This window comes from Canis lupus, chromosome 2, assembly GCF_048164855.1.
Source record: "Canis lupus baileyi chromosome 2, mCanLup2.hap1, whole genome shotgun sequence".
NCBI lineage: Eukaryota > Metazoa > Chordata > Mammalia > Carnivora > Canidae > Canis > Canis lupus.
This window is the reverse complement of record NC_132839.1, coordinates 77,911,134-77,983,222: the sequence shown is the minus strand read 5'-3', so window position 1 is coordinate 77,983,222 and position 72,089 is coordinate 77,911,134. Positions and strand designations below refer to the sequence as shown.

Here is a 72,089-nt window from a genome sequence, read left to right as displayed (position 1 = left end):
TGCATAATATCTGTATATTAAAACCCAAACTCTGGATTATGCCATAGGTGGGGATGATGTCGGGTTGGTAAAATAGAACTATAGCCAAGGTTCTGTATGTTTTATTGCTATATTAGCACCGACCTCTTATGACACCAGAGATAGGTGACAGTTTTCCTGGTTTATCAGCTTCAAAATCTCACAGTCAAAATTTAGGAGTCTCTTTTGAAGATCCCTAAGTGTGATTTTTGGCCCTGCTAAATAGCTGTGCAACTTTTCAAAGGGTGTTATATAATGAGTGACCTATACACCTGCTGTTGATACTGCCTGTGAGATTTCTCCAGTCCAGAGCCTGGACTGGCAGGCCTGAGCTCAGAACTTCTGGGCCTGTTGCCTCTCCTGGCATGCCACATACTATACTAGCTAATAAAGTGTTCATCATTTACCTTCTAGATGTCATGTTGGAAAGACATGATAATTGCAAGAAAACTTTGGTGCTGTCATAATGGTGAAGAATGTGGTTTTATGCAAGAAGATGATGATAGAGAGGAGTTTCACACAAAGGAAAGTTAGGCATCTAGGAGGTCTTTTTTTTTAGTCCAAATGTACATGATTCATTAGCTAAAGTGTAAATATATCTTACTCTGATATGCTATGAGGATTAGTTTTAGATATATAAATTGATAGAATCGCTTTAAGTTAAAGAAGCATAAATGTTGGAAAACAGATTTAGCCCTGTATTCATGCTACTTATATTTAATCAGGAAACCTTATGTTTAACCTCCAAACTTATAAAAGAAAAAATGGATGCGTGAGAAAAAATAGATAGAATCACAATTAATTAGCCAGGACCTTTATGCTAGTGTTCAACAGCAAGATGGAAGATATTTTTTCATACAAATAAATTTACTTTAGCACTGAAAACTATTACTTGAGAAATTTCCTATCTCTTCATACATCTGTTTAGAAGAAATACTATGTAAAATAGAATGTTATTATTTTAAATATTTTTCTTCTCAAATCCCACAATAGCTGTTATTTTCCACCCAAATCCTCTATATCTGTTTGCCAGGCGGGTGGGTACTATCAAGACCCAGTTGTGTACCTGTAGTCATTAGCATTTGGTAGATAGTAGTACAAAGCTAGTGTGAAATGGAAAATGCCATCTCTGCAAATATATCCTCACTTGGAACATTCATATGCTTTCTGTGCCCTGTCCCAAGAGCACTCATATTAATCCCATAATGCAAAAATGTCTAATTAGAACCAATTTGATAAGCAGCCAGTTATCTGCATTAAACATATGTGTTGCTATTCATTGTACAAGTAAACCTATTATTTCCAAGAGAAATCAGAGTCATTAGATCAGAAAGGCTTACTGAAATAAAACTCTGCTAAGCAAAATTAAGGATTTCTATTTTAGAAGAAAACATACATATCATTTCAAAGTAAATGACACATTAATAGACATAATTAGCACTATAAAGTGTTCAAGAGTCTTGAGAAAATTAATATGAATATTGAGTTTGAATGTGGTAGATTGCTTCAGAGGCCATCTACATATTCTATTATGAGCAGGTTTTAAGCATATTAATGCTTTAAACAGGCTTATGAAGTAACAGATATTCTTTGAAGCGAGAAACTGGAAAATGAATATAAGGAGAGAATTGAATTCCCCAAATTATCAGAGATTCCTTACTAACGAAGCTTTCTCCTTTTTGATCTTAGTGACAAATTACTGACTCATAATGCCAAAAAAAATTCCTTATCCCAAGTTAAGTTTGGTAATAATACCTTGCTGATCCTCAAATTTATGGATGCACCATGCTTTCAGTATTGTTCTTAGATTAAATCTCTGACTAGTAAGATTTCAATGGAATGATAAAATTTCAATAATAACTGGAATTCTTGTAGCATTATTCACACTTCCACTACTAGTTACTAAAATAATACCCATTAACTTCAGTGGAAGGAATTTGGGATAAGGCATTGAAAGGTAGAAATAACTATTTTCAGCAATTTATCACCCTTACAAGGTTTAAAATAATATTTCATTTTCAGACAATGCAACTGCCATCCATGGGGTTTCCAGGATAAAGTTCAAAATCATTAGACAAGCTAGTGCCTAAGATACACCAGGATCACTGTCTTGATTTGGCTATAATTTCTTGCCTTTCACGTGCTCAAGTCTCATTCATTCCAGTTTTGCTGAATTCTTATACATTAAGTGATGAGGTTTGCTATCTCTTTAGCCTTGACCTTTCATCTTTAATTTTCTTTCCATCCTAAAGGATTCAATTCAGCCAAATTTTCCAATATGTTTTCATCAAAATACCAGAATTCCTTAGATAATATTTCCTTGTTCCCATTTCATTCTCTGCTTACTCTGTTAAGGCACTGATCACACCAGTGTAATTCCTGATTTATGTATTTGCCTTCCCATCTAGATTTCAAAATTTTTTGGGACTAGATAGAAGCTTATTTAACTTTGTGCTTTCAATATTTTACATGGTTTTTGGTTCAGTGTTGCTGTGCTAGATGTTTTTACATGAGACAAAGTCAATATTGTTCATTCAATTATAAAAAAAAATGGTGTATGATATAAGCAAAAAAGATCAAGCCAAGAGTACTGATCTTAACTCTCACCTTCTAATTTGAAATAACAAAGTGGTGCAGTTCACATCAATGCCTGACTTATTGACTGATTTATTTGGTATCCATTCATTTAATAAATACTTACTGAGGGCCTGCTATGTGCCTGGCACTTTGTAGGAAGCACTATGAAAATAGTGCAAGCCTTAAAGGAACAACCAGATGCCCTCAGAAACCTTGACATACAAACATACTACTCTAGTAATGTAAATAATGATAAAAAACTAAATTATGTAAATAAAAATGTTTAAATATATAAAATTTCCTGTGACTGAACCGTATGCTGTCAATATATACTATAATACTATGATGTGCCAATAGTGTATTAGTAAGGTGAGATCACCAGAGAAAACTGATGGAACTCATCTCAAATGTTTACCAGAAGTTGTCATTGAGTCATTTGCTTTGTGTATCATTTTAGCTTTGCTTTCCTCTTTTATAATGTCTAATAATTGTAGTAGCAAGATATCCTTTAACTTGCACAGGGTAGTTTCGTTCATTTCTTTATTCTTCCTGAGGACCCAGTTTCTCATCCAGCCTAGTTTTCTTAAAGAACCTGACACTTCGTCAAGCATTTGAATGAATGCTTTAAATACATATGTTAAAAGAATAAGCAGTTTACTAAAATCTAGGAAATACTGGTAGGTGGTAGATAGTGCATGGGAAGATAACATTGTGTGATCTTGGGTAAGTCATTTTTTTCCAAGCCTCATTTCATTCTGTAACACAGAGGGAAGAGTATCTACTTCATAAGGTATTGAGTGGGTTAAATGAAGTAACAGGTATAAAAATCTTAGAACAATTCCTGGCGTGTAGTAAATGTTTGATGAGTAACTAATATCACACACACATATACACTCACATATGGATATGTAGGAATGAGTAAAGAACAAAGGGGAGGTTACAGAGAAAACAGAAACCTAGAAATATATTTTCTAGAATTATGGTAAAATATCCTGGAAATAGGTGCATATTGACTTTTCTGTTCACTTCAAAATGATCATGATACAAACCAATGTATTCACTAAATTTAATCTTCTAAATTCAGTATTAATTGCCTTTCCCTAGGGATTCAATGAATGACTTAAATTTTCAAATAAGATTTTCAACAGGTATTATAAAATTGTATACTGACAAAAAATTGGAAAATAAAAATTGTTTTCAATATGCTACATTAGTCCAGAAATTAATGTCTCAAATAGTTGATACAATTTTCAAAAATTAAAAAAAAAAAAGAGATCAAGGCAGTCATGGTGGGGGGTGGGCAATAACTGACACAAAGCATAAGTCTTAGAAAGTATGCAATTAAATCAGGTTATAAGGACAGGCTGAGAAATCAGAAATTTATTCAGTTAAATAATGAAGTATTTCCCTTTAAAATGAGTAAATCACCAAAAATACATATAAAATAAATTTCAAAAAAAATTGGGTTATTTTAATCCTGTTCTATTTCCCAGATATTTTAGTTCTATTTTATCATCAAAACCCCTCAATAAAGAAAAAGGATGAAACATTCCTATAGAAAATGTTGGCATTTTTCACTGACTTAGAAAAAAAAAGAGATGGAAATATTTTTATTAGTCCACTTAATAAAGCCAGCACTATACCATAGTATTGTTAATCATTATTCCTTGTTTTTTCCCTAGGAATTATTTTATTTCCTTAAAACAAAGCTATATTGTTTGCTAATCTGACTCCCATACAAATCAAGCTTTACCCCCCACCTCCATCATTGAAATCATTCTTTTACTTTTCATAAACTTTCTACATAAACCAAGTCTGAATTACTTCTATTGCTACTACACATGACTATGTTATGCTAAATATCACATCAACAGTAACAATACTAATCTAAATTTGCAGTATGAAATATGCCATTCCAAAAAAAATCGATTGTAACAACTAATAATTGGATTTATTTATTTGTCATTTTTTACTTACTAATGGTCTTGCCAAAATATCAGTAAGAATTTTATCTATCAAAATTTAAATTAAAAAAAATTGAAATACACCACAGATTACTCAGGTTGTCAAACCGGAATTTGGGTATTGGTACACGCAAGATAAGTAAAGGTGACCCATTCAAGAGAAAATCTATTATCTCCTAATAATCCCTAAAAGAACATTCCCCAAGAATGGAAGCAAAAATTAACATTGAAGAGGTTATCAAGGTAGAACATAAGAAAGATCAGTCTGTTTAAGCCTTTTATTTATGTGTTCCCATTTGCTATACATTTTTAAATAAAAGACTTTATTTTTAAAGCTCTTTTAGATTCACAGAAAATTGATTTCCTACTCATTTTCAAATTGTAGATATGCATAAGGCTATTAATTTCATTATGGTTGAGACAGAAAAATGCTAAAGTTACAAAACCCAGTCCAGGTGAATATATTAAAGCATCAAATAAATTTACAGGTAACAAATGATCATGTTTCTAAGTTGGGAAATGAAAGAGGTTATATATAAAGTGATTTATGAAAATATTTCTAAGTAAACTCTTTAATTTTACATATGTAGTCCATTTTTATATGTAGTCCATTTTTATGAGAGTATTTTTCTTCCTTTCCTGAAACCTATTGATTTTTGTTATAGAAAGTTTCTGCATGATATTAAGAAAAAGAGGTGGTATTAACTTTATTTGCTTCTAATGTGTAGAAAAAATTCCAAATGACAGCTGAAATTAATAAATTTTTCATCAGCATTTTACATTTCACCGTGGAACATATAGTATATATACATATATAATATACTTATACTATATAGTATATTATGTACATATAATATACTATAATTAAAATGGTACCTTGAGTATCAGGATAATCTTTTAGCAAATGCCACTAGCATTTCAAGTGACATTTACCATTAAAATCATATAATATTTATCTTCCTTATTATTTATCTAAAAAGCTGAAAATTAGAACCTAGATACTCTCTCACTATATCTCTGTTTCAGAAGCTTGGTAATTCCTTGCACTTTAGAAAACTAGAATTTTTCTCGTGACATATGAAGGTTGATTTCTGAGGAGCAGCCATTAAATATTTTGGAAGAGCATTTTGTGTATAATCATTAGAATATGCTGGACTTCTTTTATAGTAGTAAAGATATAATATTTACTAAAAAGGCATTAAATGATGGCATATTTATTCTGCAAGTTCATTTTCTTTGATAATACCAACATGATGCTTATCTAAGATATTTATAGGACATGTATTGTACATAAGTAGCTGTTTGGTTGTTTTTTTTTTTTTAAGATTTTTATTTATTTATGAGACACAGGCAGAGGGAGAAGTAGGCTCCCCATAGGGAGCTGGATGTGGGACTTGATCCCAGGACCCCAAGGATCAGGCCCTAAGCTGAAGGGAGACACTCAACCACTGAGCCATTCAGGTGTCCCATAAGTTAGTTTTTAAACTAGTGGGTGCTTCACAGAAATATGCAACTTACTTGAAACACAATATGCGATTAAAAGGAAATATATAAGTAGTTGCATTTCACTTTATTTGGAGGATGTAGAATTAGAAGTGAGTAGGAATTCCACAATTGAAAAGTGTAAAGAGAGTTTATGAGATAAGAGAGAAAGCAAGGACATGTGCATGCAAATAGAGAATCATGGATGCAATTTACTAATGTGACTCAGGCAACTGCTGGATTGACTAGAGATTGGTTGGTCTGGGTTGGCCTCATTTGGTGGTGGCTTCTCTCTGGTCTGTGTGGTTTCTCAACCTCAGAAAGGCTAGCCTGCAGTATGAGCAATGCAGATAGAAAGCAGGGGAAGGCTTCCCGCAGACTTGATTCAGAGTCTGCACAATCATTATTGTTGCATCCTATTGGCTAAAGCAAGTCACAATACACCCAGATTCAGGAAGTCAGGGGACTTTCCTTATTAATTCCCCATCATTTATTAATGGAAATAACATTAGCATCAAATTGTAAAGGGTGTGAAAAATATATTGCCATTTTTGCAAAGTTAATACAAAAATAAAAGAAATACATGGAAGAAGAATGTTAGGTGAATGTACAACAAAATTGACAAGAAGATCAAATGCAATTAATTAATTACTTCAAAATGGATGTTAATATTACAATGCAACCCAATTCTAGAACCTCTGGCTCTTCCAATTCTAACAGGTAAAAAAATAAATAAACTGGCACCAAGTAGCAGAGTTGTTTGTAAACTACTCAAAAAAGTAATTGTTGAGGACATCGATTCTCTGTACATTTAACTTGAAGACCTTTTTTATTTAGTATCCAGTGTACAAAGGTTGTAAAAATATATTGGGATTCATTGTCCCTTGAGAGGAAATACAGCTTTGTAAGGGTGAGCTTTTTTTGTGCTGATTTGATAGCTTAAGCTACTAGATTTACTTTTCTGATAAATGCATTTGGAAACTTAAATAAATTTTATAAAACATGATAAGGGATGTGGAATCTTGTAAAATAATATTTTTATGCTAGATTATAGTGTTTAAAATTTGTGATTCTGCAAATGTGTGTTTATTCTAACTGCAATATAATATTATTCAAACACATTGGTAATTTTTTAGTAATGAAAGTTCATTTCAAAAAAGAAGTTTCTATAAAATAATTTAAAATGTCCAAGACAAATGACATTCCACTCTATTAAGTCTAATTCAATTCTCAGATATCATCTTGCTGAAAAACACACAAAACAAACATACAACTTACTGTAATACACACGAGAGAACAGCTAATTTTTTGAGACATGATTTCATTTCCTTTGGGTATATACTAGAAGTGGGATTGCTGGATCAGATAGTAATTAATTCTATTTTTAATTTTGAATTTCTTCAGGAACCTGCATTCTATTTTCCACAATGGCTCTACCAGTTTGTATTCCCATCAACAGTGTACAAGAGATCCCTTTTCTCCATATCCTCCATGTCATTTATTTTCTCTTGTCTTTTGAATAATAGACATCCTAGTATGTATGAAATGATATTTCATTGTGGTTTTGATTTGCATTTTAATGATGATTCATTATGTTGAGTATCTTTCCATGTACTTGTTGGCCACTTATGTGACTTAAAAAAAAAATCTATTCCAATCCTTTGCACATTTGTAAAATTGGGATGTTTTTTGTTATTATCAAGTCATTGCATAGTTTGTTGTTGAGTGGGTTTCTGGTATATTTGGGATACTAACTCCTTATCAGATATATGGTTTGCACATATATTCTTCCATTACATAACCTACTTTTTTCATTTTCTTGATGGTTTCCTTTTCTGTACAGACACTTTCTTGTTTGATGTAGTCCCACCTGTTTGTTTTACCTTTTGATTGTTTTACTTTTGTTGCCAATTCCAAAAGGTTATTGCCCAGGCCAATGTCAAGGAACTTATGCCCAGTGTTTTCTTCTAGGAGTTTTATGATTTCAGGTCTTATGTTCAACTGTTTAATCCATTTTGAATTGATTTTTGTTATATGGGTGTAAGATAGAGATCTAGTTTCGCTTTTTTAATATGTGGATATCGGGTTTTCCCAGTATTATTTATTGAAGAGATTAAGTTCCCCCATTGTGTATTCTTGGTGTTGTTGTTGAAAATTAATTGACTATATGTTTGGGTTTATTTCTTGGGTCTCTATTATGTTCCACTGATATATGTATCTGTTTTTACATGAATACCATACCGTTTTGATTACTATAGCTTTGTAATCAAAAAGTATGATGCCTCCACCTTTGTTCTTTCTCAGGATTGCTTTGGTTATTTAGGTCTTTTCTGGATTCATGCACATTTCAATATCATTTGCCCTATTTTTGTGAATGGTGCTATTGGAACTTTGATGAAGATTTCATTAAATCTATAGATCTGTGGGTAATATGACCATTATAACAATATTAATTATTTTAATCCATGAACAGAAAATATCCTTTCATCTATTTGTGTCTTGTTTAATTCCTTTCATCACTTTCTCATAGTTTTCAGATTATTTAGCATCTTGACTAAATTTATTCCTTAAGTATTTTATTCTTTTTGATGCTATCATACATTCTCTTCACATCCCTTTATAACAGTTTGTTGTTATTGTTGAGAAACAAACCTGATTTTTGCATGTTGATTTTTTAAATCCTGTAACTGTTACAGAATTCATTAATTAGATCTAACAGTTTTTTTGGTAAAACTTTAGTTTTCTATTATAACATCATACAAATCTGCAAATAGAGGTAACTTCATTTTTTTTCTTTCTGAAATAGGTGCCTTTTATTTATTTTTTCTTGCTTAATTCATTGGGCTAGACTTCTAGTACTATGTTGAATAAAAGTGATGAAAGTGGGCATCCTTGTTTTGTTTCTAATTTTAGAGAAAAAGCTTTAAGCTTTTCATTGTCACATATAACGTTAGCTGTAGCTTATCTTATATAGCCTTTATTATTTTGTAATGTATCCAACCTATCTCTAATTTCTTTAGAGTCTTGATCATGACAAGATTTTAAATTTGTCAAATTATGTTTTGCATCTATTGAGATAGTGATATGATTTTTATACTTCATTTTGCTATTGTGGCCTATCGCATTTACTGTTTTGCTGATGTTGAACCATCTTGGCATCCTACAAATTCTACTTGATCCTTTTAGTGTATTGTTGATTTTGGTTTGCTAATATTTTTTTGAGAAATTTTTCACTTATGTTCATCAGAGATAATGACCTTAATTTCCTTTTCTAATAATGTCCTAGTGCAACTTTGGTATAAAGATAACACTGGCCTCTGTAAGTGCTTTTGGAAGTAATCCCTTTTCTTCTTTTTTTTTGGGGGGGAGAATTTGAGAGGGATTAGTATTAATTATTTAATATTTGACAAAATTCACCATTGAAGGATTTGGTCCTGGACTTTTGGTCCTGGTCCTTTTTTTCTTTTTGGGGAAGTTTTTGATTATTGATTCCATCTCCATGCTAGTAATTGGTCTGTCCTCATTTTCTGTTTCTTCATGGTTCAGTCTTGGTGGGTTGTATGTTTTTATGAACCTATCTAATTTCATTATCTGACCACTACATTATCTAATTTGATGATGTAGAATTGTTCACAGTGATTTCTTATGTTCCTTTGTATTACTGTGTTATTAGTTGTCATGTCTTTTTCATTTCTAATTGTATTTATAAGTCCTTCTTTTTTTAGTCTACTAAATGTTTGCTCACTTTGTCTTTTATTAAGAAACTGCCTTGAAGCTGGTGGGTGTGGGGAAAATGGCAGCGGCAGTGAGCCAGACAGGAGGGAGCAGTGGGATGGAGGTGGATGCAGCAATCTGCCCCCCACCCCCAGCATCAGGGCCTCCAGCTGAAGGGGGGAGCAGCAAGATGGAGGTGGATGCAGCAGTCCCCCCCAGCATCAGGGCCTCTGGTGTGATGGGGAGAGCAGCAGGATGGAGGTGGATGCAGCAGCAGCCCCCAGCATTAGGACCTCTGATATGTTGGGGAGCGTCTCCATTACTCTTCATCCTCAACATTTCAGACCATTGGATTTGCATGTGCTCCCAAGAGGGGTGGCCTATGCAGGTGATTGGGGCACTGATTGGGAAGCAGGAGGGCAGAAATATCGAGGTGATGAACTCCTTTGAGCTGCTGTCCCACACCGTGGAGCAGAAGATCATCATTGACAAAGAGTATTACTACACCAGGGAGGAGCAATTCAAACAGGTGTTCAAGGAGCTGGAGTGTTGGGGTTGGTATACCACCGGGGGGCCGCCTGACCCCTTGGACATCCAAGTCCACAAGCAGGTGTGGAGATCACTGAGAGCCTACTCTTCTTAAGTTGAATCCTATGACCAAGGACACAGATCTTCCCATCAGTGTTTTTGAGTCTGTCATCGATATAATCAATGGAGAGCCACAATGTTATTTGCAGAACTGACCTACACTCTGGCCACAGAGGAAGCCGAAGGCATTGGTGTCAAACCCATGGCCTGAATGACGGCCACAGGCAGCGGTGAGAACTCCACATGGCTGAACACCTGATAGTGCAACACAGGACCATCAAGATGCTGTGCAGCCGGGTCAAGCTCATCTTGGAATACGTCAAGGCCTCTGAAGCCTGAGAGGTCCCCTTTAACCATGAGATCTGCAGGAGCCCTATGCTCTGTGCCACTGCCTCCCTGTGCTCAGCACAGACAAGTTCAAGACAGACTTTTACCATCAATGCAATGATGTGGAGCTCATGGCCTACCTTGGCACCGTCACCAAAACCTGCAACACCATGAGCCAGCTTGTGAACAAGTTCAACATCCTTGATGACTGACAAGGCATCGGCAGGCGGATGCGGGGGCTCTTCTTTTGAGAGGGTGCTTGAAGGGACAATGCACAGGTTGGACAGTGGTCCCACAGGGGAGGGGCATCACATTCCTTTAGAGAAACCTCCTGTTGATAATAAAAGGGGAGCAGCCCCTCAGCACCAAAAAAAAAAAAAAAAAAAAAAAAAGTAAAGAAAAGAAACTGCCTTATTAGCTTTGATTTTTCCCCCTATTGTTTTTTGAGTCTCTGTTTCATTTATTTCTGCTCTTATCTTTATTTCCTTCCTTCTAATAACTCTGGGCTTAGTTTGCTCTTTTTCTAGTTCCTTGATGTGTAAAGTTAGGTTATTACTTGAGATCTTTCTTTTTTCTTTTTTTTAATTGTTCTTTTTTCTTTTTTCCTTCTTTCTTCCTTTCTTTTTTTTTATGATTTTACTTATTCATTCATGAGAGACACACACAGAGAGAGAGAGAGAGAGATAGAGAGAGGTAGAGGTAGAGACACAGGCAGAGGGAGAAGCAGGCACCAAGCAGGAAGCTGGATGTGGGACTGGATCCCGGGACTCCAGGATCAGGCTCTGGGCTGAAGGCAGCACTAAACCACTGAGCCAGGCAGGCTGCCCTCTCTTTTTTTCTTAAGGTAGGCATTTGTCACTATACACTTTCCTCTTAGAATTGTTTTTGTGGGGCACCTGGGTGGCTCTGTTGGTTTGGTGTCTGCCTTTGGCTCAGATTCTGATGCCAGGGTCCTGGGATTGAGCCCAGGATTGGACTCCCTGCTCATTAGAGAGCAGGGAGCTTCTCCCTCTCTCCCTGCTAGTGCTCTCCTATCTCTGTCTCTGTCTTTGTCTCCCAAATAAATAAATGTAATCTTAAAAAAATTGCCTTTGCTGCATCCTGAAAGTTTTGGTATATTATGTGGCCATTTTCAGTTGTCTCAGGTATTTTTTGATTTCCCTTCTGATTTTTTTTCTCTTTCTTTTCTTTTCTTTCTTTTTTTTTTTTTTTTAAGATTTTATTTATTTATTCACAAGAGCCCGATTCGGGACTCAATTCTGGGACTCCAGGGTCACCGCCAAGCTGAAGGCAGATACTTAACCATTGAGCAATCCAGGCATCCCCCCCTTCTGATTTTTTTCTTTGAACCATCAATTGTTCAGAAGCATGTGGTTTAATCTCCATGTATTTGCAAATTTTCCACTTTTTCTCTCGTAATTGTTTTCTAGTGTCATATCCGCTGGGCTGGAGAGACTGGGGACCTCAAAATGGCCCACCCAAGGCCAGTAATCTCCCAATAAAGCTGCCCTACCCCCATCTTCCCACAACGCTGCCTTGCCACCCTACCCTAACCTAGCTTATGAAACCTGTAACCCTTGCCCCAACCTAAAAAAATAAATAAATAAAACAAAAAAAAAACAAGACCGGGAAAAGACCGAAAACCTTAAAAAGGTAACATCCCTGGACAACATCCCTGGACCCTGGACCCTGGACCATGACTTCCCCGCTCTCTCTCCCCTGTGGGCCATGGAACCTTGCCCAAGAGTGTGTCCCATTAAAAGCCTGTTTCAACCAACTTTTGCCTGGCCTCTCTATTCCATTTCTCTACCGATCAGATTAAACCTGACATTTGGTGTGAAACCTGGGAGGAGATGGAGGCCCCACGCTGGTGGGGAGCCGCTCTCTTCTCACCACCAGGCTCAGTGGCCCCCTGGGGGTACTTTTGACTAAACCTGACAATACCATTGTGGTCAGAAAAGACGTTTGATGTGATTTCAGTCTTCTTAAGTTTGTTAAGACTTGTTTGTAGCCTAAAAGATGAACTATCCTGGAAAATGTTCCATGTGCCTTTGAGAACACTGTGTATTCTGCTGCTATTGAATGGAATGTTCTGAATATGTTTGTCTATTAGGTCCATCTGGCCTAACACACAGGTCAAGTTCAGTGTTTCCTTATTGATTTTCTGTCTGGATGATCTATCCATTGTTGAAAATGGGGTACTGAAGTCATCTACTGTTATGATTGCTTTATAGATATTTATGTATATATTAGTGCTTTATATATATTTACACATACACACACTCCTGTTGAGCACATAAATATTTTCTATTGTTATGTCCTTTTGATGTATTGTACTCAATAATTACATATGACCTTCTTTTTCTCTTGTTACAGTTTTTGGCTTAATACCTATTTTGTCTGATATAAGTATGCCTATCCTTGATTTACCTTGGTTCCTATTTTCATGATATATTTTTTTTTCCATTTCTTCATTTGTGGTCTAGGTGTCCTTAAAGCTTAAACGGGTCTCCTCTAGGTCACATAGAGTTATTGATAGGTACAGAATTACCATTGTAATTTTGTTAATTGTTTTCTGGCTGTTTTGTAGTATGCTTGCTCCTTTCTTTCTCTCTTGCTCTTTCTCTTTCTGAGTTTCTATTGATGATCTTTGATTCCTTTTTCCTTATCTTTGGTGTATCTACTATAGGTTTTTGTTTTGTAGTTACCATGTCCAAAATATCTATATTTTCACTCTTCCCCTAGCATTTCATGATTTTGATGTGACAATTTGTATATTTTTTTATTGTATCCATTAACAAATTATTGTTGTTATGGTCATTTTTAATAGTTTTGTCGTTTTACCTTTATACTGGAGTTATAATTGTTGTGCCCAAGATTGCGAATCCAGAAACCACCAAGGAGCCGACACCGATGCAAGTTTATTTACAAGCTCGAGCTTGGGTCCAAGTATACTCCACATAGCAAAGAAGGGGCTTGGACCCCAAAGTGGGTTATAGCTGGGTTTTTTTATGGGCTGGTCTGGGGAATTTTCAGAAGGGGTGGAAGAATTTTTTTTTCATTCCAATATGGGGGAAAGGGTGGGGGGGTTTCTTAAGATCTGATATGGGTTTCTCTGCCTAGGGCATTCTGAGCTCTGTTGTCTTTCTGATATGGGATTCCCTGTCGAGGACATTCTGCAGTTTCTTTTCTTTTCTTTTCTTTTCTTTTCTTTTCTTTTCTTTTCTTTTTCTTTTCTTTTCTTTTTTTTTTTAAGATTTTATTTATTTATTCATAGAGACGGAGAGAGAGAGAGAGGCAGAGACACAGGCAGAGGGAGAAGCAGGCATCATACAGAGATCCTGACGTGGGACTCGATCCAGGGTCTCCAGGATCACACCCTGGGCTGCAGGCAGCACTAAACTGCTGAACCACTGGGGCTGCCCAATTCTGCAGTTTCTCCTGTAAAGTTCAGCTCTTATTCACAGGGGCCTAAGATGGCTGTACTTGTGCTAATGCTAAACTTGAGGTGGGATGGACTTAATTTTCTCGGCCTCCACAATAATTGGGTTAGTTACCATAATTCCAAATTAGAGTATTCTGAATTTGACTACATATTTACCCTCACCTAGGAGCTTTAAACTTTCATATATTTTCTGTTACTAATTAGTGTCCTTTCATTTCAGCTTGAAGAACTTCCTTTAATGTTTCTTGTATGGCCAATCTAGGGTGATGAATTCTTTCAATTTTTGTTTGTCTGGAAAATTCTTTTCTCTCTTCCAACTCCAAAGGACAATTTTGCTGGATAGAGTTTTCTTGTTTGACAGGTTTTATTCCAGTACTTTGATTATATCATCCCACTCCTTTCTGGCCTGCAAGGTGTCCGCTGAAAAGAATATTCTGAATTCCTAGCCCTTGCTTTTTCTCTTGCTAATTTTAAGAATCTTTCTTTGTCTTTAACTTTTGTCAATTTAATTTTAGTGTCCTGGTGTGGACATCCTAGAAGATGAAGACTTGGTTTTATTGTTGGAGTGAGCAGAAGGAGAATGCAGGAATATGCTGCCCACTGGTTCTTTTGAGTTACTAGAAGCATTCTACTCAGCACTTCAATTCAGGCTAGTTAGATACAGGGCCCTGAGGCAGAAGCTACGGATATGTGTAGTTAAACCTTTTCTGGGGAGAAACCGAGCCTGGATCTACAGCCATGGGGAGTGCTCTTGGGCCTATTTAGAAACTTTTGTTGTTATTTGCTATATTCATGAATGCAAAGCCCCAGTGACAATCAGACCTCGGTGATTTGGGACTAATCCTTCAGGTAATATAGACTTAAAAGTTAGGTACTATATGTGTGTCCAATCAGGGAGAAGCTGGGAGTTGGGTGTTCTTCCCAGTTGCAAGGCTCTTTGCCAAGAATGGGGTTATAACAAGATTGTAGTTGACTCTTTCTTACCCCTTTCTGGGTGGGTATTTTCAGAATTACCCTCTATGTAGAAGTTACTCAACTACATTCTGAATTTCTCAGAAGAAGAATTGATCCATATGTACATACTTGGTGTTTTGGGGAGATGGAAAAGTCAGGTGCCTCATATGTCACCATCTCGATCCTCTCAAGGTTCTGAGAAGCTCTCTTATTTGATTGGGAGAATCAAATGTGTATTCTATGAAAACACTGCCATCAATATTTTAGAAGACCTTTGTTGGGTCACCTGGGTGGCTTATCGGTTGAGCACCTGCCCCTGGCTCAGGGCGTGATCCGCAGTCTCAGGATTGAGTCCCACATCGGGCTCCCTGCCTGGAGCTTGCTTCTCCCTCTGCCTACGTCTGCCTTTTTCTTTCTGTGTCTTTCATGAATAAATAATTAAAATCTTAAAAAAAAAAAAAGGAAGACCTTTGTTGTGTGTATGCATGTGCATACATGCATGTGTAAATTGTATTCTTTTGTTTTGTTATTTTTTAATCCTTTTATTACTTTTTTTTTAACACTAAACTGTATTCTTAGATACTTTCAACATTTAGCAACACAAAACATACATTTATTCCTCATAGTTTCTGAGAACTTAACAAATGATTTTAAAATCACACACTCAGTTTTGCCTTTGTTTTACTGGCAGTGCCCTAAATTTGATACTTGCCTAGAAACTATTTCTTAATTATAACATCATTTGACATCTATAGAGAACAAGAACTTTTTAAACCATCAAGTCCTGATTCTTTTATGTTTATGTTCCTTTCTTTAGTGTAACTCTCTTCTCTTGCATTTTGTTATAAGCAATGAGGAGAAATCAGATGGCATCTTCAACGTCAATATGTTGGCTGGAAATTTCCTTAACAAAATCATCCAGTTCTTCAGGTGCATTTGCTGTAAAATTGTTGATGAATATGTTGCTGAACTTTTGCCACTACCTAATAAGAATCCCTCTTCCTTCAGTTTCAAAGTAAACATTCTTCTCTTCCCTTTAATTACTCACTGGCAGCCACCTCGAAGTTCAGATTTCTAATAATAGTCTGCTCAATGCAATTTACTCTTTTTCCAATGTGCTTCTCAAATTCCTTTTAGCCCCTAACACTGCCTGGTTCCAAAGCCTCACCCAAAGCTTAGGTTTTTGTTATACCGGTATTCCACTTTCACATAGTCTATATTAGTTTTCTTTTGCTGCATTGAGAATTGCCCTCAGTATACTCCAATAGATATTAACTAATTAAGTAAGTAAGTAGGTAATGGTATTATTAAAAAAAATAATTACCCTCAATACTTAGTGCCATGAAACAAGAGACGTATGTCTTTATTATTTCCCTGAGTCAGAAATGCAAGTGTGACTTATCTGGTAATTCTGGCTCAGGTCTCATGAGATTACAGTAGATATTGGCCAAGTCTTTAATCTTCTGAAAGTATGATGGGAATAGGAGAATTCATTTACAGGATGGCTCATTCACATGGATTTTGGTAAAAGCCTTCAGTTCTTTATCATAGGAGACTCTCTAGAGTGTTCTTAGGACTGGTCACTGGTTTCCCCAGAGAAAATGATCCATGACGGAGACAGTGGATACATTGTTTTTTATGAGTTAACATTGGAAATGACACAACAGTAATTTATGTTGTATGCCACTGGTCACAGAGGTTAATCGAGATACAGTTTGGAAGCCTATATAAGGGTATGAACAGTGTTGTGCCCAAGATTACATATCCGAGAAACCACCAAGGAGCCAACACCAGTGCAAACACACAAGGTTTTATTTACAAGCAGAGCAGGGACTTGGACCCTGAGGTGGGTTCCATATTAGTTTTATGGGCTGGTCTAGGGGACCTCCAGAAGGGGTGGAGGAATTTCTCAAGTTCTGTTTACATTCTGATATGGGGCTTTCAAGGACATTAAGCTCTGTTCTCATTGTAATATGGGGCTTCCTGCCACTGGCTTGAGCTCTGTTCTCATTCTAATATGGGGCTTTCTAGGGCATTAAACTGTAAGCTATTTTTTTCCTGTAACTGAAGCAAGGTAAATTTCAGCTCTTATTCACAGGGGCCTGGGATGGCTGTACTTGTGCTAACGCTAACTTAAGGTGGAATGGTCTTAATTTTCTCTGCCTCCACATTTCCCCCTCTCAGAGGAACCTAGGAAGGACCCAATCATGGGTCCAGGTTGCTCTCAGAGTGAGCCAGGGGGAATGATTAAACCAGATTCAAACCAACCTTTTTGCTGTTCTTGCTCCCGTTTACATCCCAGTGAAGAAGCAACATTCTACGTTTAAGGCAGCACATAACCGCCCCCACCCCTTGTTGTAAGAAGACTAAGTCTAATCCCCTTCTATTTTGAAGGACAACCTCAGACTAGGGAGTCTTGGAGGTGGGAAATAAGTGCGAATGGCACAGTCTTAGCTTTAGGGGATTGTCCTTGTCTGGTTGGCATTTCCATTCTGGAACAAAGTCCTTGAGAACGGCGTGTGGATCAGCTGGCCCGATGTGGGTGTAGTGGACCCAGGGAGTAATCTCGTCAACCTTGAGAGCGGTGGGAGTGGTCAGGATCATGATGTAGGGTCCCTTCCAGCGAGGCTGAAGTATCTGCTGTTGATGTCTTCTCACATACACCCAATCTCCTGGTCGATATCGATGGGGGTCAGGGGGTGGCCCAGTCTCATAGAGGGCCCTCAGCTTAGGCCACACCTGCTCATGGGTTCATTGTAACTTTTGGAGGGAGAAAAGAAGTTGGTGATCATCAAATTCAGCAAGCACCTTAGGTTTTAAATTGGGGATAATAGGTGGAGGAAGACCGACCATGATCTCGTAGGGAGTCAGTCATCTTACATGGGGAATTCCTCACACTATATAGGGTGAAGGGGAGGAGAGTCACCCAGTCCCCGCCAGTCTCCAGGGCTAATTTAGTTAAGGTCTCCTTTAATGTTCTGTTCATCCATCCTCTCTACCTGTCCTGAGCTCTGGGGCCTATATGCACAATGTAATTTCCAATCTGCCCCAAGTACTAGTGCCACTCCCCGTGTTACCTTAGAGATGAATCCTGGTCCATTATCCTATCCAATCTTAACAGGAAAACCATACCTCGGTAAGATGTCTTCCAGCAGTTTCTTGGTCATGGTCTGTGCTGTTTCATGTTTGGTAGAAAATGCCTCTGTCCACCCTGGAAAAGTATCTACAAACACTAGTAAACACCTGTATCCGTATTTTCCAGGTTTTACCTCGGTGAAGTCCACTTCCCAGTAGGCTCCTGGGCGGTCCCCTAGGAGCTGGGTACCCAGGTTAGATCCATGGGAGGTGGCATTAGTTAATTGGCATGCATGGCAGCTCACCACAATCTGCTTGATCTTTGCTTGAGAGTCTTTAATAGTGATCTTTGCATGTCATATGAGGTCTTCCATCTTCCTTGTTCCCATATGAGTACTCCGACGCATTTTGGTCGGACTCTCCATCCTAGTTCCTCTGGCAGGACGATGCTGGAGTCTGAGGCCCTCCACCAGCCATGCAAGCACTTCTCTCTAAGAAGGCTGTTGTACTCTCATCCTTACCCTGTCTCACATCATAGACCTTGGCCAGATGGGTAGGCTTGCGTGCAGCAGCCTGGAGACCTGACATTAGAATCTGGTGATGGACCTGGAGTCTCTCCTTACCTTCAGCTGAGTTGTAGTCCCAGGTAGAATGGGATAAGGGGAAGGCAGCATTTATGAGGTGTGGACTTTGAGTTGGCTGTCTGTCCTCTCCCAGGACAGACTTCAGGGCTTCCACCTAAATTCGTTCCCTCTCTTTGGTGGTGAAGAGAACCTGCAAGAGCTGTTGGCAGTCATCCCAAGTAGGCTGTGGGTAAAAAGAACAGTATCTAAAAGCCAGATTAGATCTCTCAGACTATCAGAGAACTTTGCAATTTGGGTTTTCCAATTATATAAATCACTGGTGGAGAACAGCCAATATAACATTAGCTGTCAGCCAGTCTCGTTGGGGGGGCCCCATGGTGCAGAGAGGAAGGGTGGTGGAGTCCCTAGGCCCTGCATTTGGAGGTGGGGCCACCCAGTGCGTCCCACCACGTGTCCCCGCTGCTGGCCCATGCACAGGGAGGGAGGGGGGGCGCCCTTTCTGCAGCCCCTGGAGCCTCCAATGGAGGGGTGCATGGGGGAGGGGGTGCCCAGTAGGGTGGCGAGATTATCAGGTCCTCCAGGGAGGAATACTGGAAGACCGGATAAAGGGGCACTTGGGGCGTAGAGTTGGTCTCCTTGGCTTTCTGCAGGGCTAGAATCTTGGTGGGTCATGCTTTGGTGTGTAAAAATGGTTTTAGCCAAAGAGGGGGGGATTCTTGATCATGTCCTGCCAGATCAGGATGTAGGGCACCTGGTCAGGGTGGCCATCAGTTTTGTCCCTGAAGATGATGGCCTTAACCTGTAAGATAATAGGTGGGTGGAAAGTTCCTTCTCGGGGCCATCCCACCTTAAAGGTCAGCCATTCTGACATGCAGTAAGTTTGAAATCTCCCTCTCCTATGTAAATAGTTATGACAGTTAAAAAAGACACAGTAACAAAGACAAACGCACAGTTAACAAGGACATAGTAACACAGACAAACGTTCCAGTGCAGGCAGAAACAAAACGGAAAGTAACCCAAAGGGCTGGCAGCCCACCCTCCTTATAGACGAGTACCCCGTCCCCCTTACAGACGAGGACCCCGTCTCCCTTACAGACGAGGACCCCATCCTCCAGGCAGGGACAAGGGACGTCTCCTCAAGACCCCCAGTGGACGGCCCGCCAGCGTGTCCGCCTAAGCCAATGTCGACCCAATACAGATTGGAATTCCTACAGGTAAAAGTACAGTTTAGAGCTCTCAGAGAATATGCACACAAAAGGTGGAAAAAGTTGAGGGCACTCACCACGCATGGGACCCTCCGGATAGGGTACTGGGGGTTTCTCGGATCCCGGAGGAGCCCCCAAATGTTGTGCCCAAGATTAGTATCCGAGAAACCACCAAGGAGCCAACACCAATGCAAACACATGAGGGTATTACAAGCTCGAGATGGGTCCAAGTATACCCCACACAGCGGAGCAGGGACTTGGACCCTGAGGTGGGTTCCAGATTAGTTTTATGGGCTGGTCTAGGGGATTTTTAGAAGGGGGGGAGGAATTTCTCAAATTCTGTTTACATTCTGATATGGGGCTTTCAAGGGCATTAAGCTTTGTTCTCATTCTAATATGGAACTTTCTAGGACCTTAAGCTGTAAGCTGTTTTTTCCTGTAACTGAAGCAAGGTAAATATCAGCTCTTATTTACAGGGGCCTGGGATGGCAGTACTTGTCCTAATGCTGAACTTAAGGTGGAATGGCCTTAATTTTCTCGGCCTCCACAACAGCACGAGGAAGGGATTATTAAAGGCTGGTAACTAGGTAATTTCATCTTTAGCTATACTTGTATGATAAATACATTCAAACTTACATGTTTCAGTATTGTTTCTCCCTGACAGTATAAAGTTTACATCCCATCATCTATTCAATAACTATGAATTTATTTGACATTAAATAGACAACTCAAACTTAGCACGTCCAAAACTGATCTCAGGAATATCTCTCCTCTTTTAAAGACCTCCTTCCAATCTTCTAGTTTTTGGCCAAAAGCTTCAGAGTTAAATTTAATACATCTATTTTATACTTCACATCTAATCCAATAGCCAATGTGCTTCAAGATGCTACCTCTGAAACGTATTCAGTATATGACCACTCCTCACTATCTTCAAAGTTCCCACCCTTGTCCAAACTTCCTATATTGTTCTCCTAACAGAAAATAAAATAAAAGTTAGAAATAGCTTTTTAACTAGTTTTAATACCTGCATCCCTGTCAAACCTGAAGCCTGGTGGCTATACAACAGCTGGAATGATTCTTTTAAAATAACTAATATCTTGTCACTCTTCTCCTGAAATCTTATGACAGCTTTCCATTTCACTCAAAATAAAACCTGGACTCATTAATATGATTTAAAAGCCTCCCAAGATAAACACCAAGTTATCCTGCTCTCTTTACCTGCCACCATTCTCAACCTCATTCATTTCACTCCAAACACAGTGGCCTCAATTCTATTCCTCAAACACTTAAGGTCTGCAATGGCCTTTATCTCATGATCTCACATTTCCAGTTTCCCATATTAGAAGCTTTCTTCCCCATCACTTTACTTCCTATTGATCCCCTTACTTCCTTTTGATCCCCTTATTTCCTTTATCCTTGGCTCACATGCCGACTTATGAGTAGCCTATTGTGGCAACATTATTCAACATATAACCCATGCTCTCTTCATTTTCAAACTGAATTTCTAGCTTTATTTATCTTAATAACAATTATTGCTACCTTAGATTTATGAAATAATATTTTTAAGAATACAAGTCTATTAAAGATAGTACTTTGACTTTTAGTCCTTACCACTTTATTGCTGTGTTCAGATACTACAAACAGTAAATCCTCAAAGAATATTTTTTGACTTATTGAATGTTGAACGTGAAGCTCTTAAATTCTGCCAAATTAGATCATAGAATAAATTTGAACTTTCTAATGACTCATTCATCTTAATAATATATGATTATCATCATTTTTATAGAAATGTTAATAATGATTTCCACATATAAAATAATATATAAACATTCTTCAATTCTCCCCCCCTGCCCCACATCATCTTGACATTGGACTTCTGTTTGCTAGAGGTGTATCTTGTCCTTGCAGGGAAGAATGAGAGTATATCAGGATGTCCAATTACTGTGCCTGCCTCTTTAGGAGGCAGCTGCAAAAACGGTATCCTCTGCACTTTGTGGATCCTTCTAAGCTGCTCATGTGCACTTTCACTTGGACCACAGAAGGTCATGAGTGACTTTGAATATATCAATATTTCCATTCCAGGATCTTATAATACTCCAGGATAGTAATTTACTATTATTCCATTTCCCATACTACATTGTCAAAAAATAGTAATTTACAACTTATACAAGGAGGTAAAATCATATCTGGGCTATATTCCAGTAATACTATGGCAGTGATCTATAAATAACCCAAACTTTAGTATTAATGAACCTTTCAGATTACGAAATAACCATTGAAATATCAGAGTCAAAACATATTTACTTAAGCATATATGTCAACATTCCAATTCTCAAATATCTAAATTGGTGTCATAAGGAATTAAAATCCATAATTTACCTACACAATTGTTTATAATATCACTTCCAAAGACTATTAACCAAGAGTTTCATCAAAAAACCACATACATGGGACCTGTGGTTATAGCAGGAGAATTACAGTCACAAAGAGCTGCCTGTGAATGAATGTGTATTTCATTATTAGATTATGTGGCCACACATATATTTCATGCACCCAATTCAGCTTTTATCAGAAATGAAATGTTTTGTTCCACATCTAACTTACATTTTTTCTTTCTCAGTTTGTTTTCAACATATATAAGGACAATGTGTGTGTGTGAGAGAGAAAGAGAGAGAAAGAACGTGTGTGTACTGTATGTGTGTGCGTGTCACACTTTTCATATATAAATGTGATGGGAACCATTAAGAACTTTGGGAGTCAAATCATTAACTTCCTGCTTTGTGAATTTACCTTTTTTAGTCCAGAGGGGTCTAGTCTCCTATTGGTGCCAACATTAAAATGAAATAAACATTCCTTTACAAGTCATCACAATGTCAAAGAATTAGAGACCCGCAAATAATCTTCTTCCTTAGTATGACTCTTACTAGTTCCTGAAAATATTTTAAACTTAAAGAGGCAAGTCAGGGATGCCTGGGTGGCTCAGCAGTTGAGCATCTGCCCTTAGCTCAAGGTGTGATCCTGGAGTCCTGGGATCGAGTCCTGCATTGGGCTCTCTGCATGGAGCCTGCTTCTCCTCCCTCTACCCATGTCTCTGCCTCTGTCTCTGTGTCTCTCATGAATAAATAAATAAAATATAAAAAAAAATAAATACACAAGTGAAATTGCAAGAATTCAAATCAGATTATATTTATCATATTTAAAACCATTTATACATATCAAATGAAATTTCTATGGGTAAGCCCACCTCAAAGTTGTGGTACCTACTTGTACAATCTGTTTATCTCATCTACAAAAAGGACTAGATCAAATAATAATGCATCAATTTTAGAAAACCAGGGTATTCTTATCTATATGGCTTCAAAAAGGAAGAGACATTAACTTCATTAAGAACTATATTAATTCATCCAAAGAGCATTTAGTAATTTTTATAAGTAATTTACTCAGGCAGCTTTTAAAGACATTCATAACACAAGTTTGCCTCTCTTGTAATTTACCAGATGAATATGTCTTAGGATTTCAAGCAAATATAACTTATTTTTATTAGTCAGAGATGGCATAAAGTCATGCCATCTACTTACTTATGTGCAGACTAATGAGTTTTATGCATTGAATAAGTAATCAATACAGAATATTCAATTTGGCTCAGCTTTTTTGGTGAAAATGAAGTAGTGCTGTTCAGATTATTTATTTTCCTTTCAAAAAGTCATTTTCTATAATAGAAAAGCCATCCATGAGTGTGATTTTCACTTCTGCCTATGGGATTATCATTATGAATGATGTGGTAAAAGATTTAGATTGAGCTATAACTGAGAGATAATGTTTTTCTTTTATTCTGCAATTGAAAAATGGTATCTTGATTTTTTTTTTTGAGAAGTAGTTAATGACCAGTGTGCTAGTACTATAAAAATTTGGTTATGCCCTTCACTTTTTTAAACTATGAAATTAATCTATTACTAATCATTTATAAATCAGCAAAGTAATCAATACTAGTTAATGCAATGCTAAAATTGACATTAATCACTTTTTCAGAGACAGACTCTTCTGGTCCCATCTTAGAATTAAAATTGTAATGCAGTCCCTATTTGGTAAGTATGTTAATATTTGCTTCTGTATCAGTAAAATATTTATTTTATTTTTCTCCCAAATCAACTCAGGAAACAATGTGGACAGAACCCAATGCCCTAAAAGCCACATGTGTTAAAATTGTAGGAATTTTTTTAAAAGCCTGGCTGGTCATGCAGATTAATTTTACATAGAAGGTAACACACAGTGCATATTCATCTGCCAGTAATTACATAGATTTGTTCACAGTGCACTTCTTATGTGCATTTTCCTATGCAGTTTCAAATAACTTCCCTGCTCACATTACCTTTGTATATCTAAATTTATTGTAGGTGCAGCATAGAGCCCCACTGTGGAAGTTAGAAATAGAAAAAAAAAAAAAAATATATATATATACTTAGAATCCTGGAGACAGGTCCTTTTAATTTTTTTTTTCCTGACATTGTCAGAATAGCCTATTTTGTGCTTTTCATTCAGTTCTAGGAAAGATTTTTCTCATGGAGTGTAGAACTACTGGTACAGGGAAGCTTGAAGTCTTCATTTAAAGACCCACAGATGCATTGAATCAAGATCATTAAAGTGATTAGTCTGGTTTTTGTAAAGTAGTCTGTCTTCCCAGCATTTATCAGAATCATTGTCTCAGAGAGGACACTAAAAATATTGGTTAAATAAAGTTTAGTTTGAAAATAGTCAAAACAGAAGAGGAAAAGTAGTATACATATATTTCTGAGTGAAGTGTTTAGATTGGGAGAGTAAGTCTTCAAATGTTTAAAGGATTAATAGAGCAGAACCTAGAGTATGTCTTTATAGATGGTATAACTAGGACTGATGAAAGGAAGCAGAGAGACAAATTTTAGACCAATGCTAACAAGAATTCTTTAGTTCTATTGCCATAAACAACATTAACTATTATGTTTCCTGATATTCAGAAATGGCCAAAAAAAAAAAAAAAAGCATAAGTGGTAAATGTAGCCATCAGTTATAAATTTTATTGATATGGTTCAGTTCTTGAATTGGTAGGGGATAGAAGAAATTATGAATCAGATCCCATTTATTTTCCAGACTCTATGATTCCAGATGGTTCATAAGGCAAAATTAGTATAACATAATCTTTGAAGTAAGTTGCAAGTTATAAGATCCTTTTAACTAGTGTGAGGTGCGATGACGTCAAAGAAAACTTAGATTCTGGAGCTGTGTTCCTGGAATTCCAAAATGAGCTCCACCACTTCCTAAGTTTCATGTTGGACAAATACTTTAATATTTTTATGTCTCTATTTTCTCCACAAAAATTAAATAGGACCTACTCCCTATTTTTGTGAGAATCAAATGAAGTGATCTTCATAAAATATTTAGCACCTACTAAACAGAAAATAAATGTTAATAATTATTAACTTTAAATTCTAAATAATATTTATGTGTCCCCTGTCATCTTCAAATGCCAATTTTGCAGTCACAATTTTCAACGGAGCTCTCTTTATTAAATAGTCCATTAAATCTATAAGCTTTCTGTTCTCTTCATTGAGAAACTTCCTCAAAGATTGATCTACAGTCTCTGTTTCTATTCCTCACTTCTCTCTAATATTTTAACAGTTAAGTTTACATTTAAGTTGTTTTCTATCCCTAAATTTTAATATTTCTATCCCTAAATTTTAATATTTTATTTCTATTCACTTCCACCTATTTTCCAATTTTCTTTATGATTTATTCTTTTCCTGTTAATTGTTTAGAAGCATGTTGCTGTCAAATATTTGGGTGGTTTTTAGATTTCTTGTTTTTATTGACTTTTATTTTCAGTCTATTGTGTTCAAAAAACATACTCTCCACATTTTAATCACATATAAGTTTGTCACAATTTGCTTTGTGGCCCAATATATGGTCTAAATTAGTAAAACTATCATAAATCCTCAAAAAGAGAATGTGCATATAGTAGTCAGTAAGGTAGTCTATTAACTATCAACATATTTGGGATAGCTGATACTTGGCTTATATTTCTTAAGACAATTTTTAAAAATCTAGTTCTATCAATGCTTGTATAAGGACACTGAATTCTCTAGATATGCATGTTAAATTGTAATTAGTCCATGTATATTAGGCATTATGTATTTATGTTTATTATGGGTTCCTGATGAATTACCTATTTACTGTTACAAAAATACCACTCAGGAATATCCAAAAGGAAGAGTTGCATAGGATAAAGTATGTGGGAAGGGGCATGGACTTTCCATGCCTCTCTGGGCATATGACCGTATTAGCACCTTGATGTGTTCACCAGCCCAGAAGCTTTCTCAATCTCTTTAGTTAGTTTTTTTTAATGGAGGCTTTATTATTTAAGCATGATTAAATCATGCACCATTAGTGATTAACTATATTTACAACCCCTCTCTTATCCCCAGAGATCAGGGAGTGGTGCTGAAAATTCCACCCCTCTATCCCTAGGGTTTGTTCCTTCTAGCAACTAATCATTCTAAATCTACCCAGCAGTCCCAGGGAATGTCCATTAGCATACAAAAAGACACTTGTCAACTCAGACTCTCCAAGGGTTTTAGGAACTATGTGCCAGGAAAAGGGAAGGGAAGTCAAAGGTATATTTCTTGTATCATAAAGGGCCTTTTGAACACTCACTTCAATGCCATATAGGTGGTAATACCTTCCAAGGCTGTGACAAGATTCTCCAGAAGGTTCTAAATCACTGTCTGATTATGTGGTGCTATTTCTCTAATAGCCCAGATTCACAGGTTCAGGAATTAAGGAGGGGAAGTAAGATTAGCACCACTCACAATTACCCCTAGTGACCCATTCCCCAAAATTTTGCTTCTGGCCTCTAAAACCTTATACTCTGTGGATCTAAAGACCTGAGCTCCAAAAGGAAGAGCACGTCTACCAGGAGACACAACAGTTCCACTGAACTGAAAATTTAGACTGCCACCCAGCTACTTAAGTCCTTGTGCCTCTGAATCAACAAAGAAGGAAGTTACTGTGCTGGCAGGTAGAAGTAATCCTCACTACTAGGGAAATCAGGCTACTGCACAAAGGAGTTAAGAGTGTACCTAGAATATAGGAAATCTAAGGTATCTCTGAGCATTACCACACTCTGTGATTGAAGTCAATGGAAAACTGCTGCAATCCAATCCAGGCTGGACTACTAAAAGCCCAGACCCTTTAGGAATGAAGGTTTGGGTCACCTCACCAGGTAAAGAACCATGACTAGCTGAGGTGCTTTCTTAAAGTGAAGGGGAAATGGAATGATACTGGAAAAAGAATTATGATTACCAGCTACATCTATGTGACCTGTTACAGAAACAAGGATTGTTAATTGTCATAAGTTATTTTCTCCTTAATTTGTTATAAATATGCTTGTGTATGTGTGTGTGGTATGCATGTGTATGTATGTGTATGTCTGAGAGAGAGACAGAGAGAGAGAGAGATTTTTTATCCCTTTATTATATAACATAAAACGTATTGACTTTGTATCATAGTATTTAAGTTATGAGATATCAAGAAAAGTAAACATCATCCAAGGACTTTGCCTCCTCTTACAGGGAAGCGTTAATGCATTTTCAGTTCTTTTCAGGATAGTTGTATCATATCAGATGGAAGAATGGCCTTGCTATTGTTTTTTGGAAATTAGCATCATTTAAGGAAATCCATGTGTCATATTGATGAGAGGTATACTTGTGATGGTTAGTTTTTTGTCAACTTGGCTGGCACTCACTTTGAAATTTTTCTTTTCTTAGGTTCTAAGTTTCTTTGGGCAATACTGAGGAAGATATAGCAAAATAGAAAAGGATGCATAAGCCCTATTCTATACATTATATGAACTTGGAAAACCATTTAAAATATTTGAACCTTAGTTTCTTCATATGTTATATGAAAATAATTAGGCCGATGCAGCAGATTGTTCTAAGGATTAGTATAAATTGGTAGGCATATCTATAAAACTTGGTTTATATTTAGCATGCAATTTCACACCATGTAGTAACTCTAAAGATGCCAGATCTTCAAAAGAGAGTTAGATATAACTAAAAACAATCAAACAAACAACAAAGTACTCCACATTTCTCCAATAAACATCTGACTACTTTGCTTAGTTAATGAACAAGGAACCACTTAAATTTACTTATATTTGAATACTTCACCTATCAAAGGAGTCATATGTTGACTAAGATTCTGGAATATTGTGTAAGTTCTTTTTTATAAGTTCTTTCCCCAACTTGGAATAGTAAGATTTAAAAGAAAGGCATTATCAGTAACTTTTGTTTTTTGACACATTGAGGTTGGCAAGCTTCAATGAGTAAAACTAAGACCCACAAGCAAAAAGAAAAGATGGTATACAATTTCAGTAACATCTGACATGTTGGTTCTGCTTTTATTTGAGACTAAAGTATATCTCTGAGAGGTATTTATTTTTTTAACTCCTCTTTGTATCCTATGAATACTAAATGATTTCTCTCAAACTATGAATGCTAAAATTAAGCAAAAACAAAATAGAGAAGGAAGGTGTTTGACCCAGTATAATTGCTCTGCTGAATGAATCAGAAATACACACACACACACACACACACACACACACCTACACACACACTTATTTTCCTCTAATGAAAGCACAGGCATTATGTTTGGAAACATAATGTAGACTTCTCATTTGACAGTGCATATGGAAAAGTAGATGTTGGATTATTCTGTGCTAAGTACAGACCATGCAAAATTCTGAGAAATTAGTTAATCCTGTAGAGTTTTTATTTTTGCTTCTCAATCATTTATCATGCAGAATCTAAAAAGTGAAACAAAATAACAAAGAAATAGATCCATGAATACCGAGAACAAACTGATGACTGTAAGAGGGTAGTGGTGTGGGAGGGATGGGCAAAATGGGTGAAGTTGCAGTGGCAGGTATATGCTTCCAGGTATGGAATGAATGCATCACAGGGATAAAAGATACAGAATAAGAAATACAGTCAATGATATTGTAATGGTGTTGTATGGTGACAGATGGGAGCTACACTTGTGAACATAGTATAATGTATAGAGTTGCTGAATCACTATGTTATATACTTGAAACTAGTGTAACATAGTGTGTCAACTATACTCAATTAGAAAAAAAAAAAATTTCACATACCAGAAATTCAAACCATTCCATGTTTAGAGACAATTTCTCTTCTTAATGATATCTTCAGGACATAACACAATGTCTGGCATACAGTAATATTTCAACATATATTGTCAGTATGTAGTTAAATACATCATATGTTGTAAGGAAAGGAGTCCATGCAGCAACACATAAATAGTGTTTGAGAAGTTATATGGGGTCTAGAACTAGATTCTATGGTCTTTGATTGTCCTTCCTATTACCAATGTTTGAATAAATGTATCAGAATCAATGTCTTTCTCAGGTAACCTCAATGGTAACAAATTTATAGTTGTCTCAGACGCTTATGCATAAGTGGCTATATAGGTATTCGAGTTCATTCTTTACCCTATATGAGCAATCCTCAAAATATCAAGCATGTTGGTAATCTCCCTTCCTTCATAACTAAGGAACTTGGTATATAACATCAAATCTTGGAATAGCAGGATCCCTGGGTGGCGCAGCGGTTTAGCACCTGCCTTTGGCCCAGGGCGCGATCCTGGAGACCTGGGATCGAATCCCACGTCGGGCTCCTGGTGCATGGAGCCTGCTTCTCCCTCTGCTTATGTCTCTGCCTCTCTCTCTCTCTCTCTCTCTGTGTGTGACTATCATAAATCAATTAAAAAAATTTAAAAAAAAGTCTTGGAATAGCATTCAGAGAATCTCAGAGGAAAGCATTAATTTCTAGTTAAAAGAATGGCTAGACATTTTAGTAAGTCACAGAACATAAGTGGTTAATCCAGGCTGAGTGGTGGTGTGCAAGCATTCCTTGGGGGCACATGACACGTGGAACTGATGGATGCCAAGTTATTTTCTTATCTTAAATTATAAAACTGCCAAACATCCAAATAAGTGGAGAATATTTTTTTAAATATTTTTTTAATTTTTTTTTTAATTATGATAGTTCACACAGAGAGAGAGAGAGAGGCAGAGACACAGGCAGAGGGAGAAGCAGGCTCCATGCACCAGGAGCCTGACGTGGGATTCGATCCCAGGTCTCCAGGATCGCGCCCTGGGCCAAAGGCAGGCGCTAAACCGCTGCGCCACCCAGGGATCCCCAGTGGAGAATATTTAAAATATCTATTACATGATCTCAACTTTCATTTATTAGTACAGTGTTCACTTGAGGCATTCTTAAATTTTGGGCTAATTTTGAGATCTCAAGTTTCTGAAATGTCCCCTTATTGATGAGGTTCAAACTGAGCCAACTTTTATTTTCAGACCCCATCTTTATTTTTATTTTTCCTAGTTCTTGTCTTCCAACATTACAAAATAGGCCTATCTTTTTTTTTAATACCATCTTTAATCCAATGAAGTAGATATCACGTCTTTTTTTAAGTATAATTTTGTGACTCAATTAGCTGAAAGACTCTAGCTCTGAAATAAACAACTCAGTTCTTAAATTTGTTTTGGAATAGGGTGGTATGCATTAAATTTAAAAATTCTGAACAATTGAACTTTGTTGTGTATAAAAAATAATCTTAATATAATGTGCAAGATTTTGGCTTTTCCTCTATGGCTTCATGCCAAAAATATTAAGGTAGAGGAAGCCATGTTAATCACAAATAATCTCTTATGAAGAATTTTGATCTTCCTGATATATATTCTTTTAATAAAATTTTATTCAGCTCTCCAAAGAGATAGAGATAATAAGTCTTAACATTTATATTTATTCTGTCAGAATACCTGAGGATTCTTTAGATGACTGGTCTTATTTTGACAGGTTCTTAAAATTTTTCTTTTATGCACCCATTGGCCATCATCAAAATTTCATGAAATCCAAATGTCAGAGTTGGCTGTGGATTTATTTAGAGTAAAGAAGAAAGAAAAGTAACGTGGAGCTGAAGAATATATCAGCATGTGCTGTGTCTGAAGGAGAAGGTATGAATTGAAGAAAAAATTCACCTGGCCAAATGCATCTCTGAGCTCAACTCATTCTTGTTGAAAGGTCCAGGGTATTTTGAGTCACACTGTGGTATATGCTTCACTAAGGTAGAGAGGTGAAATATTTGTTTTGTTCTGTAAGATACTTATTCTGTCCAACTCTTCATCTTTTGCCAGAAAATCTGAATGCCTATAGTCTATAGTGGAGCCTCAATAAGTAGACTTCCTTTTAGAAACAATCATTTAATTCAACTACTGGCTCTTAATCATTACTTTCAGCAGCTAGTTCTGGAAAAAAATAAATTTTTGAACATGGGGTTGCAGTGGAGACTTTGGGAAATTTTTCCCACCAAAAACAGAAGGATGAAGAAGCCCACTGGATGCTTCCTGAAATAGGTACCATGTTTCCCATAAATTAAACACTATTCTCACTACTCTTCGTTATTAACCCTAAGAGACCTACTGATTGTTTAAAGACTAGAGCTGGAGGAAATCTGTTCCTGTGAAACAAGAAGAGAGCTTTAATGACGCCAGTCAACAGAGCCTCTGAGCTTCACTTATGCTAATAACATTTGTTTAGAAATAAAAGGTTTGTTTAGAAAAGCCCCAGTTGTGTTGCCTGCAATCAAATATAAATCTCAAAACAGTTTTAGCTAAATTGATATATCTGCATATTATTGCTAAGAAGTTTGGGTGCTTGAGGGGTGACCTACCTCCCTGAGATTTCTTAGGGCTTATGGACTTAATGCCTGAGCTGTTCACTTCAATACAAGTCACCTGGGCAGAATCTGCAGGCAAGCAGGTGTGGAGTAAACTCTATAACCACAAAATGGATGCCTCATGAGACCTGGGGCATCATCTTGACTGCCATCAAGAACCTGTATGGTTTCCCTTCTAGGCTGGTTCAAGTAGCTGAGGTGGAATATGAATTGGAAAAAAAAAAAAAAAAGAAGAATTGTATTATATTTGAGAATCATTCATAGTATTACAATATCTACTGTTTAAATCTATGTACATTTTTATTTGTATAAATTATTTTCAAAAAGAAGTCTCTATCATCACCATAAAGTTAAATGCAAAGTCATTATCAGTTAATATAAGATGCAGAAGTTTAAGCTAATGGTACCTTTTGACAATGAGCACCCTTAAAATTTTAATAGACTGATAATCTACTGGTAGAACTAGTCTACCGTTAAGTTATATGTGGTCATACCCATGCCCACAGTAGACTTTTCTACACATCACTATTTGTTTATTTATTTTATTTTATTTTATTTTATTTTATTTTATTTTATTTTATTTTATTTTATTTTATTATTTTATTTTATTTTATTTTATTTTATTTATTATTTATTTTTATTTTATTTTTATTTTATTTTATGAAACAGGATTTGGCTTGATACTGGTAGCTGATAAAAATTAAATCTCTACCCATGGAAGACTACAAGACTATGAAACCTAAAGTGAGTAATATCTATTCCACCAAACCATAAATTTGTAGGTGCTAAGTAGCCATTCATTGGTAAGGGAAAGTGGAAAATGTGTCAGGTCTGAGAGTGTTCCGAAAACACAAGTTCTTTCTTTAGCAGGTGGTCTCTGCTCAGGACATACTGTCTTTATATTGTTGCCTCTCCCTCCATCTATACTTATTAATTTACAGAGACTCTTCTTTCTAGATCCAAAGATAAAAGAAGAAAAAGTATTGATTTGCTGCTGCTACATTAATACCCTAATCAGGGGTTGCTAAGGAAGATAGGAAATCTCTCTATGGGCATAACTTTAAAGAGCATATCTTAGGTTTTCCTTTGAATGGATGGAGACATAAGTGAGGTAAAGACCTAAATAGTTAGGTCTTTTGTTTAAATGTCTAATTGTTTAAAAGTTGATCACAATCACCAGGAACTTTGAAATAAGTACGATTGGAAACGTGAAAATTAATAAAGATAAACCTCACTAAAGTGGAATCTAGAAGGGGGAGCCCTATCACTCAATGCCAGTTACAGGAAGAATTGTCCGTTACAGAGCCTAACAGAAGAATCATCAACAGGAAAAATGATCAGTTGTTGGCTCTAACAGGAAAAGATATACACTGAATCTTCCCTAAGAAATCAAATACCCCTGCAACTCACTCACCAATGAAAACCATAATCACCCTGAATTTTTGCTTCTCTCCAATGGATTTTCATTCAAAACAACTCCTTCCAACATCATTTTTCTTCCGCATAAAATCGTGTTCCTCTCCTTTACTTGTTGGATTTGTCTATGGTTTTGCAAATAGCTTGCAAATCATGGACTTCAATTTACTATTCTCCAATAAACCCACTTTTGCTGGTAAAATGACTGACTGCTTTATATTTAACAGAAGATTGCAAAGAGCAGAATCCTAGTCCCTCCCCAGGCAGCTGGATCCCAACAGCAGAAGATTTTGCAAGTCAGGGCCCCTGGTAGTTCAGTAATATTTTTGAGCTTCCAGCGTATTGTTTCTTGTTTTAAATAACCTTTTCATTTTTGTTTTCCTGATAAAATGCTGACAAACATGTAGGAATAAAGATATTTCCATCAACAGAAGAGAATTCTATGGCTAGCTCCTTTCTCAGTTCTCTGAAGATTGTCCTCCTAAACTCAGCATCTGAATCCAGGGCCCTTTACAGATTAGATCTCCCGGTTCTGTCATTCTGTGATGTCATCTAGCCAGGGAGCAGAGATATTTCACCAATTATGCCCAAAAGTAGTGGAGGTCAACTTCTCATATTCCAGTATTATTTACATGGGAAATATAGAGCTATACATAGGTGTACTACTTGTTTAGAACTGTTATCACTGAGGTATGCATAGCTCAAATAGTACACAACTTGTATTTCCCCTGGTTGTATATAACAAACACATTAAAACCATAAAACTCACAGAGATGAAGCCTGAATTTGAATATTAAAATAATAAGCCTAGTGAAAAACTTTTTAAAGAGTGTGTGAACTTGATTTTCTTGGAAAATACAAAAATTGAATTTTTTATATTGAAAGTAAAATAACAGAGACATTACCTTCATCCTATCCCTGATACAAATCAGAGAAAATAATCAGTAAGAAAGCAGTATTTGATGGACTTTAGGTAAGACATTTAAGCTTTATGCCATAGACTGTAGCTGTCCTAACCATTCAACAGGGTTCTGATAAGCGCATAACATGAGAAAAAGTATTTTTAAGAGTAGATATTTTACTTTAGGAATATTAAGAAATATCAATGGATATTTCTGGATCTCACATATAGAGTTCATAACTATAGCCTTAAAATACTAAGTTTAATACAATATCAGTTCTACTGTCCTTCACATTAGTTTACCATCTCTTCCCACCAATCCTTGCCCCATCTCCCACATACATACTTACTTGGCTTCTTTAGGATCTCTTAAGTTAAATATATGATTTTGGATCTGATACTTTGTGTATATATAATAAAGGATTAATATTAATATTTATTTGCATGTAATTTTAAATATTTATATAAATATATACTTAGGAACTTTACAGGAATCATTAACACCAAACTTCTGAGATGGTAAAGGATTCTGCATTTGTACAGACCCAGCTTAATCCATTCATGCTCGGCTTTTTCAGAAATCAGAGCCACATCCTACCCCATTTCCCCCATCACTAAGCTTGTCTCCCTCCATCACTAAGTCATTCCCATTCTCTCTCCTTTACCACCTATATGACTTCAAAAATGATTTTTTTAAGTGGCATCTGTATTTGATTCCTCTGTTGAACAAGAATAACCATTTTTTCTGGTCGTTGCGTAAAAAGAAGTTAAGCATGTATTAACAGTAAGCTTTATATTGTGACTAGGTACATTGAAAGTCTTTTTGGAAGCAGAAAAACTGTTCTGTTTTGGGGAAAAGGAAGCAAAAACTATACTTTTTTTTTTTTTTAACCAGAGAAGAAAAATAATTCTTATCAAGTTGGAACCTAATTGCTTTTACTCTTGTATTGCTATGTCCAAATGAGAGCAGAGATTTCAAGTTCACTGTTCACAGATGAAGAACAACTTTGTTGCCTTCAGAAAAATAAAGCAAGATTGGAAGATTATTTAACTACTGAATTCAAGCAGTAAATTGGCAGTCATAATTACTGACAAAATCTCATTATAATAAACATTAAAATCTTGACTACAAGATTCTTGTTACCATGGATTTTCAGCTTGTGAGTTATTTTGTTATGCAGCAAATTCTATGATAATAGAATGAAATAATGACTTGTACTATGGAATGAACTATGTGCATGTCCATAAAACTCCGTGTACCTCAGAATTCCATTGCATCTACAACGTTCCATAAGCCAACTCACACTATAAATTTAAAGAAAAGAATTTTGAAAAAAAAGTTTGTTGTAGTATATTAAAATTTGTTGAATTTTGGTGAGATGCTTATTGTATAAAGTTAAAACTTTTCAGTTATTTCGAAAATGTGTTTCAATCATTCTGAATAATTTAACCTCTAAGAGTAATAGAGGTCAGTGAAACTTTGAAAAAACGATGATGCTGCTTAGTGAAGATGTTAGCTCTTCAGAGTTAGGCAGGCCATTCATCAGTGAACAGAAAGGGCAGAGGTTAATTAAACCTTTGGTTTAGAAAAAGAAAGTAAAAATTATTTACAGTATTAATTTACTCACTCAGGTTATCTCTTTAGGGATTGGTAGTAAATCCTCAGCCAGCTACTCAAAGGAGTCAGTATTATTGTGTTGGGGACACCATTTACTTATTTATTAAGATGGAACTTAAATAAAATACCCTCTTGCTGTAGGATTCTAATTTGTAGCTGATTATCAAAGACTCTTACCAAGGGTAGAATGACACTCCCCCACCCCATCCCCCACCCCTGCCCACATCCCATGCCACTCTTTCCTATTTGCAAAAAAATAGGTGATGATAAAGGAAAACAGAATAAGAAACTAGTTTCTGCTGTCCCTATTTCCTGGAATAATAACAGGAAGTAGGAGTTAAAGACAAAGATCTTTCCTTATAAAATAAAGTTGATGATACTTCTGTATAGACTAGAATAAACAGATTGGGACAGAATCTACAAATTCATTAAAGGCTCTAATGTTAGGCTTTTCCTGATCTTCATATTAAAATGAAAACTCATGAGATGATAGAATTAAGGCTATCTCATTCAGGCACCAACATTGACAAGCATGAGGTGATTTCTAGTTCTTTTGTAGCTGTGGTTATGGTGGTTCTTTCATCAGCTTTCATACCTACAACAAAGGACAACATAACTCTTCTCTTTGGCAAGTTATATATATTTTTAAAATTTTATTTATTTATTCATGAGACACAGAGAGAGAGAGAGAGTCAGAGACACAGGCAGAGGGAGAAGCAGGGTCCATGCAGGGAGCCCGGTGTAGGACTCAATCCTGTGACTCCAGGATCACACCCTGTGCCCAAAGCAGATGCCCAATGGCTGAACCCCCCAGGCATCCCTCTTGGGCACGTTCTACTGAAAGCTTACTTTTTAAAGCATTTGTCCTCTAATACTTATATGATTTGGTTTAAATTCTTCCCCTGAAGAAAATAAAGTTAACTTTACAACTTGACAAAAATAATTGTTATAATATTAAACATATCAGCCATTTCAAAATTCATCACGTGTTTGAAATAGTAAGAATATTTTTTCAGTTGCCTATGATCTGAGTCACACATTTATGGCATTACATAGGCTGTCTTTCTGGCCTAATTTTACTGTTGGAGTTTAGAAACATTCAAAGCAAAAATGCAAAATATTTAACTTCTGCAAACAGAAAGTAAAATGTTTTTATAAAATATGCAGGATTTCATGAAACTAGTGGAAGTGATATTGAAGAATTGCAAAGCCAATTGCAATGAAGTGATGGTATTTGCAAGCATGATGGCATGATTGGTGCTTCAGAGGTAAATGATCTGGATATTAAGAGTGAATGAAGCTGGTGGGATTAGAAAGTTTGCAAAAATATAAAATATATGTATGTGCTTTAAATTCAAACTTAAATAATACTGTGATAAAACTTGGTAAAGAAAGTTGTACAAAATATTCAATACAATTTATTTCTGTATTAAAGATTTTACTTAAAAGTTTAAGAGCTAAATTTTGTTCTTTTAGTTTTGTTTTCTAGATAAATTATGGAAATAATATTTTTGAGATCAAGCATTATAAGAATACTCAATTATTATTTTATATAGATATACACATTTTGAAATTTTATGAAGATATATATATATATGGAACATTTTTGAATTCTTTATAGCTGGAACTGATTTTTTAAGATAAAATTTTATATTAAATCTAACATAACATTTAAAAAATGTCATTTGTTTAAAACTATGTGGCTAAACCTGAATCCAATGGTCTTAAATCTGGGAAGCTCATGGCACACATTTTTGAAAATAAATCAACAACATTTAATTATATGAGCATAAATTAAACAACACATTTATTTTGCATTATATTTTTTAAATATTTATACTGTTTGCAAGGATGCAATGAACATATCCCATCTAATTGTTGCATATTTCTCTCATTTAAGCCTATGTATAAAATATAAAAATAGAAAATATTTATATCAGCAAAGAGTCTGCTTGAAGATTCTCTTCTTCTGTCCTCACACTTGCACATGCACACACACACACACACACACACACTCTCTCTCTCTCTCAAATAAGTAAATAAATATTAAAAAAAACCCACATATATATCCAGAAAAAATTCAATAAACTGCTTTTTTCAACCATAAACTGCAAGTCACATGCTATAATAGATACTATTAAAAACCAGGTAACAATATCACTAAACGTTTAATTTTAGTTTAATTTTTTAGTTTAATTTTAGTTTAATTTTTAGTTTAATTTTAATACTGCAATTTTTGTCCTTGACAAAATTTTAGGATATGAAACTTTACAACAAATTTGTATAATGACTTTTTCAAAAGCTGTTATAATGCTGCAAATCCATGGATCAATATTTCTGTGAAGAATTGTTCTAGAATAAATATCAGTTTTAAATATTTTAGGGCAGCTCTGGTGGCCCAGCGGTTTGGCGCCACCTTCAGCCCAGGATATGATCCTGGAGACCTGGGATGGAGACCCACATCCGGCTCCCTGCATGGAGCCTGCTTCTCCCTCTGCCTGTGTCTCTGCCTCTCTCTCAGTCTGTCATGAATAAATAAATAAAATTAAAAAAAAAAAAGAAGTAAATATTTTAAACATTGTCTGCCACAGGTTTATCTTATTATATATATTTTTAAGAGTTTAAAAAATTTATTTATTAAAGAGAGATACAGAGAGAGAGAGAGAGAGAGAGGCAGAGACACAGGCAGAGGGAGAAGTAGGCTCCATGCAGGGAGCCTGACGTGGGACTGGATCCCAGGTCTCCAGGATCACTACCCTGGCTGAAGGCAGTGCTAAACCTCTGAACCACTGGGGCTGCCCTTATTATATTTGTAATATATAATAAGGAATCAATAAATACTTATTATTCTCTGTATTTTAACATAATCTCTCAAGCATCATGGATTTTAACTTTAAATTAAAAGGAAAAGAAAAAAAATCTGAAAACAATGATGGACAATGCAGTGATGAAGGAGTGTGGTTTGTGTAGTATGAGCATCCCATTGAGTCTTGGCGTTTATGTACCAGTTCCAACTCTGGCACTAAATATATTATGTGCTTGGGTATTTTGTTTATTTTTCTTATGCTCGTTCGACCTAAATATTCCCTTCTTTGAATCTTTGCTTAATGCATTGTATCAGATTTGATGACTCCTTCCTTTATGATACCCCTAAAGAGCTTTATGATTCTTACTATATTTAATACATTGCTATGCATACATTTGCTTGTGTGTGCTTCTTACATTATTAGATTCCTATTTGAAGTTTCACTTAACACAGTGTGCACAGCCAATGGCACAGTATCTGGCTCACAATTGAGGATCTTTTAGTTATACTGGGTTGACTTAAGTTTTAATGATTAAATGAATACTTAAGCTCGTCATGTATTAACTTCATGAGACCTCTGTAATTATAAAACCGAATAAAAATATCAGAAACCTTGTGAAACATAACAGTTGCCAAAATTCCCATACAGCTCTGTTTTTCAGTATTACTATGTCATTTGACAGTCTCAAGAATTTACAGACACTGAAATAAAGTAGTTCTTAGAGATCTACTCTGATACTGATTCTATTGGCACCGCACATGACTTTTTGGCATTTTTAATTAGTTTATCTCATCTATCTCAAGTTAAATATATTTATCAACAATAGTGGTAGCTTACATTAACCCTGAAGTATTTTGAAACGTATCATTAACAAAAATCAATAGTCAGTCTCTTATGAGATACTGTAGGAGCTGAGGTCAGGCTGCCCAGTGTGGGCCATTTTGGCATGGAGATTATCTTGAGCTGAGGAAATGAAAATACTGCAGGCTCAGAAAAACTTTTGCTCCTCCCTTAACCACAAAGATGAATCTAAATTGGAGGATTTTGCAGAGTAAAGATTATAACCAGAGGTATATTTTATCTGAGTTCTGAGTAACCCATATAAATGGCAGGACAAACATTTATTTACCGAACATTTACTCTTCTTCATCTCCCTGTGAATTGCTTTCCTTCCCTCTGAAGTTCCAGACTTCTATCCCCTTCTCCTTTGTTCAGAATGGCATATATACCACATTTTGCCTGACTATCTTTGAAATTTCCATGTCTGTGTGAATTTGTCATATGTACACTAGTAAATTTTATTTTCCCCTGTTAATATGTCTCACGTCCATTTGATTCTTAGTCCAACTAGAAAGACCTTTGAAGAGACTGGTATTTTTGCTCCTGTACAACATCAAAACAGATTAGTTATATCAAGGGAAATGTCTGGTTTTCACATAGCATCTGATAGCCATACCCATCATGCATTCTTCCCCAACTTCTCACTAAAGTTCCCATGAAGATAAAAAAGAAAGCTAAAATTTTTAGACATTTAAAGCTAAAATTAATTACTTGTAAGATTCCATTATAAGATGAACAAAGTCAATTTGGGAAAAAAAAATACCATCTATAATTTGTCTCATATAAAAGGCTGCACAGTTTACCTCAAAGCAAATAGGTGGAAAGACAGTACCTCCAAAGGGAACTATTTCCTATTATAGAGTACCATAAATAACTAGTCCAGAGAGTCCAGTAAACAACAGAACAGGAAAGCTTGTGGCCTCCCAAAGCTGGTGGATATCACCATATGTACAGACCAAGATAAATAATCTGGGCAAGGGCAGACGCAGGAATAAATCTAGTCATTCCAAGTGCTGCTTATGACAGTTTTGGCAGGAAGCAACGTATTTCAAGTGTCAAAAAAAAAAAAAAAAAAAAAAAAGAGCATGACATTAGGAGTAGATCCTGCCTCGGTACAAAAGGACTGTACTTGCTGACTATCCAGTAGGCCAATGGGGCTAAGGTGGAGAGTGTATCAGTCACCAGGGTAGCTTTTCAAAATACTCATACTTGCACTCATCCATATCTCTAATTTTAGGATACAATAATTTTCAACTTTTATTGTGCATAAGAATCATTGAGAAGAACCTATGGAAAATGTAGACTACAGAATTCATATCTGGAAATTTTCTTTCAGTGACTCTGGGGTGGGTTTCAGAATTTTAATCATAAATTAAAATATTTATTAAGTACCTGCTATGTTCCAGGCATGGCTCTAACTTTCTCTGCCTTCATAGAGGCCAGGAGGAGGTAAGCAGGAACTCTAAACAATAAACAAAGCAAATTGCATATTGTTGAAACTTAATAAGGGCTATGAAAAAAAAATAACAGTATAGCAGGTAAAGGGCTGGAAAAGTCAAAGTGATAGAAATTGCAATAAAAACATGGTGGTTTGGAGTAGATGTCATTGACAAGAGGTGTTTGAGCAATTTGAACATCATACATAAATTATGCAAATGAAGGCTGTCACTGAAGACCGACCCTCCCTTTGGGGTTGGGAGAGGAGACATTTTTTTTTAACCAGGAAATTCTCATAAGCCTCTTCTCCCTTTTCACATTTACCTACTACCTTTTTCAGAACTTTGAAAATGTTATAATTTCATGAAAAAACAGATCAAGTGATCATTTTACTGCAAAAGATAAAGACTCCTAACAAAAAATGTTTTATATAGAAAATCTTGAAAAAATTTTCAAAAAACCTTTTAAAGAGATAGTAAAACAAACGTATAAAATATAATATCTATAAATTTAAAGCAATATATAAATAAGAAGAGATTGGGAAGAATTATTGGAGAAAAAATTACATATAAAAAAGCAATTGGAGGGCAGCCGGGTGGTTCAGTGGTTTAGCGACGCCTTCAGCCCAGGGCATGATCCTGGAGACCTGGGATCGAGTCCCACGTCGGGCTCCCTGCATGGAGCCTGCTTCTCCCTCTGCCTGTGTCTCTGCCTCTCTCTGTGTTTGTGTCTCTCATGAATTTAAAAAAAAAAAAAAAAAAAAAAAAAACCTTTTAAAATAAATAAAGCAATTAGAGAAAAAAATAAAACTTTCTTAACAAATCTAAAATAAAATATTTAAAAAACAGAATTGAGGAATAGTGAAGAAAACAAACCTGAGATATTTTTTAAGACATTGAAGAAAAGGCAAGTGAAATTAAGTATAAAAATATATATATATGACAGATATAATATAGAATATGCTATATCTAATGGAATAGCATGCATCTTTTTTTTTAAGATTTTATTTATTTATTCATGAGAGACACAGAGAGACAGAGAGGCAGAGACACAGGAATTCCATTTGTATTCAAACTATCAATCATCTATAAAAGCAACATAAAATATTCATAACTAAAGGCTTAAAAACATACCATACCTTAATTAAAAACTTCTTATACATATACTTCACAAATCTAAGATATTTCTTAAAAATGAAATAGATAGGGCAGCCCGGGTGGCTCAGCGGTTTAGCGCCCCCTTTAGCCCAGGCGTTATCCTGGAGACCCGGGATCGAGTCCCACATCGGGCTTCCTGCGTGGAGCCTGCTTCTCCCTCTGCCTGTGTCTTTGCCTCTGTGTGTGTGTGTCTCTTATGAATAAATAAATAAAATATTTAAAAAAAATAGATAATTTCACGGCACAAACAATAGAGATGATTTCATTCAAAACCTAAGAAATTCAAATTAAATTAAATCAAAAAAGAAGTATTTTTTTAAAGTTCTAAAATATTGGTCATATTATAGTTGAAAAACTCACTGGAATTACATACACATATTAACACGTTTTATATAAAGTTTTAAAATTTAATTTAATTTAATTTAATTTGTATGATAATATGCTTGCATATTACTTTTTAGTATATTGTATAATAGTATTTTTCCCCATTGGCTCTGTGAATTGTCTCAGTGTTCTTTAATATTTTAATCATTTCCATGAACACATAATTTTATTTATATTCTTGGGATTCTGGGTTTTCTATTTTGTTTCATGAGTCTTATTGTCTGTGAGATCCATACATATGGAAAAATAATGAAATCACAGGTAGCAAAATTTTTGCAAAAACCAATGCCAATGGATTATGTATTTAAATATTTTTCCTCTGTGATGTTTTCATGTTTAAAATTTCCTCAGTGTGGGAATATTCTTTTTAAAAAAAATTGCTTACCAGCTTTATTGGCTATACTACCTTACTAATTATATCTAATTGTGTATGTAAACTAGAGTGTCTATAACAGAAACTCTATTTAATAAATGTTGAAATGTAGCATTACAAATCAAAATTCCTTTCATGCATGCTAGTGTGTGGGGACAAGATTTAAGCTGAAATTTTTAAACTCCTATACTTCTGTGTTGTTTTATTATTTTAAATTATGCTATATTTTTCAACAACTTGCCCGAGGTCAATTCAGTGACATTCCATAAAGCAAACGAAAGATTATTGTCAAATGTTGGTAACAAGGCTTCTTCACCTCTGTTAGGTAACACACGTTTATTGCCCAAACTATCCAGATAATAAATAGCTTTTTATCTTATAGATTTCAGTGGGATGGTCTCTCCCTTTTCATGTTAGTGTATTAGGACCACCCTAGATGCTAGGTTTGCTTGCCAAGTGCTCTGTTTTCTCTTACTATAATTTCCTTTTGCTTGGAAAAATATTCATTTGTTCAATTCATTATTACACTCTTAGAATACAACTGGAAAGCCCTCTCATCCTTAAACTGATAATGACATTACTAATTGACTTATACAATACATGATAGCATTAGAAATCCTAAGATATATATTTTAAAGACCTACCAACAATATAAAAAAAAACAATAAAAATTTCAAATCTAGCTCTGCAGAATTATGGTCCTGCTTCAAATGCTAGCAAGCAAATTCATGTAACTTTCATTTTTCATTTTAATCCTCAATAGGAATCATAGGATTCCTATTTCTTTGGGCATTAGAAAAAAACATTTTAACCTTTGAAAACTGAAAACTTTTGTACATTGGCGAAATAAGGTCTGTGGCCCATATAAACTGGACAGGGCTCTATTTTTTACATCAGCTGTAATGATTGGCATTAATAGGTTCCATGGCTGGCAGCACTGTCAGACGAAGGAAAAATTATGTGAGATGGATGTATGAACGTCCATCCCTCCCAAAATTGAGCACTTGTATCCAGGTCTTGGGAATGTGAGTAGGACCCAGGAAAGAGTCACTGCTGTATTTTACACTGTGTAGGCCCTATAGACCTACTAAAGGGCTAATTTTTCTGTTAGCTTTCTCACTTAAGAGCTCCCAGCTTGTATTTGAAAGTTGCACAGTGTTAAGGCTGCTTTCAGGTATTTGCAAACATGTACCTCTCTAGTGCAATGAGAAATGGCACAAATTAGACAATGATAAATATTCATGGCTATGTTATTTCATTATATAAATTTTCAGGAGTCTTATGGTACCCATCATTGAAGAAACACATGCATTCAGCCCATATAGAAGTCACAATCAGAGACGACAATTGTGCCGGATATAAGCATGCTTATTCTATTATAAACTGGTCCTTTTAAGAAAACAAAACATTGACTCTTACAGTCATACATGCATGCGGGTTGCTGTCTTGATCACTGCCTTGTTCTATTTCCCTTCAGCAAATCATCTCACTGGATCCAGAGTTTTACCTTGATTTAAAGTGAATTATGAAACCTTAGAATAATGAAAAACTAGAACTGGAAGGAAGACTAGTAATGATCTACCTGATACTGTATTTCATGTTATAACTGTTGACCATGATTTTTGACCAGAAAATGGAAGAACCCAGGACATAAAGTATGAGAGGAAGTATAAACACCCAGTGGTATCAACGGCCTGGATGGAATCCCAAGGAGAACAAAGAACAGAGATTTCTGGAGTGATGGGAGATGCTGATCAGAGAGTGAACTACAAAAGATGAAATTACAGCAAGGACACAGAATAATGATGTGTGAAAAACTGAAAGGAGCTAAAATCTTCATAAATATCAACAATATCATGGTGACCAAATCAATAATGGATATAGAGATCCACCTGAGATATTGTCAAGTAAGAGAGAAAGAGCCAATCAATCATTATTGAAAGTAGAAGTGAGAAAACAGCAACACCATAAGGTGATGATCATCCATTCAAGGCATTTAATTATTTGATATAATATTTTTGATCTGTTATAGTCCAGATGTGAAAAAAATCAGTTTCTTATTCCCAAGAGAGTGCAGAACTTATTTGCCAATAACAAACCTGCCAAATTTCTGCCTCAGAGTTCTTGCCATTTTCTTTTTCTTGGAGAGTGTCCTATCTCCTCTGCAATTCTGTATCATTCAACTTGACAATATAACCACCACTAGAATATTTCCCAAATAAATTCTACCATATTCTGAATTTTCTCCTTAGCATTTTGCCATTCACATGTGATTTCTTATTGCTTAAACTTTGCATACGTTAAGTTCTTCAATGTTGATTCAATGTACATCCGAGTTCTTGAACTATTTATCAGCAAGAACTGCCCCCCTCCATGAGCATGTGATTTATTGTGTAAGGCGAATATTTAGCAAATGATGGTTCCCCAGGTCTCCGTGACTTCCAGAAAAATTGGGCCTTTTAGAAAAAAAATCACATAAAATAATATAATCATATGAACTATGAAATGCTATATATTTAACTGAAATTTCTCAATCAGGGATTGTTTTATTATTTTATAGAATCACAAGCTGGAAATAGGGGTTTTGTTTCATCTTCTGTCTTCCTCTCCACTTAAAAAGAGAAAACGTGTGTCATATTTATTTTGTATCCATAATAACTAAAGCAGTACCTGACTAATAGAAGGTATTTAGTAAATAGATGCTGAATAAAGTAAGAAATGACTATATTTTCTAACAGAATTTGCATGTGAGTCTCTGGACAGTGCAGTATAAAAATATTAAGTTACAAGTGTCCCCATTTTCCTACTATTTGATTTTGATACTAGTATATGAAATATAAAATATAGCTAGGTAATGGTTGCAGCGTATTAAGACTGAGAGTAATATCCACCACTTTATTTTTAAAAATTTTTGTAATAGTGGATTTTATTTATACTTTCCTCATTACAAAACAAAACAAAAAATCTTCACACCATTTATTAACAGAGGGTATATTATGTCATATTTAAGAGAATGTGCTAGAGAAGGTGGGGAGATAGGCTAGGTTGAAAGAATGATGAGTTAACACATATAATGTTGGGATGCCTGGGTGGCTCAGCAGGTGAGCGTCTGCCTTTAGCTCTGGGCATGATCCTGGAATTGTGGGATCGAGTCCTACATTCGGCTCCCTGAATGGGACCTGCTTCTCCCTCTGCCTGTGTCTCTGCCTCTCTCCGTGTCTCTCATGAATGAATAAATTAATAAAAAAAAAACACATATAAAATGCTTAGAATAGTTGTCACACAATGACTGATGCATAAATATTAGTTTGATGATCCCTATTCATATTATAAAGTACCTACTGAATATAAAAACAATAAGCTGGATTAGGAAATAAAGCCAAAAATAAATAAGTGATGAAATATAATTAAACCTTGTCTGCATAATTTTGTCTTCTTAGGGAGCTCAAGCTCTATTTATTTACTTGACAGAGAGAGAGAGAGAGAGAGAGAGAGAGAGCAAGCATGACTGGAGGGAGGGGCAGAGAGAGGGAGAGAGGAAGAAGGGAGAAGCAGACTCCCCGCTGAGCATGGAGCTTGGCATGGGGCTCCAACTCACAACCCTGAGATCATAATCTAAGCCCAGATCAAGAGTTGGTCACTTAACAGACTCAGCCACCCAGGTGCCCCGAGAATTTTAGAAAAATATTAAAAGATAATTTTGCTTCTCCTTTCTCTGGCCTAAATTAATGCTCTCATTTGTTAATATAATTTAGATGTATAATATAATTGTATAAACTACTGTTTCATGGCTATCCCTGTCTCTTTGTTTATGCTATGCCTGTTTGCTAATCTGTAAATTGTATATAAATAATAGCACCTGCCTAAAAGGATTTTAGTAATAATTTCAAAAGACAAATTATACAATGTGCAGTGCAACTTTTCTTTTTCTTCATTATCATCATCATCATCATTTACAACTTGGGACATAAAGAGAAACAGACCTTAGGCTATGAAAATCCAGCACCTACTAGGCACCAATCATTGCAATGATCATGGATAACAAAAGTATATACAATATATTATCTTTATAAATCAAATTTTATGTGTCAAGTTTTATTTTTTGAATTATTTTCCTCACATCTTTCTCAAAGAGCCTATTGAAAACTGCGAGTCAGGAGTGTGAATAAATGTGTCAAGACCGTGTGATGAGTAAAATAATAAAAGTACGTTTGTAGAAAAAGACAACACAGAAAAAAGAGTTATTTGCTGTTTTGTAGTACAGGAAAGGTTGTTTTGGAATACAGTAAAGTGTGAGCTAAGTTTTGAGGAATCAACATTATCCATATTCTGACATGCAACCAATGTGTGAATATAGCCGGAAATAGCTTAGACTGACAAGCATTTGATCTCATGGGTTGTATCAAGGTAATACTCCTTAGTCAATTTTACAAGTTCACATACTAAAGATATTATACATTTGCATAATATTTTACAAATTATAAATGTTTTAACAAACACTGCGTATATTAAATATCCATAGGTAGAGAGCAATTTCCTTTTGCCAAAGGGAGAATAAATAGAAGCAAAATAATATCAATGGTAAGAAATTTAAAGAGAAAGTGAACCCAAACCCCTGAACTGTGACCCAGCAAGCACACAAACCTTCTGTGAAGTTTCCTCTGGCAAATAGACTGACCTGAGGGTGAAACATTCCTCTACTGTTCAATCATGCCACCCTTGCTCATCCTACTTCCCCATACCCATTTGTCTAGCCTTGGTTACTCCTCATAAAAGAAAAGCCCTGGTGTGATCCCCGTTGGCCCAGTTGATTAAACATCAAACTCTTGGTTTCTGCCCACGTCATGATCTCAGGCTCTTCAAATAGAGCCCAGGTCAGGCTCAGAGCTCAGCAAGGAGTCTACTAGAGCTTCCTTTTCCCTGTCCCTATGTGCCTTCTCACACTTGCTCTCTCTCTCTCTCCCTCTCATACAAATAAATCCTTAAAAAAAAGTATTGACCTAACCTTTGAGATGCTTGCAGATCCCTCCTATTGGTATATCCCCTTCTCTCAGCTTCCCCCTATTGTACGTGGTTCTTCCTTCCCTCTTGCAGTAATGCTTTCCAAAAAAAAAATCTCTTCTTGTCTAAGTCCAGAGTTGTTTTTTTTTTTTTTATTTGAGAAGAGAAAAATGAAAACTAAAATAGAGAAGCCACATGGGGACCCAAAGCAATTACTGACAATATTAAGGTACATTTCATGATTGCTTTGCTTATGGAAACATAAACTGAGAACTGGAAAACCTGAAGTTATTTCTTAGCTCTGCCTCTTAACACTTGATGTAACCTTGGGCAAGTCATAAAATGTTTGAGACCTGAATTTCTTCCTTGATAAAGCAGGAATCACAATGTCTACCTCCAGGGATACTGCAAGGATTGCATGAGATAATGTATATAAAAGAGATTAGCAAATTGCAAAGTCCTTTCATATTGCATTTATTACTTATAAATGGCTCTCCTCCACTTGCTGTTGATCACTCAAAGCTGCTCTGAGTCTTATAAGAATAGTTTAAAATGTGTGCAAGATTATCAACTGTGATCATCCCTGCAGAACAGAATAAAAGGTAAAGAGAGAAAAATAAAATTAAACCAGAAATAACTCCACATAAGCACTGTTCATTTTTTAACTTGACCATAGTGTTTTCTTAAAAGAACTTCAAGCAACACGGGGAGAATTATCTCAAGGACAATCAACACTACACTAGAGAGCACCATTGTAATGAAAATGAAACATTCCAAGGGTTAAAAGAAATTCAGTTTAAACACATAAAATTTTATATGATTATAAAATATCACATAGCATTATTTTGGAAATAAAGAATTTAAGAAAAGCTTTCTAAAAGGTAGAAGCTTGTTGTCATATAATCGACGAAACTAGACTATTTTTGCTTGAAGCTTAAGAAAATGATACTTTCATGGGGCTATAGAATCAATCTTGCCATAAGAAGTTATTTTTTTAAATTATTAATCTTTAAGATTGAAACATTTTAATTTATTTTCCCTGGTGCAGAGAAGTAGTGATTTGACTTTCTTTATTTTTTGACCTAATAAGATATCTTTTTAAAGTTTAATTCTCAAAGTTACAGTAGTTCTTTAACTTTTTTTTTCTTTTTTTTTTTTTTTTTTCCTTTCTCGTATTGAATGACTTCTCCTTACCTGAATATTTTTCTTTGGCTATTTCTTAAGATCTAAAAACATTTTTATTTATATTGTTTTCCTATTTCAGATATTATAAGCAATACAAAACTAACCTCAGTTATTCTGATTCATTCTCATCAAATATTTTTAAAGTTTTGCACACTTTTTTCTAAAGAAGAATGCATGCTATTTACATTTTAAATATTTATGTTTTATTAGCCTATTCAGGAGCTAAACATACTAATTACTACATTTACTATATTTACTTCTATACTGAGTAATGCCAAGGACCCTTTATACATTTAATTTTATATCATCGATATGTTTTCAGCCTTGAGTGGTTCTCATTTAAGTTATGTTTTTATTATAGTTTAAAATATTGACATTGTTCATAACTCAGCCATTGGTATCCTTTCCTTTCATTTCAGTTCTGGCCATGAGAAATATAAGCCCAAAGTTGTTTTTGTATATTTCTCTTCAAGATTATCACTTTGCAGAATAAACATGAATAAGAAAATATATTTCAAACAACAAAGCAGCAATATTGCCATTTTCAAATATTTTTCAACACTGAGAGACCACTGAACATCACTAAGATGTAGTTGAAACTATAAAACACCAGAAATACTGGACTTAAATCTTAGTTCTGTAATTTTGTAACATAAACATCCTGTGTTTCAGTATCTTCCTTTACAAGATGAAGTGTGTAAACCGTGTAGCGTATTCCATAAAATCTCTTATAAAGCCAGCTTCCTAACATCTAGTTAAATTCATTTGGAGTGTTAGAAAGTACACTCCTTCTCTACTGAATCCTTTTCCTACTAAATAAACTTAGTTTCTCAAATGTGACACAGCCAGCATTTATTATTTCTCACATAAACATGAGTAAACAAAAACTATGACCTGCAGAGACCACTTGGTAGTATACCATATTGAATTTTGTGAGCAAATAAACCCAACCTTTACTTATTTTGCCTTCCTTCCATCTTTACTCCATCATTGCACCCCCCCCTCCCATATTCTAATACATTTTCTTGAGTTTTTTCAACATGAGTACAAAGTGGGACATGAGGTTCTTATCTCCTGGAGTCAAGAAGGAATCTCATGGACAAAGGAGAGCGAGTAAAGGAGACTAAATAAGGTTATAGAGTTTTATTAAGTGTAGATACAGAAAATGCTGTTGTTACTGAGGACCTTTAGGGTTGGTCTTTTATTGAAAGCTAACCAGGGAAAATTAAATCCTTTTACCATCCCTATCGATCACCATTGAGTAAGGATTAATGATAACACCTTTAATGGCTTACTTCCTTCTTAGGGTCCAATTAATTCTTTGTTGGTCACAAGTAGCTGTTATAATATGACCCCACCTCTGACACCTAGGACAGGATGGTCTGGTTTGATTCTTTATCTCTGGTTTCCTTATACCTCGACATTTTGGGGATTTTCATGAGCCTGATCCTGTAGCCCCGTACCTGTCTCTCCCTACTCAGCCCTGTCTGTCCCTTACTCAAGTGGAAGTGATATGTATAGTTCTGTGATGCATCATTGTCCCCTAAAAACAACAAAATGTGCTTAATTACTTGTTTAGTTGTGCTGAACACCATATAAAACTTATTGCTGTGGAGGCTGAGAAAATTAAGGCCATTCCACCTTAAGTTCAGCATTAGCACAAGTACAGCCATCCTAGGCCCCTGTGAATAAGAGCTGAACTTTACCTTACTTCAGTTACAGGAAAAAGCAGCTTAACACCCTAGAAAGCCCCATATTAGAATGAGAACAGTTCAAGCCAGTGGCAGGAAGACCCATATTAGAATGAGAACAGAACTTAATGCCCTAAAAAAAAAAAAAAAAAAAAAAGAACTTAATGCCCTTTAAAGCCCCATATCAGAATGTAAACAGTACTTGAGAAATTCCTCCCCCCTCTTCTGGAGGTCCCCTAGACCAGCCCATAAAACCCAGCTGTAACCCACTTGGGGTCCAAGTCCCTGCTCTGCTGTGTCGGGTACTCTTGGACCCAAGCTCGAGCTTGTTAATAAACCCTCATGTCCTTGCATCAGTGTTGGCTCCTCGGTGGTTTCTCGGATTCGCAATCTTGGGCACAACAATTGCAAACTTATTTTTGTCCGGTTTGGTTTGCAATCACAAAATACATCCATACTTGACCTTTGAACAACACAGGTTTGACCTGCACTGGTCCGCTTGATATGGGAAACAAAGGCAGAAAAAAAAATGTTAAATTTCCTTACTGCCTACAGCCCATTAACTAGTCCTTGAATCAGGCCGAGTGACATTCCTTTAGGGACTCCACTGCCTTAAAGTTGACACTTTGCCCAGGGCCTTGTAAGTCTACTTTAACATACAAAAATTCCTCTGGAAACTTCCTTTATCTCTACCCCCACCAAGATACAGGCTGGCAATCATCCTCCCAGCATATGACCCACTGGATATAAATCTGAAGAGTCTCATGACTAAGAGTTTACTAAACACTAATAAATGACCTTTCCCAACAAAGCTAGCTCCCTAAGGATCCTGGAAACCTTGTTCCCAAAATACCTGGGAGGCTTACATTCTTCCTAACCCCCTCCCAAATTGAAAGTATAAATGGGCCACTCCTCACAACCCCAGTGAGGACCTGCTCACAGGTCCTATCCCGGTGCTTTAATAAACCCATCTCTTGCACTCAAGGCATTTCAAGAATTCTTCTTTGGCCATCGACTTTGAACCCTAATGTCTTTCCTACATCACACTTATATGTGTATTTTTTTTTTTTTCTGATGAATACAATACTGTAAATGTATTTTCTCTTCCTTCTGATTTTGTTAATAACATGTCTTTTCTCTAGCTTACTCCACTATAAGCATACAGTATTTAAAATTATTATAAAATGCGTGTTAATCTCTCTATATTATTACATAAAGTAAGGCTTCTGGTCAACAGTAGGCTCTTAATAGTTAAGTTTTAGGGGAGTCAAAAGCAAAACACAGATTTTTGACTGTGCAGGGGTCAGGGCCTCTAACCCTCGTGTTGTTGAAAGCACAACAGTACTTATTCCAAAAGAGATTTCCTATTCAAAGTCATGTCTTAGGTGGCCGACCTTTCAAATTGAACCTTTCATATCACATAGACTGAACTGCAGGAGAGCCCAAATCCTAAAATTCACTTTTCTTTGACGCCAACAGTGTTTTACTCCTCAGTAAACCAGTTTACTTTTCGAGTCTCTCTTTCTCTCTATTATAAAACACAGATAATGATCTTTGCTTTGTGTGAGTTAGGGGATTACTCTCAGGATCAAAGGAACAACTACCTGTGAAAATGCCTTGTGAACTATAAAATATAAGATGTTTTATTCAAACAGCAATGTCACCTTTTGAAGTGCCCTTTCTTAAATAGATAATGTGAAAAGGAGTAAGGGAAATCTCATTAAAATGGGGTGGGGGAGCACTGAAGAGGGAGCTCTCACATGGGGACCATGCTTTGCAGTTCACATAACCCACAGGAAGAAGGAAAAGAGTTATTTTGACAAGGGAAGACATTTTTACATAAGAATTTTATCTCTTGCTTTTAGAAAAAGAAAGAAGATTCCCTCCCTGCTCCAGAGCACAGCACTAAGCACTGCTGGCAACCCATGAAAAACCAGATCAATCTCCAACTGTTCTTCTCCGATGAACTTTTGTTCAAAACAACCCTCCCATTACTCTCCCATTTCCTCCTGAAGCCTATTAAACATTAACCTTCCCTTTGTCTCACTGGACTTGCCTTTGGTTTGCCCAAGTTAGCTTGTCCAGCTTGCAATTCCTCTTCTGTTCAAAAATAAACTCATTTTGCCAGTAAAATAACTGACTATGTTGTTTAAGGTTGGCACTGTTATCTAGAGGCGATTCACATCTTTACTAGACAAAGCTATGAGTACTTATAATTTCCATTTTTAAAAGATGAGAATGGAAAGATGTAAGTTATCTCTTTGAAAAACTCACTGTTCAGCAATCTTATTTATATTTTCCTGTCATTTCTGTTTGGGTATTTTTCTCACACAGAACCGTAGATAGCAGACAAGTTAGAAAGTTTGATTAGGGACACCTGGGTGGCTCAGTAGTTGAGCATGTGCCTTTGGCTCAGGGAGCGATCTGGGGGTCCTGGGTTCAAGTCCTGAATCAGGCTCCCAGCAAGGAGCCTGCTTCTCCCTCTGCCTATGTGTCTGCCTCTCTCTGTGTGTCTCTCATGGATAAATAAATAAAATCTTAAAAAAAAGTAAGTTTGATTACATATATTTTGATATTTTGTGAATGATCACTGTAGAGTGACCTAGGTATACATAAGAAACTTTTAATATTTTGACATAAAGAAAAGCCATCCCTCAAGGTCCCTAGAGGCATCCTCTTCTCATGTAGGCCAAATAAACCTGAAACTTCTTGCTCTAACAAATAGGTCCATCTTAGAGCCACATGAACTGAAGATTAATACGAAGATCAGCATGAACTCTTGATTCAAATAGTCAGTTATAAAATTAGGGTAAAAAATTTTTCAGGGTGAATATTACCTTTGCTTGTTGCTTATTTAGCTAATAAGTTATAGGTTTTCATTTGGGTAAAACAACCAAAAACAACAGGTTTGTTTAAAGCCATGAAATCATTCAGGGTAGCAAAATGCTAATGTACTGGAACCAATAGTTACAGAGCTTTCAAATTATCTCATTCCAGGCTATACATTTTCATTAACTGGAATGGTCAACTGAATTGCCCACACCATTTAAATTTGTTATTCTTTGGCTTTTTGGTTTACAACCAATTTTGTCTCATCAAAGCTCCATACTCACCCCATCTCTGATTTAGAATTGTTTTCTTCTTAATTGATCCATTCCCTCAATTTAAAAATATGTCTATCACCTGCTCTTTTTCTTCTATTTTCTTTCCTTTTACTGCACGGCTCATGATAACTATATGGCATGACCACAGAGCAATAGAGATACAACGTAATTCTTCCAAGTTGAGAGATGGTGTCCTCCCCACTCAAAAGAACTTTCCAACAGGTCAGCTTCTTGTCTCACCCTTCCTAAATTTCTGTTAAACTTTATCACCTGGAGTAACAAATGTCCCGTTATGACAAAATGTTCACCCCTTATCAAGTGGGAGCTTTGTCTATTTCAGCTCTAGTACATTTAATGTGTTTAAATTTTTTATTTTTTTATTTTTTTGTTTATGATAGTCACACACACAGAGAGAGAGAGAGAGAGAGAGAGAGAGGCAGAGACACAGGCAGAGGGAGAAGCAGGCTCCATGCACCAGGAACCTGACGTGGGACTCGATCCCGGGTCTCCAGGATCCTGCCCTGGGCCAAAGGCAGGCACCAAACCACTGCGCCACCCAGGGATCCCCATTTAATGTGTTTAAAGGCATTCATTATCCTATTCTGTGATGTTTATGGTTGTGATAACTTACATTGAATGCAAGATGGACTGAAGAATTTCCTTCATTAGGGAAAAGGATGTATGATTTGTGGGTTTTATTAGTTTGCTAGGACTGCTGTAACAAAATGCTACCAACTGAATAGCTTAAACAAAAGAAATTTTATTGTCTCACAGTTTTAATGGCTAGAAGTATGAGATTGAAGCGGTAGTAGGGCTGGCTCTTTCTGAGAAGTGTAAAGAAGTATCTAGATTCTATGCCTATCCTCTAGCTTCTGGTGGTTTGTTGGTAACCTCTGGCGTTTCTTTGGCATTTAAAATAGTCACTCCAATCTTTGATTAATCTTCACATGGTATGATCCTTGTGTGTGTGTGTCTCCAAATTTCACCTTTTTGTAAGGAAAACATAGTGAACTAGAGGTCCATCTTACTTCAGCATGACCTAGTTCTTTTTTTTTTCTAAAGATTTTATTTATTTATTCGAGAGAGAGAGAGAGAGAGAGGCAGAAACACAGGCAGAGGGAGAAGCAGACTCCATGCAGAGAGTCCGGCGAGGGACTCGACCCTGGGACTCCAGGATCGCGCCCTGGGCCAAAGGCAAGCACTAAACCGCTGAGCCACCCAGGGATCCCCAGCATGATCTAGTTCTAACTATAATTACAATGACTATTTCTAAACAAGGTCACATTCTGAAGTACTGGGGCTACGACTTCAACATCTGTTGGGCAGGGTAGCACAATTCAACTCATAATCCTGGTATTTAAAATATTTTACTTTATTGCACTATAGCCAAGTACATTTCTTAGACTCTCACTTGCAAGATTGAAAAACTACTTGCTAATATTGACAGAGAGAGAATTCATTGAATGGATAATGGGTACTTCAAACATTGTCAGGAAGTTTCAGGAAAGCATGCACAGAGATAGAAGACTTAGGGAACTTTCGAATGCTTGAACCAGAAAACAGTATCAGGCCTCGTTGATACTGGAGAGCTTAGTTCTTGTCTCACAGAGTCAAAGAATGAATCTTGTGGACAAAGGAGAGTGAGTAGAGTGATAGTTTATTAAGTGAGGATACAGAGGAAGCTCTTAGAAGTGAGAGGGGTCCCAACAGGTTTGCCACTGAGGGCATTTAGTGGTCGTTTTTTATTGAGAACTGACTGGGAAGCTTATGGTCTTGAGATTCTTGTGCTGTCTTTCAATAGGAATGGTAATAACATCTTTAATGGCTTACTTCTTCTTTGGGGTCTGGTTATTCTTTGTTGATCACAGATGACTGTCATAAAAAGAACCTCCTCTCCCACACCTAGGACAGGGTAGTCTGGCTTGCTCCCTTATCTCTGATTTCCTTACACCTCAGCATTTTGGGTATTTCCATGAGCCTGATCACATAGCCCCCTATCTATCTCTCCCTACCTAGCCCCACCTGTCCCTCACTCATAATAATAGTAGAGGACATAATTGCAGCTGCAACTGAATGAAGATCTTCTCCTGACCAGAACCATGTAGGCACTCAATTTTGATAGCTTACAGTATAGACTTTTGAAACTAGGCTGACTGCCATTGATGCTGCATCTTTAAGTTCCTAGCTGCAGATTCAAATTTTTGTTTCAGCAAAATGATAGTCAAGTACAGACACTGTGTCTGTACCTTGGCATTCTAAATGGCTAGGAAAACCATTTCATCTTCTCTAGTAGGAGGTAAGCTCTTCTCCCAATAAGACACGCATATTAGGAAATTCTGGAAATATATTAATGGGTCTATATGTTAGACAGCCTAGGTTTGACAAATGCTCTCAATAATGTGCCATTTGTTTCCTCATAGTTTTGCCACTGTACTTAATATATAAATAACAGTATATTAAAAATTATCTGTGGGGAGAAGGGTTAGAGGGGGAGATATGGTGTCACTGTGGTGAACAATAGTGGAGTAAACACTGTAAGCGTTCAAAGGTAAAAGACTTTCCTATGAGCCTGGCCAGATATTAAGTTGAGGACCAGAACTTAAATAAGCAAAGAAAGAGGCAGGGCACCTGATAAAAGATGTGACACTGAGGGAAGAAGGAATATGACATCATTGGGACAAATATAATTTACAGATTTAGTTAAACTGAAGCATTTTTATAGGTGAATGATGGATCGATACAATGATCTCTGTTTGGGCAGTTCATTTCTGGCCTTGCATGTCACAGTAAAGTGTTTGAATGTTGTACTAAACATAATGGGATGTTATTCAGGAGAAAGGACAGGTATATTTAGGAGGAATATTCTAACATATGATATTCTGCATAGGGGAGTTTTGCAGGCACAAAACCTGATAGAATAAAACGCAATAGTAGTGAAAAATGACTACCATCAAGGTAGCATTTTGGAAAGATAGCAAAATATTCACAGTCAAACCTGTGAAATTTTACAGAAGGAAAGTAATAGAACTTGGTAGAGAAATAAAGCACTGAAGACAAAAACATCTCTAAGGTTTCAAACCTCTTTGACCACAAGAAATATGGTTTCTTTGGAATATAGATAAAATAGTCAAGAAAACAATCCTGTGGTTAAACATTTTATACTTTTTAAATACCATGTTTAAAATGGTAGCAAAATATTCAGTAAGAAACATGTCCATAGAGAAACAAAAACCTAGAACTCAGAAAAAAAGAGTGAAGCTGAAGACATTGATTTGAGAGACATTTTTTCTTTTCTTTTTTTTTTAAGATTTTATTCATTTATTTGAGAGAGAGAATGAATGAGAGAAAGAGAAAGAGAGGGCAAACAGGAGGAGGAGCAGAGAGAGAGGGAGAAGCAGACACCCTGTTGAGCAGAAAGCCTGATGTAGGGCTCCATCCAGGGATTCTGGGATCATGACTCTGAGCTGAAGGCAGCCACTTAATAGATTGAGCCACTAAGGTGCCCCTGGGAGACATTTTCTAGAGACAAACAATTTAAGCAACTTTACTCTGAGGAAGACAGGTGCTGAGAAATAAACAAGCTCAAAGTCATTAGAAGCCGTACATCTAAAGTCAAGATGTGTTAGTTTAATACTACTCATGAAAATTCTCATAACCTCAGTTTCAAAAAATGGATCATTGTTCATGATAATGAATTGTAGTATTATTTTTCATTTGTTTTAACTCTATGAAAGTTATTTTTATGCATTGTATATAAGACACGTCTATTAAACGATACATTATATTCCCAAACAATTCAGTATAACATTATCTAACTATATTATCTATATGTATGTTTATCTAACTTTAATTATGAATTATGACTAAAATTAAGGTGGTTTAGATCCTTAATATCAACAGCTGTGATATAAATTATGTTAATTTTTTCTCACTAACCATCTTCAGCTTAATTCATATTTTGGTGGTTATGAAATATGCAACAATTCTCTGTTTTTTTTCTATTGTAAATATCAGTGTGTTTAATTATGCAGCATAAGCACCAAACACACATTTAAAAAGTATAAGTACATGAAAGAGAAAAACATGAATTCAGAATATATTAGCATCTCAATTTCAATTTTTCTTTGATGAAGAGTGTGGAAAGGTACACTTGTTTATTAGTGCTCATTATTTTGAATCAAAATAGCAAGGCAGGCCAAATTAGTCTGGCCAAATGTAAGTCTCAGACAATCTGTGACTATTACTTTGTAATAACAGTGGTGAACTGAAAACAAATCCTGACAGATATAAACGATAAATAAACTCTTATACACTAAAAATTGAGTTGCTTACTTTCTGTTTTGCTTTTCAAAAGTGTCTCAGTCAGTTAAGAATCTGACTATTGATTTCAGCTCAGGTCATGATCTCAGGTTCTGAGATTGAGCCCCACGTCAGGCTCCACACTCAGTGTGGAGTCTGCTGGAGATTCTTTCTCTCCCTCTTCCCCCTCCCCACTTCTACTCTCTCTCTCTATATATATACTCTCTCTCTCTAAAGAAATAAAATCTTTTTAAAAAATCATAAAAACAAAAACCGTTCATTGGAAAAACAACAAAATAAAACAAACACTATCCATTGACTTCTTCGGAGGTCACAGAAATAAACTTCTATTAAAAATTACTGATACTTGCTTTCTTCACTTCTCATCTCCCTGTCATTGTTCAACCTACCCTATCCTGGCTAGTGTCCCCATTTCACTGAAACCTGTAGAGCCTAGACAATATACCCAATGTCATTCTTATTGTTAAAAATCAGCGTATTGTTATTTATCTAGAACTGTAAGCCAAATTTAGGAAAAGTGGCCATATATAGGGAAACTTATCCCCATCACCGCCATCACTTCCCGTCAAGCCACAGTGAATGAACATGTGTAATGCAAATAAAATGTGTCCCCTATCTACCTCCAATAATTCCAACTCTGTTCTTAGAGCTTGCCTGTGTAAAATTTACATTAAACATCTCCTTCACAAAATGCATATTTCTTTTGTTTTTGGCAAAACCACCAACTGCTGATTTTCTAGGACAGGTGTGGCTACTACTTCACAGGTACTTTTTCTGAACACACCTCTGGCATCTAAATGCTGGAATTCTTTAGAACTTAAGTCTTCTCTCATTTATATTCTTTCTCTAGACCATTATAGCTGTTCCTCGATTGTTGGCTGATTAGTCTTAAATGTATATAGATCCTATGAAACTATTTCTTGAATTCCACCATTAATATCTACTTATTTGCTCTTTTTACTTGAAATCTCATATGCATTTTCACTTATCATTTCTCAACTTTAACAATGTTTTCTCAAAACCCATTTCCTTCCCAGTTTTCTCATGCCAGTAAATGTCAATTCTACCAAAGTCAAAATAGGGAGAATCATCCATGACTGAAATTCTTGCTCATTTACTTTCAACATCTATTCATTGGCAATTTAGCTTGTTGGCACTATCTAAAACCAATCTCTCCACATTTCTCCTGCCAGTCACTCTCTCTACTTCTACTTCTTTAATCAATTCCCCACAGAACAACCAGATGGTATTTTGAAAATGCCCTCTGCTTCTAATATGCTGAAGGCTTCCAATTGTCTTCACATGTTTTCAAAAGCCTGGGTGATTACCCCCTGCTTATCTCTCTTGCCTTATCTAGTGCCACTGTTTTGACTCCACTACAGAAGGCTTTAGTCTTCTGAGAATATTAATTTCACTCTTGCTCCAAGACTTTTGCACATGCTGCTATTTCTGTTCTGACAGCCAGCAGTCCAGACACTCACATACCACCTTACTAACTTTCCCTTTTCTGTTCCCTCGATGTCCCCTCGTAATTCAGGAACCATTTGTCAACTTTTATGAAAGAATTTCCTCCACTATTTCAAATGTACCTTATATTGTATCATAAATTTGTGTGTTTCTTGTGTATTACCTGCTACAAATTATAAATCTACTTGTTCTTTGAATCACTTTGTGTCTGTTTTCACTACTTTTAATGTATACCTGAAGAGAGCAAAAACTACCAGCCATCTAACAATTTACTTCACTATCTGGTGCATAGTACATTCGTCTGTCAAGTTTATATAGAAAATAAAATACTTGAGGGTTTAAATGATGCAGTTTAACTAATAATAGTCTCCTATATTTGGCAAAATATCAAAGAAAGATATATATGGACACTCTGAGCTAAAGAAACCTCAGCCATTCGTGTATCCTCACACAAACAAATGGTTTTATTTTACTTTCTTTCCACAATATCTTAAGCATAGTAGTTAATAATTTATAAGTATATTTTATTATTTATAGCAACTTGTTATTTGTATATGTAATTATTGCCTTTAATTTGTAGATGACAAATCTAAAATTTATAATAGGTGATTTTTTTTTTTTTAAGATAATAGAAATAAAGAAGAGTGGAACAAGAGATCCTTCTCAGTGCCTTGGATTCCAGAAGCAGGTTAAGAAAATGTCACCTCACATGAATACATTTGAAATGTATTGGAAAACTCTACTCATCTGTACTTTATAAATAATTCTACCCTTTTTTTCAATAAGTACTCATCAACTTCAAAATCTGATCTTTTTGCAAAGATCAAATCTTTCACTCAATTCATTTCTACCATCAATAAGTTTAAGTGTAAGAGTATAAGCTTATGTTGCTTGAGGCCTCAGACTAGAAGAGCTCAGGCCAAAAATAAAAATGTCTTATGGCTTCTGGGCAGCCTGGGTGGCTCAGCAGTTTAGTGCCACCTCCGGCCCGGGTTTTGATCCTGGAGACTCAGGATTGAGTCCTGTGTTGGGCTCCCTGCATGGGGCCTGCTTCTCCCTCTGCCTGTGTCTCTGCCTCTCTCTCTCTCTCTCTGTGTCTCTTATGAATAAATAAATAAATAAAATATTTTAAAAAATTCTATGGCTTCTTATATAAAAGCGATGTCATTGAAGTATTAATAAAAGTTGGATATTAATAATGATGTACTCATTAACTTGAAAAACATATGTGCAGTTTAGCTGCAATAATTTTCTACATTACTTATGATAAAATACTTTTACTTAATTTTTTTATAGAAATAATAAAACATTTCAATCAAAGAAACAGCAAAGGTATAATTCCTTAGATATATTAATTGCTACTTGTGAGCACAATCATATTTTAAAGTAAATTTACCGGTATGACATCCCACATTCCACATCATTTGGAACTGAATTGATATGCAGCATCTACATGACAAAAATAAAAGCAATGTATTAATGTTAATTAATCTGAATAATTATTTCTTGTATAAGATGGGTCATAAACATCATTTATAATTTAATTTTATATGAATCAAGATGAATATCATGCATAAATGTTAGTTAAATGATGAAGAATAATACTGTCATGATTGCAAGGAGTTTATTGTTGAGCAGATGATGAGGAGGAGAAAAATGGGAGTAGTTAGTTCCTGTAGCTCAATAAAACATACGGAAATGAATGCTTTCATTAATTATTAGAAAAAATAATGGAAAAAATGTTCTCCTTCCCCTTGGAAAAGATTATATCAAATACTTGTTTTTGACAGGACCAAGCAATTATTGAAGTGCTTTACTTCTGTAATACTCTATGATTATAAAGGATATTTCATCTAAAGCAAAGTACCTATCTCCATGCTTCCCTCTTTTGTGCATTACATATTTAATTGCACAGACATTGGAAAAACTCAAGATAAAAAGTCAAGATTTATTTTTTATTTATTTATTTATTTTTCTTTTTTAAAGTCAAGATTTAAATGCATGCCTTTCTCTCGCTTAATGACCCACAATTTTCCACTTTAATTATATGTCTTTCCATCCCCAAAAGTATACTAGATACTGGATATCTTATGACTGCTAACTCTCTTAGATTCATCTTTGAGTTCACTTTACTTTTTCTACACTCTTATACACAATCAGTTGAGCTAACAATTAGTCATATAAAATATCCTTTGTTTTAAATCAGTTAAAAATTAATTGAATAATGCATCTTTCCTGCAAAGTATTTCATATAAGGTTCTAAAGATGTTTAAGGAATATATCCTCTCTAAATAGAATTGAGTGTATAGTGAATCTCCTGGAAGAATAAATGCAAGTGCTAGAATAGAAACGAGGAAGCTTAGGAAGACTTTAGGAATGGTCCATAGAAGTGATGTGAGAGGTATGTCTGCAAGGGTAAATTATCTTTCTATGAAGGAAAGGTAATAATTACAATGAGTAGAAAGAAACATTTATAAACTTTAAAATTGTTAGTCTGAGTATTTACAGAAATTATAGAGAAATAGGAAATGAAAATTATTAGGGGTAAATGTAAGAGAGAACACCAGAGATAAGCTAGCCTCAGATTTGACGTACACATTTTTCTCTCTGAGCACATTGGCAGGGTCAGTTAAAAAAAAAATGTGTTAAGGAGCTAATTCTGATAAAAATTTTAGAGTATACTAGATTCAAGAGAAAATAAAACAGATATGCATATATTTAAAAAGGAAATCCCCCAAAGGAGGCCGTGCCCAACAGCTTTACCTTTTCCTATTATATGGATTATTGTACAATAACTTTAAGCAATGTCTCTACATTTTCTATACCTTATATTGTTTACGTATATTAAGATGATCATCTTTATTTTATTAAATTCCTTCCCTATATCTGATCACAAAATACATAATCTAAATTTGTAACAGAAGATAAATGTTACAGATAAAAGACAACATTAGTCTTGATTATTTATTCTCTGCAGACATTTGGAATAGAGTGATGACTCACCAACAGGCTTTGCAGACAATTTTATTTGGACATTATTTATCTCCTCTAATTTAGTTCCACAGATGAAATAATACTTATGTTAAATATAAGTTACATTACCATTATGCCTACTGTTAAAGAATACCATGTTCTGGATACCAATAACTGGGGAAATATTAAACCCCAATGATGAAGATTAAACCTTGATAGTATCATTCAGACTATAAGTAATTTTTTCATTTACCAAATTGGTATCTTCAGAGATCTTGGCTCACAAGATTTATTTCTACATTTCTGAGTTCACTTTCTAGTTGTTGGAAAGTGAAGATTGCACATACATATTTCAAATTAAGATAAACATTGGATTGTTTCTCAGACCATCATGAGTAGATTGCATGTACCATTGTATTAGAGACAATATTTCTGTAGAAGATGCTTATGTTTTTTACTATTAACACATTTTTTTTAAATTTTTATTTATTTATGATAGTCACAGAGAGAGAGAGAGAGAGAGAGGCAGAGGCAGAGGCAGAGACACAGGCAGAGGGAGAAGCAGGCTCCATGCACCGGGAGCCCGACGTGGGACTCGATCCCGGGTCTCCAGGATCGCGCCCTGGGCCAAAGGCAGGCGCCAAACCGCTGTGCCACCCAGGGATCCCCTATTAACACATTTTTAATTGAGTAATCATCAGCTCATTATTTACTATTAATTATTTTCTCACCATTAACTTACTCCATTTTATCACAATTAATTTACTCTAATGTTCATATGTTCTTCCTTTTTAATTAGATTACATTTGAATCATTTATCATTTTAGTTTTTTAAGCAGATTCTTATCTATAAAATGAAAGTAACATTTTTATTGGGTTCATAATATATTCAAGATAACATGCTTAGTAAGCTCAAAGAACTGCACAGCGAAAACAGGTTAATGGGAGGTGTTGTCTATTATCAAAAGAATCGAAGGAAGAGAGGTAGGTAAGGCATTATTTGGGGAATAATATTTGTAGTACATTAAGGGATGAGGATGGCCACTCAGCTTCAGTAATTCTGCACACAGCAATGCCTCTTTCCTGACTTTTGCAACCTCATGTACTAGTATAAGTTTGGAAATGAAAGCTTACTAACACTCGTTAGCCCAATTACATGATGTCTTTGCATGTTCTGGGTGGGTTTTATGCTTCAGGATTCTCAGCATCTATTGTACTCATTGCCTTTAGAAAACCAGCCAAAACTGAAACTGGCTTAATCTTTAAAAATCCAATTATTGTAAGAAAATAAATGAAAAACTGAAAGGTCGTTGTGCAAAAGTTTTGGTATTTTATCTTCTTCACACCGTGAGTTTAAAGTCAGAGAACACAATAAGGGACAAAGTCAAGAATGTTTCCATATGTATCTTCATTTTTAGTTAAATATTAGAATTCTTTATGGTTTTTGTTTGGTCTGTATACCTGCAGGACTATGAAAGCCGAATTCTTAGTTCTCCTTGAATTTTATCAAATTTGCTTATGTTCTTGCTGAAGCTAGAAATCATAAACATATAATGGTCCTAATTGTACAAATGCATCTTTGTTTATATTTTTGCTGCCAGGGAGAAAGAGATGTGAACATTACATTATTTAATATGAATTTTGCAAATGCCAGTGATTGTGGCTTAGGGAAGGAAAAGACAAGAAATACAGGATTCTGGAAGATTGATTGATTGGTTTATATTTATTAGCTAAGGAAGATAGGTTTAGGTAGTAGAGTAGGGTTCTCCAGAGAAACAAAATCAATAATACATACATAGATCTATATGAGGAGATTTGTTATAGATACTGGCTCACGTGGCTATGGAAGTTAAAAGTCTCTTGATCTGCTATCGGCAAGCTGGAGAAACAGTGGAGTCTGTGTTGTGATTCAGTCTAGGTGTGAGAATGGGGTGGGGTGGGGGCTTGGCTTAGGTGATTCTAGTTCCCAAGAACCTGGAGCACCAATGTCTAAGGATCAGAGAAGATGAAAGTCCCAGCTCAAGCACAGAAAGTGAATTCACCCTCTCTCTACCTACTTGTTCTAGAAGCTCTGTAAAGATTGATGACTCTCACCCACATTGAGGAGGGTGTTCTTCCTTACTCAATCTACAGATTTGAATGCTAATCTCTTCCACAGATACCCCCACACACATATCCAGAAATACTGTTTTACCAGCTATCTGAGCTTCCCTTAGCCTAGTCTAGTTGACATATACAATTAATCATCACAGGTAGGTAGGAAAAAAATCTGAAGGCAAAAATGGAACTACTAGTTTAGATGGATAGGGAAGTCTAAGAAACTTGTGATTGTACCTTTCTAATTTTGGTTTAAGGTAATAATTGTATTATGTAATGAATCTTTATCTTCTCAAGAATATTTTGTAAATTTGCGTTTATCTGATCCTTTCCTTAAAATCTTTTTTTTAAAGATTTTATTTATTTATTCATGAGAGATACAGAGACAGTGACACAGGCAGAGGGAAAAGCAGGGTCTCCAAGGGGTGCCCAATGTGGGACACTATCCCAGGACTCCAGGATCATGACCTGAGCCAAAGGCAAATGTGCAACCACTGAGCCAGCCATGTGCTCCTCCTTAATATCTTAAGTAAATATTATGAAATTATAGGACATTTTCTTTATTTTACACACAAAAATTAAAAAAAAATGTGCATCATGTTTATTGTCATGTGCTTATAGGTATGTATGTCGCATGTAAAAAAGACACTGTCAGAAACCATTCAAGAGGTTATGTTATTTAAACAGACTTGAACAAATGAGTATTTCAAATTACACAGTTGAGAACAAAACTTTCCCCATGTTTACCAATCTTGATCAAATACCAAACTCTCTTCCAGAATAATTAATTTATATTTGAAGACATAGAATATATAGAAAAAGGGTGAAAAAACACAGAAAAAACTTTTCTCTGGCTCACTTAGCAACACAATTAACTGCCCCCACCCCGTGTCTATAACTTCAGTCTAGTCCAACACTAAACCAGAAAATGCGTCTCTTTTTGAAAATATATGTTTTCACAAAAGTATATAGTTAGCTTCGTGTGAACTAAGTAAAATGAAGATTAAAAGTCTCTTTACCTAGAAAATGTCATCGTATGGTGTGTGACATTGAAATCATCTCGACACAGTTTTTAGCTTTTGTTGTACTATCTTCTGTCACATGTCTTTGTTTTCTTTGAACATCAGTCTATCTTGAAAAAGTTAGTGTGCACTCTTCATACATATACATTTTCATTTTTCAGCATAATTCGGTTTAAAGGTGTTAATTTAAGGGACTGAGGAAAATGAAAATCTGTCTCCCTTGCCATTTCTTCTCTCTGAAAAAACTGTCAAGAGAGGAAGGCATTCTATTTTCAACATTCTTGAACTGACTTTGATAGTCTCTGTTCCCACATGCAAAACACTATTACAGTACTTAGAAACTACATTAGCACTCATCTCACTAATTTCATTAGAATTATTTTAATGCTTTTTTGTCTAAATTGGAAATGCAGAATTCATCAAAATATATTCCTTGGGAAATAGCAAAAGCATGATGAGTCTTGTGACTACACTTATAATCACAAGGGTCATTTTAAGGGACAGTCCAATAACTAATGCTAGTAAGTAAGAATAACTTGGTACTGTGTTTATTTTGTAATAACCTAAAAATATAATCTTTCCTATAGTTCCCTGAGAGTCACTTTTTATTACAATTTTCAATTTGATAAATTACTGTGGACTCCAAGTAAGATCACTTATTTTTGAACACAAAATGGAATATGCTGTTGACATTCTTATTTTTTATTGTATTTTAGTTTGGGGGGAAAAGCAGCATTTCTGCATAAATAAATTTGTGTACTTCTCTATGGCTTTGAGAGTAGATATAAATCAAGAACACATAGAATTTAAGCTATTTTATGGGTATAAAATCACTATTCGTTATATAATTTTATTGGGTCACAATATGTAAATGTAATTCATTATACACAAAAGATTCCCTAATTCTGGCTTTGTTTCTGCTTTTATTTCCAATCTGAAAAATAACTATAAGTTAAATAAAATGTTATTCCTGAGTCTTTCAATTTATACGTTTTTTTTTCTGAAGTCATGAATTTGCTAATTCTGTAAGCTATTTAACTATATTCAATGTTATCAATTGCTAGCTGTGCTTAGAGTACAAACAACATCATATTTTATTGTTTTAAATTAAATTTAGCTTGGCCTTCCCCATAGTAACACTCGCCAGTGATCCTGATTCAGTAAATTTCCAGGTCTAACTTTCTCTCTAACAAAGAAAATGATTTCCATGAAAAAAATGGAGGAAAGGTGCTGGGCCATGTGGCTTTGTACATTTCCAAAATGTGGGTGGATCACTTGAAGCAGGAGCTGCCACCTCATTTCCCCAGTCTCTTAAACTTTAGGATTTAAGTCCTCCTCTTCCCTGCTGAGAAATTTCAAAATAGTGTTTTCTTTGACTTCAAAATATTAAGCAATGTTTAGAGTTTGCATTTTGGATATTGATATTCCAACTTTCCTCTTTTATTCTGACACACACACAACATTAATCTATAGGGTTAAATTGAGGCCAAATCATAGGAAACAATGCTTGAATACATCCTGCAGTTGGGTTGTGAATAGCATTTGATTTATCTTCCATTCATGCTAATGAGTCTGTACATTGCAAAGTGCCATACAAGTTCTCAGTAAGTTTTCCACCTACACTGAATTTTCAAAACTATTATCCTATTATATTATATTCTAAAATTGTATGTTTTTTAATTGTATGTTTTTATGGACTTCAAGCAATGTAAAATCCTGATTAAAAGAGATACCTCTTTACATAGTCACTCATAACCCAAATATGAATACAGGCACATATATATAAAGATGTGCATGTATACAAACAGACACATGTATCCTACACATATGTAGGTGTATGTATGCATATACATACACATAATACCTACATTTGTATTGCATTAAGAGACAGTCTGTTATAGCCTTTTATTGCTGGTAAGAAAACTGAAGATCAGGAAAAACTGGAATATTACAATAGAGAAAATAATTTTCTGCTTTTTAGTCTCCTTTTTTGTTTCTTTTTTTCCTTATACCTTGCCTACTGTTCCAAGATTGGCTCTCCTGAAAATACCATTCCGTAGTTTCTACATCCTGGACAAATACCTTTAATGGCTTTCCTTTGCTCAAAACAGAAGTCTTGAGCAGCTCCAGTGACTTAGTGGTTTAGTGCCGCCTGCAGCCTAAGGTATGATCCTGGAGACCTGGGATCAAGTCCCACGTCGGGCTCCCTGCATGGAGCCTATTTCTCCCTCTGCCTGTGTCTCTGCCTGTCTCTCTCTCTATGTCTCTCATGAGTAAATAAATAAAACCTTAAAAAAAAAAAAAAAAAACAGAAGTCTTTCACATAGTTTTAATTTTGTCTGAAAATAACCATGACGAAAAAGTTCGTCCCAATAAAATACATCTAAGACCTCAAGTTAAGATTTATCTGGATGCTGTGTATAATTCATGGCAAGAATTTATTATCAAATGATTTTTTTCCATTATGTATTATCATACTAGTGAATGACTCTGACTTACCAAGGGGCTAAACTGAAACTCATTCTAATGTATATTTTTTAAAATGCAAATTCTGTGTACACTTTAGAAATCAATTAGTGACAAATCCTCTTCTGAGCACTCTAAAGTGTTATAATATCACAAGTGAAAGTTATGACTTAAAGGATAAATTTTAACTCACACAATACAATCTTTATTTACTTCTTTATCCTTATTTTCCAATATCCTTATACTGTAATCATCTTTGTAACATACTTCTATTCATTATTTGGGAAACTTTATTTGTAAAGTTTTCCTGCTTCTCCTTTTATTTCACCAAGTCCCATTTTCTTTTAATTGTCCTTTATAACAAATATTGATCAAGCATCTGAGTTTACAATAATTTGGTCACTTCTTTTGAATCAAGTAGGATGTAGTATTCTGGAAATATATGTTACTGATTAACTTTACATGCTTAATTAATATAATATGATTTATATATACTATACACATGCATATGTGAACACACACACGTAGCATATATTTTTTTCTGAACTCATTATAAAATATGTATGCGCCTCCACTGATGTCATCTTGTCCCCTTTAAGAGAAATGAAATTACCTCAGTCCTTCTATGGTAAAATGACAACACTAATACACCAATTCACAGAAACATACAATCTTGTCATTTTACATTGTTTCCTATTGATTCCAAATTTCACACATACATCACCTTTTATTGCCCTCACATGCTGCTACTTTCTTCCCACTGTGCCATAATTGTGTACCACTGTCCACACAAGTCAGTCACTGTTCTCCATTTCTGAAAGAGAGAAGGGAAATAAAATATTTTAACTGGCCATTGTGTGTATGATAAAGTTCAACAAATTTTGAAGAAAATTAAGCACAGGACTTAATGTAAAGCAAAAAATAACAACCCCCCCCCCCAAAAAAAAAAACACTTAAATTTTAGTAATATGAAGCACACTTTTTTTGATATTCTTTAGACACTCTACTATCAGAATTGTCCTATTGTGCTTTCCCCCGTAGGGTCCAACATTTACAGTATTGCCTTACTCCCATCTTTCTCTTCCTTTCTCCTCTTTCCTTCTAAATAATTCTTTATTATTTTTTTATATTTTATTTATTTATTTATTTATTTATTTATTTATTTATTTATTTATTTATTTATGAGAGACACAGAGCAAGAGGCAGAGACCCAGGCAGAGGGAGAAGCAGGCTCCTCACAGGGAGCCCAATGAAAGACTTGACCCCAGGATCCTGGAATCACTCCCTGAGCCAAAGGCAGATGCTCAACAACTGAGCCACCCAGGCATCCCAATATTTCTTTATTCTATAGAATTTCTTGGCTATCTCTTTGTTTTTCATTATATGACCCACTATGGACTCACTTACGTTCTCTGCCCCCAAATTCATATCTTAAAGCTCCAACCCCCAGTGAAACTGTATTTCAAGATCAGGCTTTGCAGAGGTTAACAAGATTAAGTGAGGTCATAAGTGTCGGGTTCTTATCTGATAGGATTGGTGGCCTTATAAGAAGAAGAGAGATCTATCTCCCTCCACTTGCATTCACTGAAGAATGACCATGTGAGGACACACTGAGAACATGGACATCTACAAGCCAGAAAGAGTGTCCACCAGGAACTGAATTGGCCAGAACTTTGATCTTGAACTTATAGCTTCCAGAATCATGAGAAATAAATTCCTGTTGTTTAAGCCATCCAGTCTATGGAATTTTGTTATGGCAACCTAAGTACACTAAGGCAACACCTATTTTGAAATCCCTAAAATTCTATCTCCATAAAACTTTCATGTTATTTCCTAAGCATGGATGATTTTCTCCTTAAAAATAGACCAGCAGATAGGAAAACTATTGTTTCTGTACCTAGTTTCAATTAAATTCAATCCATCTGATTAAATATGGCATTTTTGTTTGAATCTGTGATGCCAATTAGAATGCCCTAAGCATCCTGGGAATGAATACTTAATTGATAATAGCTCAATACTAGATTGTGTACAACTTGTAGCCCATTGTCAAAATTATATAAATATAAGTAGATTAGAATTAAATATAAGTAGATTAGATTAGATTATAATTCTCTCTTTGTCAACATTGTATTAACTGCCTTCATCTGTAATTTTACCATATCCATACATTTAATTTTATCATCAAGTGAAAGACCACAAGTTGGGGCGGGGTGGGGGGGAAGAGGGACAAGCAGACTCCCAACACAGGGCTCAGTCCACATCCCAGGACCCTGAGATCATGATCTGAGCCAAAGTCAGATGCTTAACCTACACCACCCAGGTGCCCCTAAGTCTTAATAGGAATTCCTTCATTATGGGTCAGTTTGTTGGCCAAGGATAAAACCCATTCATTTCTCTTTGGCTATAAGTTACCAGTCCTGATAATTTTGGAAATATTTTTTTTACCTTTTATACATAACCTAAATAGACTAGGTTTATTTAAAAAGCATAAGCTACATGTGCCTTCCTAAATACATCTGATAACGTTGCTTAGTGATAGCAATGTTGCTTTGAAACTTTATGTCCCTCAGTAAAACACCAACCTTGATTTTAGTCTTGGAAATTCAGCTCTATTCACTCTGATGAATTGAAGATATTCATCTTTAATTTCGTGGTGAAATTACTAAACATATCCTTCTCATTAATGGAAGATTATAAAACAAAAATTTAAGCTCCTTTTCATAAAAAAATATTAGTGGTGTCACAGTTGTCTGGCTTTTAGCTTGAATTGGAAACACACCTATGACACCAATAGCTTTTGGTTTTTTAATTTTTAAATCCTCTAAGAATTACTGTTATTGATTCAGTTCAGTGAAGCAAATTATTGATCCAAAACAACAGCATATACTTCAAGCAGTATACAGTGAAAGTTACTGTTCAGATCTATGTCTCAGTAAAAATTCTAGATTTTTCTCATGGCTGAATATTATTCCATTGTGTATACATTCCACAACATCTTTATCCATTCACCTGTCATTTACAACAACGTGGTTGGATTTTGAGCATTTAATGCTAAATGAGAAAGACAAGTACATTATGGTATCATGTATAGTATATGTGGAATCTAAAAAACCCAAAGTAGTAGAAACAGTGAATAAATGGTGGCCACCAGGGGATGGGAAGGGGTGGATAGGACAAATGTTATTTAAGTATACAAATTTACAATGAGTAGTGAATAAACCCTAGAGAGCTAACGCACAGTATAGTGATTACAGAAGCAATATTGTATTATAATCATCAGAGTTGCTAAGAGACTAGCATTTAATTATTCCAACCACTAAAATGAAATGATAATCAGATAACAAGATAAAAGTGTTAATCATCATTACCATGGTAATCGTATTAGAGTATATGAATGTATCAAATTAATGTCGTACACCTTAAATTTTCACAATGTTGTATGTCAAATATATTTTGGTAAAAAAAAGCATACATTTTTGTATTTAAGAGTTAAAAAATACTGGCTATAAAAATATAGGTGCTTCAAATTCAGCAAGCGATAGGTTTAATTTTTTTAAAGATTTTATTTATTTATTCATGAGAGACAGAGAGAGAGAGAGAGAGAGAGAGAGAGAGAGAAGCAGAGACACAGTTAGAAGGAGAAGCAGGCTCCATGCAGGGAGCCCAATGTGGGACTCGATCCTGGGTCTCCAGGATCAGGCCCTGGACTGAAGGCAGCGCTAAACCGCTGAGCCACCCAGGGATCCCCGGTTTAATTTTTGTCCAGTTTTCTTTAGAATTCTGGCAACTTGGGTAAGCTAGTTTACCTATCTGAGTCTATAAAATAGTGATAACTACACCTACTTTGTGGAATTATTTTGATAATTCAATTAAAAAAATCACTGAATTAGATATTTCTTCCCATGTCTTACTTTTTAGATATTCAAGATATAATAGGCATTATAATAACCATTATTGTTTTTTTTAATAATTACTGCTATAAACACAAATAAAATACTAATTTAAAATACTAATGAGGGATGCCTGGGTGAATCAGCAGTCGAGCATCCACCTCGGCTCAGGGTGTGATCCTGGAATTCCAGGATCAAGTCCCACATCAGACTTACT

General features: G+C 35.5%; 1 long non-coding RNA gene and 1 pseudogene across 1 annotated transcript; both read left to right on the top strand.

Annotated features, from left to right (window-relative positions):
• Positions 1-9,834: 9,834 nt before the first annotated feature.
• LOC140609681 (COP9 signalosome complex subunit 6-like) lies at positions 9,835-10,921 on the top strand (annotated as a pseudogene).
• A 9,415-nt stretch (positions 10,922-20,336) lies between these two features.
• Positions 20,337-44,874, top strand: LOC140622428 (uncharacterized). The gene is made up of 6 exons (XR_012022197.1): positions 20,337-20,385; positions 23,963-24,018; positions 31,284-31,400; positions 32,393-32,467; positions 36,826-36,926; positions 44,287-44,874. It is a non-coding gene; the product is annotated as an uncharacterized lncRNA (long non-coding RNA).
• The last annotated feature ends 27,215 nt before the right edge of the window (positions 44,875-72,089 follow it).